The sequence below is a fragment of the Diuraphis noxia genome, unplaced genomic scaffold (genome assembly GCF_037042655.1).
Source record: "Diuraphis noxia isolate RWA-SAM2 unplaced genomic scaffold, SU_Dnox_SAM2 contig0003, whole genome shotgun sequence".
NCBI lineage: Eukaryota > Metazoa > Arthropoda > Insecta > Hemiptera > Aphididae > Diuraphis > Diuraphis noxia.
Genome location: NW_028301713.1, coordinates 42,988,000 through 43,060,088, shown reverse-complemented (window position 1 = coordinate 43,060,088; position 72,089 = coordinate 42,988,000). Strand labels below are relative to the sequence as shown.

Sequence of the window (72,089 nt, the reverse complement as noted above, 5' to 3'; positions counted from 1 at the left end):
AAATTATATTGTATATATTATGTAGTATATATACATACCATCTATATATACGCGCTGTAATATGTTTGAACGTTTCATTAAATTATTTTACAACGTTCATAAAAATATTTATTATTCTCAATTAGAACCATCTTCCGGTTTAACTATACACAGATAAGTAAATCGTAATACATAACGCTTTATGCCTAATAATGGTCTTTTGGGGGTGTACGTTTACAATAAAGCCAACCGGAGTTCGCAATAAAAATACGATTAACGAATATTACTGTTTGATAGTTATGTATACTATAATTGCGTATATGAAGATGAAGGAGTGCAGCAGACTAGAAATCTTTCAATCGCTATTTGAGACTTAATGACCAACTAGAGAAAAATGTTTTATAAATTAAACGAAAATGTGGAATTTTTTACTATAAGAGAGAGAGCAACACAATTAAAAAAAAAAAAAAAAACTAAGGTTAAGCTCCTTGAAGATCGATTGGACACTTTGTTTTTCTTATTTATGCAGGGATAAATATGAATCATTTGACATTTGTCAAAAAGAATAACTACTTTCTATGCAAACGCGGTAAGGGCAATTTCTTTTTATTTTATTTATAACGGTTGATTACCCCTTTTGCGTCTTCCAACCCCATCCAGTAAAAGTCCGGAGAATTATTCGTTGTGACGGCAACAATGACGATGATAAATACGAGTCGTTTTGGGTCGCGGCGAAAAAAGCTATAGACGATACAGTATATTATATACGGCGACGACTATATACGAGCTTATATTATATACGAACGATGGCAATTTCCTTTTTCCGAGTAGTATACCCGAAACCACTGCTGCCGTTGTCATCATGCTATGCGTATGACAGCAGGACGTTTTTAAATCGACCCCCGCCTCCAACCTTTTCCTCCATAAGGTGAACACTACGACGGCAATCAAATATCTGTTTTCTCGAGTATTATTTATTTTTATTTTACTTCCTTCGGATTTATGGCCGTTTCCCGGTAGCGCATCAAAATATGTTACGTGACACAATATAAAATTATATTATATATCAAACATATAGCCGCCGAGGCTCCGAGACAACAATTTCAAATAATATGATATACAATATTGTCGTAAAACCACCCGTAGTGGAAAGCGCCGAATTATACTTACATCTATATTATAATATATGAGTAGTGTGTGTGACTAGTGTGAGTGAGTGTGTATGTAGTACAGTTATTGTGTGTACAGAGTGATTAATCAATCATGATCAACCCCAATTTATCTTCAAGTACTAAAAAAATTATTTGGATTTTGATTTTCATGATTTATAAGTATATATTATATTATACTTAGGACTATATTTTCAAATAGTTAGATTTTTTACCCAATAACATTGTACCAGTACCACTATTAAATCGAATAAAAAATCTGAGTGTTTAAAAAATATGATTGAATAATAAAAGTGGAATGAACACGCTTTTGTAATTATAATTTTTTTACGCCTGATTTTTTACTGGTATTTAAAGAGCGAGTGAATCTGTATCCAATAAATTCATATAAACTTTGTAGTATGATACATTTAATATTATTATTGTAATAAATTATAATATCACTATATATATAGTATATAGTACCTATATACATATAAATCATATAATATACGTGATGTAAACATAAAACATTGTTATCTCATCTGTAAAAACGTATATGAACAGTGCTCGAATTACGTATTTACAGTGTTTACACACACATAGTAGGGATATATAAAAAACAATTTTCGGAAAAAGCAGTACACGACACGTTTTCCTATTAAACTTTTCTGACTGGTGATGTTTGCCGGAGATTTTCTGCAGTACCTATATGTGATTTAATATTATAATAAAATGTGTGACACGCACCAAAACACACATCACATGATCACATGTAGTCATATGAGTACAGATGTTTTTTTTTCTTACGAGTAGATTTTTATTTTTTTAAATCGTTTATGTATGTTACATTATTACCTAACACCGTTTTTTACTTTATAGAATTGTGTTTGTTACATGTATCAAATAAGTATATAAGAAGTCATCAACTATCGTACGTGGAGAGGGATTGACACTGTAGGTATTCTACTTTTGCGCACTATTTATGATACGGTAAGTACGTTGTAGTTGTGGTGACTTGATGATTAGAATTGCGTCCATTTTTAAATTGGGTGTTTTGGCTATTTAAATTGTATATTTTGTATGCATGGTGTAAAATTCCCTGTAATCAGGTATGAGTGATTAACAATATGCACGGTCATTATACGAGTATTTGTCAATATATCGTAATCTAATAAGATTGCCATCTTATTAAATCTATTCATTTTATTTTAAAAATGTATTGAAGTAGAGTAATATCGAGAGTTATTATACTGTTATGGTAAAATAATGATTAGCTGTAGCACATTTCACGCATGTGATTTACAATTTTTAATTATTGGGAACAACAATTTTCCTAGTGTCAAGCTTTTTGAATATACAATAAGAATTTTATGATAATATGAAAACCTCTGGAAACTCGATTGCTGTAGTAATTTAAACTTTTTCGGATACGAAACTATCGATATAATGACAATGATAACGATGATAACAATAATAATAATAAGACGGATATACATCACATTATGATATATCATTAAGAATTTTAGATCAAATGACCCATGGTAGTTGGCATTTATTCACCCTACGCCGCGTGCACGATTTCTGAATAATGACATACATATTCTGGGCTATGCGCATATTATGTACACTATTATACATATATAGCAGTAGCTCGCGTTCGCTTATTATCAAAAGACATATAAAACAAGCTCAGTTTTCCACTACATTAAACGCCGATGACGTGCGCCAAGCCCTTCGATCGCATTCCCTCCAACCCCAACAACCCCCAGAACCGTTTATACCATAGCATCATTTCGCCAACCCCGGGGGAACGTTTTTCGTGCACAACGTTAGATGTACGCGCTATATTACCGTCGTTATATTATTATTACGATGCGCGAATTATGTTCTAAGTTATTGTTGGGAGGAATACATGCATACAAATGTATATATACAACATTGTGTCCCCTAGCTCGTATATGTACCAATGCTCATATCAGTGTGATATTATAATGACATCAAGTAAAACGATAAAAGCTGTTCATATGTGAAGTAGTGGTGGACGGTGGTGGTTGAATCGTTTCAGAGTTCAAAATGGCCGTTGAACACGACGGTATTATAATATTATGTGAATATAGTGTAATTTCGATTTAGATATAGAAAAATCATTTGCTTGAATGATTTCAGAAGAACATGAAATCAAGAACCTTGAACTCTAAATATAGTCTAAGTATAATATGTATGACAATTCCATAAATAATAATATGAAATGTGAATAAATATCTAGGATATATCAATAGACTGTTTAAAAATATCTATCTGATGTCTATATTTATTTTATGTTTATGATGATGTGGGAATTAGCATTTTTTCTAGGACGGCACATGTTCTATATTGCATTGCGGAGACATAGTATTTATATCTTACTTACATATACCTACAAAGTTTAATCAGCGTGATGGCAATAATTAATAAGTGGTAATATTTCAATTTTATCCGTGTATAAAAAATAATATTAATGAACAAATTAACATGCCCGCATAGTTTTGTCTAATTTATATGATGTATAATTATCATTCAACAAGCTTATACCCGTGGATATTGATCCACGAATATAACTAACTAGATATTAACGTTCAAACAAATCTATTTATTTGAAAGTTTGAAAATACCTACATCACTGCTTTGATTTAATTATTGAAAAAATGTAACGTATAAAATATGTATTATAAACATAAAGTATTTACATGTATAAATAAGTACTTAGTACTGAAATTTCTCGGATGAGTAGGTGGAATGTATAGTTTTTACATATTATTGTATAACAATCAGTACATATATGTAGGCATGTTTACCTTTAACAAAGAATACCAAAAAAGTTGCAAAACTTTTGTCAGAGCATAACGGTATAGCTAGGTATATATGATATAATTTTAATATAACTACCAAGCCGTTGGCGTAGTGGTAATAAATTAATATAAAACACATTTGAAAAAAAACACCAATTCGCATTGTCGATGTGCATGCGAGTCATAAATTCTATTCATATAAAATAATTATTTTCAAAGAATCATATTATTACTATTATATGTACAGCAAACGTACGCATAGCAATAATATGCGAGCATAAATTATACATTTAATATACAAACAGGTCACAGATATACGGACAAACGAAAATTAGTGCCAAAATAACACGCGTCGTGCCATCGCTGGTGGAGTATTTGATTCCGGTCTCGGGTTTTGTTAACTAATATTATATATAATAGTAATAAAACATTAATATAATATATTATAATATGAGCGGAGACTTCTGTATCAGTGCAGTGTGGCGATTGTTTTAAATATACAACGTCCATTAAATGAGGGTACCTATAATAAGGATTAATATTGTGTTTCACAAGTATGTATAAGTCGTACAATTAATATTTGATTTGATTTTATAGTTTCTGTCTGCAGCTATATTGTATAGTGTGTGCGTCACTGCAGAGATAAATCCTCGTTAAAAGTGGTTGGAATATATATTGTTACATTATGCGCATCTCGTCATGCATTATTATATTATTACCTATATGTATATAATACAAGTATATTATGTTAAAACATTACGTGTAAAACGCAACACAAATTTACACACAATATATAATATTATATATATACGGTCGTGGCCGTACGTCCTTTGGGAGTGAGCGAGATAAATCGTTTCGCGTTAATAAAACGCCGTTTGGTGCTATCGAGTGCGTAAAAAAAATTTAACGACGCCTCTTATTATTATAATTTGCCCTCGCGAAATGACTACCGTTTTGGGGTGCATATATATGGTACGTAGCTCCGTCATTGGTCGAAACGGTCCCAGAAGGGCACTCGAAAAATATTCCCCTCGTTACGCACACGTATATATATATATATATATATATATATATATATATAACCATAAGTAGGTACGCGTCCCCTCCGCGGGCCGAAAAGAATAACAACTAATTTACACGAGTGTTATTTTATACGCGATCGTATTGTGTATAACTGTATAAGACAATCCAATTGGATTACGCGTAAAGGGGTGATGGTTATAGCCTTATAGGTTAGGGAGTTTGTATTTTTATTTTTTTTTTGTCCAGCTAAAGTTTTTGTTTGTAATGGACGTGCGTACAGGGTGTTTACTATAATATAATTTTAAAAGATATATAAAAAAGTACACCTATACATAATAGTATATAATAACACTACCATATTATATCCATGAATAATAACAGAAAATATTGTTTCATATATAGGTAATATTATAAAATACATTATATTGTGCGAGTAAATTGCCTTCATTGGTTACATTGCAAGATAATATATATCACATATACCGATATACCAATACCTAATTACCCGCAACAAAATACCGTTGAATAAGAAATCGGCTTAAGAGGACGTTACACCCGCTGTGTTGTCTCCGTCTTACAAGTGCGTAACATAGCAAAATCTGTTTAGCGCGGGACTACTGTTCTCCCTCAATATTTATAATAGAATTTTCAAAATTTCACAACGCATAGGTAAAAACTTTATCTGTGTCAAAGCGCCATTATTTTTTTGATAGCACAAACCAATTATTTTAAGTAATTTAATGAAAAAATAAATGTATTTTCTTAAGATTATAACTTTAATTATATTTATGTTATCAAAAAAATAACGATGCTATGACACAGATAAAGTTCTTACCTATGCGTTGTGAAATTTTGAAAATTCTATTATAAATATTGAGGGAGAACAGTTGTCCCGCGCTAAACAGATTTTGCTATGTTATACCGTTTGTAAGACGGAGACAACACATGCGGGTGTGGCGTCCTCTTAACATAATATTGCCTCTAAACGCGCCGTACATAATATATATAATGTAATCATCATCAACGAGCTAAAGTCTGATCTCTATTGCGGGTAATCAAATTTATAATAAATAATTTTATAGTGTTTCTTTTTTTATTATTTTCAGAACGTATTTCTGGCATCCGATAATTATGCGTTTTATCAATAGCTATAGACTATAATACGTCGATACTTTAATATATAATACATAAGAATACTATGCGATAAACATACGAGATTAGTGGGGTACTTAGAGCATGATGATGGTAAATATTATGTATATAATGAATATAAGTAAACATTTAATTAGGCAACATCCAATTTAGATTTTATGGTCCACTTTTTTATGATGACATATTACATTACACTAAAATGAAAAAATGTTCTAACATTTTGTAACCAATTAGTACAGTTGTATTAAAGAGATAAAAAAAAATCATATACGATTTAATTACAGATGATTGGCCATAATAACGCGGTAATTATGTATAATATATATTTATTATCTTATATTATTACATGTACCTACTATGGGTCCGTGTAGACGTAACAAGGTTTATATATAGCCGGCAAAAATGATTAAAAACGCATTTTCATTTCGAGAACAATTTTATCTAAACCGTTATTTAACAATGCTGTTTAACACCCTCTTGTCAAACAACAAGTGACGAGAGTGGAAGCGGAATGGCGGCCATTATGATTTCTTTTCATCCCTCCGCACGATTAGCGAGTAGGTACCCGTTTAATCTGACTCCCATAATAATATATTATATCCGTCGCAAATATTTATAATCCTTTCAAAAGGTTAACTGGAAAACGACGCTGCTGGTATAATGCTATTATATGATATAAATATAATAAGTGTGAGTGTGATGTGTGAATATACGTACGCGAGTAGATGTTTTAATGCCTAAACTTCTAGATGATGTGTTTTTTTCAATAAGTATTTTTTTTTATTGCGCATTTTGCTTTATATGAAAAATATTATATTCGCATCGTAGTCGTGTTGACAACAGACAATGATCACCGACATCGGAGTGGTATCAAAACATTATCTCCCATTGTACACGCTTAACGTCAAAAAATAATAATATAACGACCCATCAACTAATTTCAGACGTACACAATCCGATTAAACATAATAGCAGAGGGTACACAATTCACATATTATGTATTTAATATTTATATATAGCATATAGAATATAAATCTATGTGGTGCGGGTGGATAAGTCATAATAATAATATAGTACCTACCTATAATTTATTTTACTTATATTTAATTAATAATATAAAATAACAGTATTGTTGTATAGAAAAGAATTTAAATATTATATTATACTACAATACCTATATAATATATTTTGTACCTATATTACCTATATGAATTATATTCATATATTTTTTCGACACAAAATTTAAATATTGTAAATACGATATTGTACCTATATGACCTACATCATATAAATTGGCTATTGTAAATTCAATAAGATGAGATTGATGAAAAGGATAAAATATTTATCAGGTAACGGAAAAACGATTTTAATATTTTGATGAAATAACACGTTATATATTTATATACAAAATAATTACTAAAATGACGATGAGAAATCTAAATAAATTATCTTTTCTGTAACTATATTATAATCTGTGTATTTAAAAATAAACAGACAACGTCAAAATACAACATGACAGCTCACCGAAAACAAAATTAAAATGTCTACGGTTGTCAGACAAATAATAAAATATAATTAGGTATATCAACGAATACCAAAAATTATAAAACAAATAGCGCATCAGTATAGATATACGAGAGATGGCTCGACCTCGACTTATGAAAAAAAATGTGTGGTATTAAATACAGGTATCTATAGGTTATAATTATAATAGGTAATTTTTAATTTTTAATTAGTAAAAATATGCTTATTGTAATGAATAGTTTAATATATTATACAAACATATAATGACACTCACCTGTGTTTCGGTTAAACTCAGCGATTGGGCCAACTGTTTTCTTTCGGCGCCAACGACGTAATGGTTTTTCTCAAAAGCGTGTTCCAATTTAAGTAGTTGACTGGGGCTGAAAGCGGTCCTTATTCTTTTGGGTTTTCTGAAGGGTTGTAATAAAAATCCTGGTATGTCTGGACCTGTTACAAGGAAATAAAAAAAAAGGTTTAATTTAGTATTCGTAGAAAGAATAATAAGCGGAATCAGTTTGCTAGACGCGTTTATCATAATAATAGTAATAATATTATTATTATATTATGTGGCTGCAGTGTTGTTTGTTTGTAGGATATTACGCTTTGCTTTTATAACACCATTTCCCGACGACCGACAGAACACAGTTGCATAAAATTGTTATTAATGGTTGTTAAGATAATCGGATGTCAGGAGCGTATAAGGATTGTGTCACGAAGACGACACGGCATGGGGTCAATACCGAAAATCCTTGCGCCTGATAACATTGTACCCACTCTAATTTGAAAGCCAACAGTGATAAAATATTCAACGGTGGTGTCAAATAAATTTATTTTCGAAACTTGTTTGGAATATATTATTATAACGAGACAGGGGCCTACGAGTCCAATATTATATCTCCCCTCCACCCACCACACTCACATATATTATATATAATATATGAACATTAATACATATGTGTGCGCGCGTGTGTGTGCGTGTGTGTTAACAGCTTCATTAGAATATACAATTGGACAATGCAGTTTGTTATATAAATTAAACATAATATATTAATCAGTGTAGGCGACTATACTTCAATAATATTGTCTTGCTATGTACCAGCAGGCTATAGGTATACCTATTATAAAGTATTCCAATCGTCGCGGTCTCCCCGCCGTTTTTCTATTAAATTGTTTTTCCTACTATCCTGCACACGGCGACTCATAGACAAATTAGATGAGTACCTACCTATCTTTTTATTTAGGCGTGCGGTAGGCATAGTTGTATACTTGTATATTCATACGTAAGCATTTAAAGTACTAATAAGTGTGTCATTATTTGAGAAAAACAGTTAAATAATATTGCAATCATTAAATGAATGAAAAGTTATTTCACATTCATATCGATCGTCTACATCAGGGGCGTACCCGTGAATTTTTCAGTTCGGTTCAAATTTTTTTAACATGTAAAAAGTATGAGTTTATGAGAGCAAGAGATCGATAAGGAGGGAATATTTTGTAGTGTTGATCGGATTATGTACCGCCAACTCTGTTAGTCAACAATATTATAGAAACAAAAGTCTTAACCTTAAGAATTTAAAATTCTTTCAGTCAATGGAGGGTAGGGTGGTCTCAGACATTCCCTCCCCCCTTGTTAACCACTGCTCTACATGATATTATTATTATTTATTATATAAATTGGTAAGATTAATAAAAATCATAGTAAAATATGTACCGAACGTAAATCGTAATTCAGCACCCAAGAATATAATAGTATCGAAATAATATTATATAATTATCTTATGTGATTTACTCGTTGGTCACGGTGTCACCATTGTTGTTAACATTTTATTACATCGTGTTCGTCTGATTTCCATAAGAATTATCGTGAAAACTGTCGGGTTATCAAGCACAGCTCGTATTCGAAATATATTCATTACTATGAGTCATTACTCACAACACATCGCTCATAACAGTCATTATACCAATTCTTATACATATTATTATAAAATCATATTCATATACACCGAACGTATTAATAATATATAATTATTATAGTTAGACATGGCCAAATCAAATCTCAAATACGAATAATAATTCATAATATGTTATGATAATTATAATATAATGAATAACTGTTTGATTACGTTTTTTATGCGGGCCGAGCATAATACAACAAAATTGTACTAACCGAACAGACCTACTGTATGTGATCAAAGTACTATACCAGAAAAGAAACATTTAAAAAAAGTGTTTGCTGTTTAGGTAAAAATAATTTTCTAGAAATATATAAAAACATTCAACAATGACCGTTTGGTAAAAACCATACAACGAATATGATATAATTTAAATAGTATGAAACACATTTGCGTATATTATAGTACTATAATTTTGAACTATTTTAGTATGAAACGATACGTAAAACACGATTGTTAAAAATTATATTATATTTAAGTAATATTAATATTATCTGTGTCGTCCGATTATTGACGGCATTCGTCGTTCGAAATAAAAAGGTTGCTTATTGTTGCTGCTGTACCTATTGTTGTATATTAGCGCGTACTATTATTTTATCGTTCACGCAACGCGTCAACGCGTCGAGTAGGAAGGTGTACCTATAGTAGGTACCTACCACACTGTGTGCACAACAATAAAAATAACGTAAAATCGTAGTAATAATGCATATTATAATACTTTACATATACCATGCGTACCTATACACGTCTTAAAGGCAACAGTTGGTAATCTAAACATAATATATACCCATAGGCTGTAGGTAATACGGATTGACCGTTTAACTCTTATTATAACAAACATTGTGCAGACGGTGCAGATAATACAATATATAATATATATTATGTAATACTACGTGTTTGGAATATTATGAAACACACGCATATTATAATCTACAATAATGCATGTTGTTATATACCTAATAATGTGCGTCTGATATACAGAAAATAATTTAAATATATTACAATGTTTTAATGTTGAATAATATAATATATTATATAGACGGTGGTAATTTTTTAACGCTGTTGATTTTAAATTTTTATTTTACAACGATTTTCACACATGATTTTATCGTTGGTGTGTAAGTCGCACGCAATAAATATCATAATTACAGGAAACAATTTGTTTTTAACCGAAAAATTACATGACGTTTTACAAACCGTGCGCATGCCTCCACTCCATCCCGCCACAAACGCTAAATCCCATATTCAAAACTATTATATTATACTCCACCTCAGAAAATTATACGACCGAAACATATTATGTATCTACACACACGCGTGCGCGCGGCTAGTCTGGTTCGGACGATTATTACCATAATTATTATATTATTCTCATTTTAGACAAACGCGTCCGGTAATTTAAACGTTAATTGCCGGTTTTTACTGTATTGTAACGAGAAACACACTAGATCACTATATATATATATCGCGTATTGTTATATAAGTGAACAGTATAATATACATAAAAATGATTATTATTTTTTTGTAATGTTATCTGGCTTAGGACTAATAAGAAGCTGTCCGTATATGTAAAATGGATTTAAAAAAAAGAAACGCTTTTGGGAAGTTTATCATTATTATTATTATTATTTTGTATCCACCTCAATTGTTTGAAATTAATTGGCACCGCCTCTACGGACGACGACGGGACCACCTATATCTTCCTACGCGAACGCGCGCGCGCAATGTACAGACACATAACTATGTATAATATACCTAATGATACATAAACAATAATCGATATAGGTTTATACAGGTGGGTCATCATGTTATGTATTGAGAAACGGGAAAAAACGACGACCGTCGCCAATAGACCTACATCATTCCATAATATTAAGTTTATCGTATATCCTATAGTCATCGAAAAAAAATATTCTGAAACCATAATTGAAATTTATTTGAAGTTTACTTGAGGAGTATTTACAATTTATTAAAATGTTTATATTGTTAAACCTCCAAAAATATTGGAACTAGTAGAACAATTGTAATACGTTAATAATATTGAACTAAAAAATGTAATTATAAAATAGAAAGAAGCCAACAGTTTATACAAGTTATTTTTAGGACAAATTCAAATATTATATGTTGTCAGAAGTTATATTTGATCATTATTACATAGGATAGTCATTAGTCGATGCGATTGGAGCAAGCGATAGGTACATATTATTATACCCTCATCATCCTCATTGTAATAAATTATAAAACAATAAAGTAATAACACGCGCATTTGGATTTTTGATGCGGTCTGCCGTGGTTAATTGCGTGGTGCAGATATACCTAGATATACACAAAAAATATCTCCATCAACAATCAACATAATAAAATACAATATAAATAATGTAGATTTAGGTGCAACGTCTGCACGGTAATTAATAATTAGAGGCGCCTGATAACGATATTTCGTCGGGTTGATAAGACAGCTGGACATGTCATCGCGTGTGTACGGCGAGCGGATAAGATCGCGGAGATAATTATACGGTTACACATACATAATATAATGATATAGGCAGCAATTTAACATACCTTCCTATTTATTATATCGAAGACGTACGCCATCTGTTGGCCGATAAATGCGTAAACCTACTTATAGGCCTCGGGTATAGGTTACCAATATATATAGTACGCGCTTACATATATTATAGGTATATCGTATATATATATATGAATACACTTAATACGTATTTACGTTTTATTATATTGTTTTGACAATGGCAATTTACATTTTGTTTTTCACTTTTGTTCCACTACTAATTTATCGCTGTTAATTAACCGTCACGCCCGCACGGCCGACCCAAAACAACCACAAGACGGCACAATTAATAACCGCGGGCCGCGCGACGTTAATTTTTTATTTATTCTTTTTTTTTCTACTTCTCTTCTCCGATAATATATACACTCCACCTCTGCCAACCCGAACACTGTCCCCCCGGGCCCGATAACGTGTATACACCAGGTATATAGGTATTAAACATAATAATGGATATACATACATACATATTATATAGCTATAATCAATATTATATAAAAGCAGTGCTGCACGAGAATTCCGAAAGCTGACCTATTGTATATTTTGTAAAATAAAACTTGTTAAACACCACCCTTAAGGCGCATTCGTATATCGTATGTGTATAATTCAGTAGCTCAACCGGTCGATAACGCGTCAAATTCGGTGGGCAAGACAAATTCTATACTGGAAACCCACGCAAGAAATTTACAAAACCGTGTTATTTTATATTTTTATGTTATTATATATAATATCGTTTATAACATGATATACATAAACATAATAAATGCGGCGTATTTCCTAATATAATAATAATACTTCACTGATTTTCAGCTGCCGGCAAACAATTATTTTCGTCAACACGATTTTAAACGCGCTCCTACCTACCAATACATATTATATATAATATGGCCGTACACTAATAGCCTAACTGGCTACTGCAAATATATAACATAATAGCTGTTAATTTATTCGATAAAAAAAAATAATAATTTAAAAACAAACTATAAAGGTTTTATGTAATACAACAATAGGTGAGTTAAAAATAAAATCAGCTATAATAATAATATATCTCATACATAATCATACTAAATATGATACAAAAACGACGGACAGAGGCATTGAAGGCGCGTATAAGGCACATATTATACTGTTGCCATACAATAAATACATATACAGGTGTAAAATGTAAAAAAATACAATCGATACAAGGTATATCATCTATAACGATCTATTGAATTTATAAATGCGGTTTGCGGCAATAGAGTGGGTATATATTATCTCAAGAAAATTGAAAATTAATGCACTGAAACGTGTTTGTAGGTATACATATATATTATATATGTATGTGTACAAAGTTGGTGAAGTGTTAACGGAGATATAATTAATAATGTTATATTTCAATGCATCATTATTTAGGCATTTGAATACGTACAAAATACTAATGACTATTAAAATTGAAAAAAAAAACGCGTGGTCTGAAGGGTTAATAGAAAGTTTTATATTTTTTTTAAATATATGTAATAAGTATATTTCATTAAAATAATACAAATATCGTTATATTTTTGATTTCGAATTTTTTGATTCACTTTGTTATTGCTGAAGAATGACATTATTTTTCAGCGTATAAACTATTGCCTATAATGTTCTGTAATGATAATTATATATATAAATGACGTAAAATATTTTAACATAATGCGTTAAATATGTGATAAAAATTACGGCTTCATATATACGAGTATATTAGTTTCAAATTAATCGCGGTTTTCAAAGAGAGTTATTTGATATACACATATTATACATGTCAACAATATGCTGTATGTGTACCCAGCAACATATACATATACTTATTTATATATTGGTATCTAATATATTGTTGTATCATGCATAATATATAAGAAATATTACAATTAGAACTATTAACTAGGTTAAGTAAACAATCATATGCAACTGCCAACTGGTAAAATACCAAAACAATTAAGTAATGGCGTAATACAATAAAAATTAGTATAATTTTAAGCTTATAGTCAGTAAGTATAATGTAACTAGGTTAAACTCAATATCGATATTACCGATAGTGTTTCGATTGTAAAATTTATATTTAAGGAATATGTGAAGACAGAAAAGGGGTCAGTATAGGCGGTAGTCGTGTGACTCGATTACCACTGACCACCAGTGTCAGAGCCAGGTGGTGATCGTGTGACTCGATCGCCACTGGACGTCAAAGTGTTCAAAAAAGTGCTAATAATTAATTTGTTCGTTTATTTGTGTACGTCAGTGATCGGCGTATACGACCAAGTGGCGCCCAACTCGTGGCTCGTGATTCTACGACCTGTGTTTGTGTGTGTGTTTGTGTATATGTGTATACACGATTTTTTTTTTGAGAATTTTTTCGTGACTTGATACCTCAACCTTTCCACAGCTTGTGTGTTATATATACCTAGACGATATTTTTGACTCAACATTTATGTGTATGTTCGCTAAATTTAGCATTTTCATGCATATATTTATGTTTTGGTACTTACCTCAAGTATTTATTTTTTTTATTACGTGTATTTATTTGGGTATTTCCCTTAGCACAATTTTCGCGAATACGAATTTTTGTGCAAAATGTAAATTCGATATTTTGACTTGATATGTACCTATTATATATTTACGCGATATTTTGACTTAGCGTGTGTGTGCATTCATACAGCATTATTGCGTATTTTTGATATTAGGTACCTACGTTACGAAGAAATACAACATTAATGTTCACATGCGTGAATGACATAACTTTAAAGGTTCGTATTTAATTTTTTAATTTTTATTATTTTTATTTTTATCACGGTAAAAAAAAAGTAATCTAAAATATTGCATTTAATTTTGAATTTTTAAATTTAAATAGAACATTAATTATACTGCTTATTATAGGAACAATTTTCAAATTACATACTATTTATTAACTAGTAACTACCTATAGGTACAAAACAGTTATATAGGTACATGTTATTTAAATTAATATTTTAAGTTACATATACACGTATAATATAAGTACGTAATGAATATGAATATAATGTCCTTATTATATTCATTTAACAAATAACAACAAATATTACTCAAAAATTGTTTTAAATATATTATTATGAATAAAAAAAAAAAGTGTGAATAAAAATAATATCTTATATTGATATATTTTATCTTTTTGCATAATATACCTTTTTATCTTTAATTCAATGATGTATTATAACTATGTTTTTTTCTGTCTATAAAAATTATTAGATTTTTAGAAATGTATAAGTTATATTTAGCTCATCAATTTACCAAAATATTTTATCTAATGGAACTTTTAACAAACTACATCATAAATAATTACACAATACTACAATAGTGCATACGTAACAATCAATAGTGTAAGATTATAGCTCAATAATACTTTTATTGACCTATAATATTTAATAATCAAAACTGCATATTATTCATTTTTCTCTAATGCTACATACTTTTTTTTTTTTTACTTTCCTGTGTTAATTATTTTATTATTGATGTTTATACTTGCGTAATTTTAAAAAGAACAAAAAATGTTATTATTATACCTTTTGGTTATTGACTTATTGCAACATATTTCTTATTTCAATATGAAACTATTAGTTCAACAAATTGTTAAATTTTAGGCGTGTCAGCAAATTGCTGTAATTACATATTTATAAGTAGGTAGGAATTATTATGTCATATAACTCTTAACTGTCACCTTTATTTTACATCTTTAACAACATTTTATTATTTGTATACAAGAATAATGTAAAATTTAACTTCTATTGAAATTTTTATATATTTTTTTTTTATTTATCATTTGTAATTACTATAATTATGTTGTCATATATTTACTTTTACCTGATTGTTGACTTGGGCTTTATACTTTTATTTATCAATTACTTGTAGAATTGAATAGGTTTAATTACAAAAGGTTTGGTATACGACAATATACAAAGAAGAGTGTATTGCGTACTTATACCACTGCGGCGCTTCATACCTACCTATTATACAAATCAACTTATCATCGGTAAATGAGTTAGTATACAAAGCATATGATGGCTATGAAAAATTATGATTTTTTAACCGATCCGCGGGCGGCAGTGGCTCGCTTGACTATACGTTTATAATAATATTATAATATATAGTAATGGGCATGTACAGTGTACTCGTATAATAATCACGTCAGCGCAGTAATTAGTAATTTGAACCTTAACGCGCGTACTTACATATATATATATATATAATATATATGTGTGTGTGTGTGTGTGTGTGTGTGTGTGTGAGTGTTTGTAATGTATATATTGTACTTACCTATATATCTAATACATGCAACATACAGTGGCTTGTTATTGGTTACTTTATAGATATTGTCTTTTTCTTTAATCGAAGTGTTGTATTAAAGCCCAAGGGAAACAGGGGACAAGTATAATAATATTTAAAATAATATATTATATTATAGGTGTATACAGGGTGATTTTTTTATCATGAACAACTCATTATTTCAAAAAGTATCAATGTTTTTTAAAATATTTTTTTACAAAGTTTCATATTGTTAAAAAAACAACGTTTTTATGAAAAAATTATATTTTTTAATATTTTTTATCCTTATAATTTTTTAAGTTTTTTACTTTTTTGAATGGCAACCTAGAGTTTTAATTTCATATTCCAAAGCAGAATATTTTTCTAAGTATTTTGATACGTAAAAATCGAATTTTGGACGAATAGTTCATGAGTTATAAGTATTTAAAGTTTAGACAAGCGGAGTAGTGGACAAACATTTTGCGGGGTAACCCCGTACCACTCCACTCCGCCAATCTAAACTTTAAATACTTATAACTCATAAACTACTCGTCCAAAATTCGATTTTTACGTATCAAAATACTTAGAAAAATATTCTGCTTTGGAATATGAAATTAAAACTCTAGGTTGCCATTCAAAAAAGTAAAAAACTTAAAAAATTATAAGGATAAAAAATATAATTTTTTTATAAAAACGTTGTTTTTTTAACAACATGAAACTTTGTAAAAAAATATTTTCAAAAACATTGATACTTTTTGAAATAATGAGTGGTTCATGATAAAAAAATCGCCCTGTATACTATACTGATATATTATATAGCTAGGTATATTATATACCTAGCAGTATAGGTTCTTTTCGTATTCGTATAATCTACATAAACTATAAAGTATATAGGTACCATGTGAAACGAAAATAGCACGTGAAGACAGTGGCGTATTTAGGAAGGGGCCCACAGGGGCCCGCCTCCTCCCCTTGGCCCGTGTAGTACATATTATAATAGTATAACACAATACTACTCAGTAATCGACACTTGTATTATACTTTAATACTTTATAATGTATGATTAAATAATGATTTGATATGAAAACCAAAATAAAAATGGTAAATTATTAATTCGCATTATTTTGCGATACCCAGTAAAATATAAATAGCAAAATATAAAATCGATAATGGATTATTGTATCTAGATTCTAGACTAGACTGTTTCTCTGGAACCGTTCGATACCGCACACGCGTTGCTCAGTTTCAGTTGCTGTTTAATTGCCGATAAAATATAATATACTAAAACGTATGATTTTGGTGTTATATCTGGTGGGCGCCTCCCTTGAGAGATTTCTGGCTACGCCACTGCGTGAAGATTGCAGTGACAAGATAAATACGACACAACAGAAATTTAGAATCAGAATGAATAATGTTATCAACGAGTACTTGGACTGGATATAAATGTATAGTTATATTATAGGTACATTTCCTGTTAATAGTGAATGATTATAACGCGTCTCCAGATTATTAAGACGTCTTGTTCTCTCCGAATTCGACAATCACAAATTGTAGTACCTAGTACCTACCTAAATGATTTATAGTAGTAAGTATAATATCATCTATACATGATGTAAGAAGGCAATATTGTCAGACCTGGCAACTTTCTGCGGAATAGAATACTTAGATTTTTTATGCAAATATGAAGATATTTTTTTTGTACCTAATTTTGTTCTCATATGGAATATAATAAAACATAATTAATTTCCAATTATAATTATTTATGTAGGTAACTTTATTTTATTATTGATTGTCTCTTCAGTCCAATAATAAAGAGAGCTATGTGTTAAAATTAATTAAAAATAAACTATAATGACCAAAATATTTAGTAAATAAATTATTGGCAATTAATAATTAAGAAAAAAAAGTTTTAGATATTCTTACGTCCAAATAATACTAATAATTTTCATAAAAATCTTTGATTTGTGATTCTATATTATTATCCTAACAAAAATATAATATTATAAGTTAAAATCCCTATTTGAAACGTTAGGTAGGGAAGTTTACATTGTTTTTATGATTACTTTAGGGGAGGGGGAATTGTCCTATAGGTTAGTATAAGTGTAGTATAAGTATACACACTACACATAACAAATTGCTAGCGTTTCTTCGAATATAATATATAGCGTGCGATTTTTCATTCAAACAAACGATTTTCAAGAATGGATGAAGAAGAACAAATTACATTGTAACAATGTTCTTACTCCTTAACATATCGTAATATGTGTGTGTAGGTGCGACACTATCACGTATTAAACCAACGAACAACAGCTTTACGAGCAGTGAGCACTGCATCATTACATATTGTTAACTTTATAACGCGTTATTATATACATATATATATTATATACCGATATTATTATTGGATACTAATTATACGCGATTATTACAATATTATTGTCACTGATGTAATTTATTTTTGAGTGTCTAAAATACATACTATTTATGTGTGTGTAACATAATGCTATACATCATTATACATATTATTAAAGTATAGACGATAATCAGTTACAGACAGGGTGTGTCGTTACTATATACACAATACATACGGTAGTGTGGTACCTACAACAATACGTATATACATGTCACGTTGTACACAAGCGTATATAACGGAAACACGATTTGTTTACTACACTACACGCAATTGTTTATAAACAACGATATTTTTTTGTAGTTCTTTGGTTTGTACCTATATATGCTAGGTATATATATATATATATATATATTCTACATAAGCGAGAAAATAATCTTACTCGCATGCGAGACAACAACATCCTCTTTAAATCTGCGCCGTCGAATTCGATGATATAATAATATATAGGATGCGATTTGGACTTATTTAAAAAACTTAGGATTTAATGGAAAAACCGTAAGTACCTATATAAGTAACCTAATAGCTATCATTCAGTCAAATTATGTACATGCAGGTACAAGTAAATATTGGGCAGTGTAAAAAATCACGTAATTGATTAAATTACTGAATATACTTGTATAATATATAGGTACTTCACATTAAAATATTGAATATACGCATATTATTATTACTCGTATGTTACGTTCCTCGTTTAGTATATAAATGTGAAGTGTTGGTCTCTATAATGATGATAATTTTGTGTTAAGACAAGATACGTATCTTACGTATCTTACCAACACTTCACATTTATATACTAAACGAGGAACGTAACATACGAGTAATAATAATATGCGTATATTCTGTACAGAATGGTATTAGGCACCTATACATGCATTGTTTGTGTGCCTATATACATAAGCGTGCGCACGGGGGAGGCAGGGGAGGCGGTTGCCTCCCCTGCGAGATTTTCCTCTACACCAAAATATTATATTATATCTACCAATTGGTGAAAATCGGGTGGGGGGATTGGAGTCTGGACCTCCTTAGCTAAAGTATTGCCTCCCCTGCCAAGAATACCTACGCACGCTTATGCCTATATATATATATATACAATAGATATGTAGTAATAGTATGATACAAAATATAATGTACTTAGTGTTTTGTACGGATAAAATTAAGCTTCCAGAGTCGAAATGATACAGTGTGCACAATTAGGTACATCCGGTATTCGTATAATCCTATATGTATATAATATGCGTAATGTGGGTATGCTGCAAATGTTTCATACGTGTATAGTTATCTGTTATTTTTCTTAAGGAATTCAAATCGACATTATTTTCAACAGTTATAACACGTATATTGTCATACAATTATTTATTATTGAGTTTTAAATTGCACACGTCGGACGAAAAACCTATAACGGGACTATCACATAATATATTGCGCAAAGCAGGGCCTAAAAAAAAAATAAACAATATGTAATATACAAAAGGTACATCAGGATGAGACCGAAATCGGACGTATATTATACATAGGTATTTACTTAACGTGCGCCGTGGGTATAGAGGACACACACTGTGACATGAATGTTGTATGGGACAGAAGTTTTATGGTTACCAGACTTTTTTCTTTTCTTTTTTTTCCATTCAAACGGGATCCGAAGAGCATATAATGTAATAATAATAGTCGTGTGTGCGCATTGCATCATAATATTCAATGACAATATAATATACCCTGGAACACCTTTTTTTCATTACATGGGTGCATGTTTTACCGCACGCCAAGAATCATTTATTTACCTACTACATGCGTGTTATTATATCGTTGCGAGTAGGTACCTACCAACTATAACATATTAACACATATAACTTATTATAGGACAAATTTTTATTGGGTCACTATTTCTTTACATGCTGCCGGCTGCCGAAACTTACACACACCACTATTGGTATTATTATATACTGCACATCCAACGCCTCCCGTCGCCTTATACATATATAGTGCTGTATAATCTATATAGGAATATACTTAGGTAGTACCGATATAAATATTATAATAGGAATTGTATTATATCACGTATATAACCGTACATCCCGTGCAGAATTTCGACCGGTACGTATCGTACACCACTGGGGGTTCTGCACCACTATTCACCTTAAGTATAAAATACGAGTATGTTACAAATTATATCTAAAGGGACGACGGTTTTATATTATATTGACCAAGTGAAATTTACCAGAAATTCAATGAGAAAAATAATAATCTTAACAGAATCATATTATTATACTTAATCAATAGAAATGGAACATGTTGCGTGTAAAAGGTACTTTTATATATCTACCTGCTTATATTGTAGGTATATTGCATAACTTATTGTCATTTTTTTTACTCATCATATTAATGTACTGGAGTTTTTAGTAAAAATAACTGTATACCGGTACCTTTTTTTTTAATTCTCAAAAATATTATTAGAATGCGTAGGTATAAATAACGTTCAGTTTAGGCCTTTTATGTACATATACCTAATGTTATATGCAGTAATGCAATGCTGTAGTATAAATAAGTTGAAATATTATAAAACTATACAAATATCGACATGATTACGTTAAATGTGTATAAATAAATTGTTGGTATTTGAAAAAAACACACAATTCGATTCAATATAGATATACAGCTTGAAATCTATAGAGGTGGTGGACCTTATATAGCGCAGAGATATCCATGACTTACAGAAACATATTATTAAAATTAAAATTAAATATTATATTATCTATTCATTTAAAATATTCATTTAAAATATATATATAAATAAATACAATAACAGTTTATTCAACTTTTTAATGCTTACATTACAAAAGGGTCGTTAGACATCTTGGTGACATTATAGGGGGTCGCGAACTCAAAAAGGTTGAGAACCGCTGGTATATACTATATAATATGTAAATAAATCGTATTATAATATTTATATATTATGTACCTATATTTATAACATGACGTGTTTCATTAAAACTTGACAATTATGCAATTAAACGGCTATATGTACTTAAAGTATAGGTATTATATTTACAGTTTACATTCCACTGAAAAGATACTTGAAATTGTGAAGTGTACCTGCAGCTATACTATAGGACATAGGTATATGTAGAATTGGATTTCATTAACTAACTTTAGATTATTTGCAGAAATTAGTGAAGTGGAAATTTATGATATTAATACCTAAATATTCATTGTGTTATATTTTAATAATAATTAAATTCCTAATTATATAATTATATATTATACCTATATACACTGCAGTCTAATATATTATAGTATAGCGCATACCTATACTATATAAGTAGGGACCAAAGTAGAGATAAAATATATAAATAGTACTCACCGCCGGGAAACCTGTGCGGAAATATCCTTCCATGTCGAGACAACAGCCATGGGTACAGAGGGTACGAGTCACGGGTGGGCTGGTGTTGCGGGTGGTGCGGATTTGGCTGAAAGTGGTGAGCTGCAGCGGCCGCGGCGGCGGCTGCGGCAAACGCGAATGGATGATGAGGATGTGGGTGAGCGGGCGGTGGTGTTAGCGGCTCGTGCACGTACTGCAACCCTTTAGCTAAGTGTCCGGCGGCTGCGGCGGCCGCAGCGGCTACGGACGATGATCCGTAACCGGCGGAGGCTGGTAGTGCTGACGGCTTGAATACCGTTGTACCGCTGGCTGCAGATGTCTGCTGCTGTTCTTGTTGCTGCTGATGTTGGTGCACGTGGTGGGATTGCTGATGCTGGTGTTGCTGATGGTGTTGTTGGTGGTGGTGATGGTGATGATGAGGCGGCGGCGATACGCTTCCCGGATTCAGCGGCGATCCGGCAGCCGAACTGCACGCCTCGCTCTCGTCGTGCGCCACCGACGAACCTTCACTCCTGGCCGGCGATCGTGAACCCGCGCCCACGATAGACTCTATGGAGAATCCGATTTTTGGTTTAACGATCATCGGCGTCGCGGCCACTTGTATCATTTTAATGAATGTGGAAACAATCGATCGTAACGATATATGATACGATATTATTAGGTAGGTAACAATATACTATGTATGGGTGCTTAACACGAAATTTTCATTTAAAAAGAAAAATCTTAAGATGAAAAAATAGAAATATGATCATTCGCGCTCCAACGACGTTCCAAGCACCGCGGGTGTCCGCTGCATTCGAGCGGGTCGTTTCGTTTACACGCACTGCACTTCGAACACGCTCGCACGCACACAGTAATACTGCGTGAAAAAAATAATAACAGTACAGACAGTACGATTGAAATAGCGAAAATAGCGACGACGGTACGCGTATGCAACGTGCGAACGACGACGGTAGACTGCTGCTGGTAGAGGTCCGGGCCAGTGCGCGGTCGGCAGCGGTGCCGGTGGTGGCTTTGGTTGGTGGGGTGAACGGGACGGGCGAGCGGGGACCGACGGAGAAGAAAGAGCGGCTCGCGCGGTGGGCGTGACCGACGGCGACCGCGGTTGGGCGGCGAGACGGGCCCGGGAAACAAGGCGGCCCATTGGCCGGCCGTTCACGGCCCGCCGGCGCGCGCCGTGTTTACTTTTGGACCGTCGCCGTCGTTAACGCCATAACAAACATGTGTATTTAAGGTGTTAACCGTATACCATACACTGCAGCTCAATGGAATAATATGTAAAACTGGTTTCAATTATTGCGTTAACGTACCCGTATACACATTTACCTATATATATTATATATAATATAGATGTGTAATATACGCGCCACCGTACCTGCACTGTCTGCACTTCACGTCTGCACCGCCGCCATGTCACGCTCGCCCTCTTGACGTAATATTATAATATGCGCCTTCCCCTCACGAGTTCACCGTATTATATGCAAATAATCGCACGCATAATGTGCACATGATTATAGGTACATAATGGTTATACAAAATCTTCGGGTAGTGATTTTATTAAAAATATATAGATATAGGTCCTTAAAGTTAAGTTTGTATGTTTTTACCTAGGTACATTATATATATATATATATATATATATATGGCTCGCGGAAGGGCGGAAGCAATGCGAAAGCAGTCCCCGCAGCGTCGTCGGTTGAAAAGTTTAAAAAAAAGGTACATATACATATATATACCTTTTTTATATATTTTTTTATTTTACATATATATATATATGAGTAGGTATATAGGGTTAACATTAGTACTCTTTTTTCTATTTCTATTTTATTCCGCAGATACCGAAATGCCATCACAAGTCGTAAAAAACTAATCTAATAAAGTATAATAACATAAATATAAATTTAATAGGCACGGACGTTATCGATATTATCAACGTTTTTCTCCGAAATGTCTACGGTAATACGGCATACATAAATACATGTATGTCACATGACGTAGTGTGATCGGTGTTTGAAAATTGAAATTAGTCGTGTTAGTGTTACCTATGTACTAGTACCATATATAGTTTATAGTTCGTTAACTTCACGCTACGCATAAAGTATACTATTCGTAAATTGTGTTCATCAAAAATGTCTCGCCGAAAATGTGAATTTAGTAATATATTAATAAAAGATTACCCAATGTTTAAAAAAACAGAAAATGAATAGGTACGAGGCTTTTTGTAAATTTTGTTGTATAATTGTTTCATTGGCCAATAAAGGCAAAGATGATTTAATACAACATTTGTTTTGATCTAAACATTCAAAAAATATTCAATCAACTAGTGGTTCAAAATCTGTGAATACATTTTTTGTCACACAGAATACAAAAATCGAATAAAAAATATTAGCAGTTGAAGCCACACTACGACTTGCCTCTCATACGGTAAGACATCATCAATCACCATAGCTATAAATCTTGTGATTGTTTCAGTAAATTATATCGTCTGATATGTTTTTCAGAGGTGGCAATGTACGTTTCTGGAGATAATTGTAACACCAATTTCGGTGGTGTAGAAAGATGATGTGGGACAAATAATGTTTTTTATCGTCTCCAACAGCATATTGCAGAAAAACCAATTATTGGAATCGGATGCCCTGCATGAGCATGCTCATATTCTAAAAAACTGTGTTCAGCATAGTGCAACGTTTTTCAGCTTTAATATTTTATCACTCAAGTTGTGGTTATAATATTAGTCCATTTTGTAAGTAATTTATACTATGATATAAATAAAAATATTTTTAAAAAAACGATAAATTTTAAAATAATATGATTTATGAGCTATAAGTTGTAACTCATCGATTCATAAAGGTTTGTAATAACTTTACTCGTACAAGTCATCATTGAACACATTTTTTGACTGAATTTTGTAGTTTGGTTAGTAGTGTATTTTAGAGCGTATATAGATTATATATGTTCTACTGATCTAATATGTTACCAAATGCGATCACGATTCGCGACCTAAAGTTTTGAGCCATTTGATTTGATTTTATCTAGTAAAATATACTTCCCGGTTTATTCATAATACTGTAAAATGTACATAGTGTCTGTGATCGATTTTTACCAATTTTTTTTCACCGTACAAGTGCATGTCCACAGTATGCAACTCAAACAATAGATAGTACAAAGTGTCCATGCATTTACCAAATACCAAGTACCTACTTCTTTATGATTATACGGCATACATGTGCAAATTAACATTATATTTACTAATATATAGGTAATGCCTATATTATAACTAATATACCTATGTAACAGTAATCGAGTTTATAACTGTCTCTATATCAAATAGTCATATATATATATATATGCTGGGAGTTCCTTAAATAATTAACACTATATATTATTATTATACATCAAAAAGTTGTTAAGTGTTTTATGTTCTTGCATAATCTTATATATGTCATTATACTAAACAACTATTTTTATCGTTAATTTTTAAGTTTTTAAATGACTGCAACATGCATTTTAAATAAATATACCTAATGAGTATCATAAGTAGGTATACTTAAACGAATCATCTTGTATAGTAAAAAGTACTTATTAGTTTAAGTTACAATAACACTCATAAGTATAATATGTTTAATATTCCGTACCAACGTGCGAATTCATTCCACTCATCAAAATACTTACTTTTTCTTTAAATAATTAACTGATTCAAAATATATTGTAATTCATCGACATGTCAAAACTCTGCGCATTCTAATTTATTAAAAGACAAATCACTCGTTAGAACTATCTAGCACTTAAATAAATAATTTTACAATTATACCACAATAACCAAACCGAAAACATATTAGTTTTTAATTGATATTAAATAATAATATAATAATATATAATTGTTATAATTATAGTATAATGGTTATGTACAATTGATTATGCTGCAACAGTTTTAAATCATTATAAAAATTACTTTAATATGACACTGATAGTCAAAATTAGTAACATTATATACATAGTCGTATGTAGAAGTACAATACGTATACAATATATTGAGAGAGAGAGATATCATGCACTCATATATCAAATATACTATATAGTATATCTTACACACAAAGCATCAAGCTCACTTGTTTATTCTTATTAAATATGCAGTTATTCAAAGTCTAATTTTTGAAATTTCAAATTAACTTATGAATTATGTATATTTTTAAATTCTTGAGATTTTTTTTTGTATTACTTACTTAATTAAAGAATGCATGTGTAGAGATAAAAACTTCTGTTTTTTTTTCAAATTACAACACCTGCCCCCTCCCCACAACTAATGTAAATTATTTTGTGGAAATAAATCAAAATTTGTTCGAGTAGTTTTCGAGTTATTAAATTCTGTATGCTAATAATTATAGGTCCAAGATAATTGATTAGGAAGCTATATGAGAGCTATGGTAATTTGAAAATTAAAGTCCAAGTATAATAAATTAATAAATATACTATACATCCGATATAATATAATATAGGTAAGTACTAAGTATATAAGTATCTATTTAAAAAAAAATTATCTATTTATTTTATATTTTTGTAAAATAATTTTTAAAGAATATATTATTAGGTATATACACTTAAAAAATAAATATTTTAATAACTGAAAACCTATAATAGTTTAAATTTTGATCTTGATACCACTAAATTTTCAGATAAATCATTCACTAAAAGTTTTACCATGAATCATGATATATATTAAATTTGATTTTGACTAGTCTTTGAGACTTTACTATACTATGTGTTCAATGAATATTGTATACCTTTATAAATATAAGTTAGGTAACTATAAATTGTTTGGCTCTAATACTGCAGTATATTTGGTTTATATATATACTTCTAGGTAGATGACCTACCTACCTATATACATATACTTTCGGCATACTGGTTATGTAAGTATGTAACGAAATATACATTACAAATAATATGATAAACAATATATAAACATAGACTGTAGCCGAAATTATTAAGGCTATGTCTGTAAACTAATAATTGGTTAGGTATATGGATGTATTACACTAATACGTAAACCTAGTTACAGTCAGGTAGAGCGCTGCGATTATAGTAAAATGTTTTCAATTATTGTACATTTTATAATCGCATCCATAACCTGACTGTAGTTTTTATCTGTACCTATAATATGATTATAATATTTAAAAAAATACACGCTCAAACATTCGACTCCCAAATAATTATTTTATACACTCACCCCCAACGGATTATTTCGTCGATAATATAATAGCTGTATGGTATTCTATAAACAATGACGTTTGTTCTTGATCAATAATACTTTTTTGGAAGTCTTCCGTAAGATCACGGTTAATATGAATCATAATTGCAATTTTTTAAAGTATAGATCATAATATATTATATATTGTTACATACACGACTATATATCTGATATCATACCCGTTTTTTCTTTTATTAATGCTCACATGCAGAAGATTTAAAACATAATCACATATTTCATTTTCATGAATTTGCGTAGGTACTTATACCTACTTATAAGATATCTATAGGTAACTAGTAAATAATTAAATTTAAATTTATGATAAATATTATCGTGATTATTATTAGAAAAAGGTATAGATTCTGAAGGTCGATTTTATAGTTTTTTGTGGTTATGCATGTATAGTTAAGTATACTGTATACAATGATTTATTTTTAGGTTGAGTATTTTAATCTTATATATCATATTACCTATATTGACAAACAGCTAGAACGCTTGTAGGTACATACCTGAGTATATATACATAATATTCGAATAAACTTTGTGATTGTAGAGAGAGCGTGGATTGAGAAACGGTTTTATTGTTATATTAAGAATATAATATTTTAGCTTCTAATAAGACATCAGACCGACTTATAATTGTTAGAATAATATTATACTCGTAGAACATATTTGACTGGTAACTCGCATGACTTATTTTATCCATCAACATATTATAAAAATAAAATGATCTTATAATACATTTACGGATGCAGTGTCCGTTTGACTGACACCGCTTAGAATATATATATTATAATATTTAAAATGTTTAATAATATTGTGAAGATAATAACTATTATATGATATTGTACGACAGAGAGGTTCCCAAACTTTTTTAACTCACGAGTTCACGACACCCTTAGGCTTTAGTCGTTTTCTAAAAATCAGGAAGCTGTAGCCTATATATAGCTATAATATATATAGCCTATTTCAGCCGGTTTTATTTATCACTTTATCAGTGTATCATATAAACGCCATAAGTATATAGGCAAAAGTAGTGATGAAACTACTAAGGCATAGCATATATATATAATATATATATACATTATATCTACACATATTACATTTTATAAAACAAATTATTACATTGAACATAATAACTATGTATTTTTATTTTAAATTATTATTTCAAATAATTTCACGGAACCCTAAACTAAGTTCCTGGCACCCAGTTGAGACTTGGGAACCTCTGTAGAAGAAACTTGTTCGAACACCGACCCTCTTGGAGCGTTTCAGTCGGACCAAAGGTCGTCGCAGCGCAAGTGACAGTCCGGTTAACACAGTTGGCCATTTTTTTCCCTTCCAAGTAGTAGTGTGATCGCCGCGGACTTGTCACCACCGTCCCGGTCGACTCGTCAACTTTGTCACGCCATCTTGACTGCAGCTTTGACACATTCGTTAAAAACTGTGTTGTTGCCGCGGTAGGCGCTACACTTTTTCTGTACTTGTGTGCCCGGTTTTGTTGTCTGGTGACACTAAGACACTTATCATTAGGGCTCCGATGTTGTTGCACTAAAAATGTTATAAAATTGATTGCATTATTGATGTGAAAATAACCCTAAATTGCACTTAAAAATTGTAATAAAAAAATATTTTGTAATAGCCAATATGAAAATCTGAGCTATTAATTGTAGAAAATCAAAAAATCAAACACTATTCTATCTGTAACTCATGAAGAGTTCGAATTCTGAAGAAAATTCATGAAGCACGAATTTATTATAATAACTATTATGATTATTATTTATGTCTGTTGACAGTGTTTACTGCCTGTGTTATAAACTATGATAAATACCTAAAACCTAACCTAACTGCACTTTATTCCTCTTTTACCAATATAAAATTATTTATATTAATTACTATTGGTATTTTACTAGTTTGAATCAATAACAACGGGTACAACTTTTATTTATATTTTGAGTGTACGCGTTTGATAATTTGAAAATAATGTATGAAAATATTGTACCTATATATTAACAATAACACCAACATTCGACCGGAAACTGTTACGTTTTTGTTATTCTATTATAACTAATATAAACATATCTACATAATATAAAGGTATAAGTAAAATGTCTGTGCAGTATATACACAATTTAAATAAATTAACATATATATAGTTTGTAGCAAGCGATATTATCTTAATTCTCTCGACGCCTACTCTTATTCTCTGCGTGTAAATGCGCACAGAGAAGATATTGGTAACTTCTAAATATATTATTATAATATTTAATTCATGAAGACTTTGGGTATTAGTTTGTATACAAACTCATTTTTGACGATATTTTATTTTGTCTATCGAAAGGATTGAATTCATAAATAAACAACGTGATTTTAAAAGAGTTTTAATACCTTATATTGCTAGATTCTTTTCGAGAAAGAAAGAATATATAATTGAAAGGTACACAATTTTTTCACTGTAATACCATAATATTATACACTCTCTGACAATTATATCAATATATGACAGAAACAGACTATAAATTTAAATTTAAATTAGATATTTTTATGATAAAACTATTATTATAGTTGTTATTTACTATTAATATAAACCTCGGCATCCGTGTCGCACATTGGAAGATAATATTGCTACTATTAATTGCTTAAATATATTATTTCGCAATCGCATTGCAATACGTCATACTAGTGCAGTATCGTGTAGTGCGTTTTGATATAATTCGAAATGAATCGAAATAAATCGAACTTTCAGTAGATAAATGATAAAATATTAATGAATTAAAAAGTATTTTATTTAACATATATTTGAAATTTTGTTGCCATATATTGTTGATACTTGACAGGGTTTAGTGTGTCCTTTTTATTATAGCAGTATAATTATAATAGGTACTCAATAAGCAATTTCTTCCTTAAGAGTTAAGATAAATTGATTTTTTTTAAATATTTTAGTTACCTAACCTATAGTTATAAATGTATAATACCTGCGATATAAGAATAATTATTAGAAATAAACACATCAAAATTATCAAGTACCCATAATATGCTAATAGAATATCAAATTAAACTCAAAATTTAAAAAAAAAAAACATAACAATCATACATTTTTTTTTATTAGAACATTAAGTGTGGCTCTAGCCACCCTTTGCAGAAAATGTTATATATCTACCTATACAGTGTTTATAGTAGTTAATACGTTTTATATTCCTTAAATTAATAAAAATATATTTAAATTAAATATGTAATAACTAATAATTATTAACTGTTTCAATTGTTATTTAATCTTTAATTTTATATCTAGACATAATCTGTTATGTACTAAAACTATTATAATTATATTTCCCCCTCCAAATGGCAGATTTTTCATGTGGACCAAATTCCACAAACCTAAATCTTGAGTCAGCAAAATTTAAAAAGAAAATATAAATTCAAATTGTCTATTATACACATATAGTTCAACACCTACAAGAAATACATCTTTTACACAATATTTTCCGCTTCCTGTATTCAGAAACTTATATATAGAAATCATAATTAGTCACTAAAACATAAAAATCAGATAGAAATAAATAATTAACTATACCTGCGAATTGATTTATTTACACAGAATCTTACAAACAGTATATAGTACACGAGTACCTATATAAATTACCAAGGATAGGATAATAAAAATAACACAATCCACTTGTTTATTATAAGCACGCTGACAATTTTATAAAATATAACAAACTAACTCCTATAAAAGTTTTACCCATTATAATATGTTTATATTCATAGGTAATTTATGTACCTACCAAAGTGTTTACTTATTGGTTTTACTAAATATTATTTAATATTATTAGTATATTTTGTCCTTCATATAGGATGAGTAGGTTATAAGTTATAACACAGATGATTGAATATGTTGTAATAAATTATTCATGAATAAGAAACATGTTATTATTATAGCATAATATGGTTATACAATTGATAATAAACGTAATCAATTATTTATTTACTATGCTACTAACAAAATAAAACTAGGCAAATATATTGTTTCATTTATCTGGTAGGTATAGCAAAAACTAATAATTATTATACATTTATAATTTTGTTAACAATAACTTACTAATAATTTATTAAAAAGTTGTCATAATAAAAAAATCATATAGTATAATTATTTATTTATTTATTTTACTTCAATGTTGTCAATATTGATTGGTGAAAACTTTAATTTTACTCGTAATATTATAATATAGAAATGAACGACATAAAAATCTTAAAATACAACAGTTGAAAACATTTACAATACGTATCAGAACAAGCTGACGCAGAGGAACTCTCGTACGGTATCCTGCAGCCTGCAGGAACAATTTCTAATACGATCTAATGTTTTTGTCTATTTTTTTTTTTTTTGATCTACAACTCGTACTTGAACAATGATTTGTGTGAAAGCTCTATCATTCTCGTATCCGATTGAACGGACGACGAGACAACTTTAGTGACTATCGGGGTTTCAACGTCAGTGCAGTTGACGCCAAAAATGAAAACTGTGGTGACGATTCCGGTGAAATTGTATTGTAGTTGGTCAGAACGACTTCCATCATCACCAGATTTTTGGCGGCCATCGCGATTTATGGAGACAGTTTACTGGACATGGATGAAACGAATATTGTCGCCTTCGATATCCTGTAAACTTTGAATTTATTGCTTAACGGCAGTGGACAGGACCCAACACGGGTAATCTGCAATGGTATACCTATACATTATATTGTATACAATTTCGAACTTCACGAAAAATTTGTTTAACACACCAATGACATCATAAATTTGTGTAGAAATAATAGACACCAGAACAAAACTATGTGTTTTTATAGAAAGTATTTTATGTATACGCCAGATTTTCTTAGACGATAAGTGATACAATTTATTGAGTTGACCATTAAATTAAACTTATCGAATTGCGGGCAAATGAAACTATATTTAATAACTATAATAAGGTATATTTTTACATGTAATTATATCGATAACTGTAGGTAATGGTGTAGTCAAACAAATTATTGTCATAAACGGCAATTTTTATTGTTCCAGTTTTTCAAAAATGTATATTTCCGCTTTACCTATATAACCCAAATTTAAAACTGCGATCATCCTTAGGATCAAATTTATCGTTACAATACCTCAGAAGGAGGAGGTCTAAACTGGCTTCACACGCCTCGTCTTTTATATGTGGTTTAGAATCAGATAACAGGTCAATAATAATCTGCAGGTCAACAGATGATTTATATATATTAAACTTACTTTTGTGATGGCCTAATAAGTGCCTATTGTGTTTTGTGCCGTTTGGCATTTGCAGTGAATAAATTGTTGTATACATCTCTTGTTTACAGAGTGCGCTTGCTCATTCACTACATAATCAGACACCTAACTTAAAGTGATCCAAGCTAAAAATCATGTGTTGGTCCTCTCTGTCTGACTAGTGACTTTTACCTATATGTTAAAAATTATATTATTGTCGATAATATACAATTATCTTTGGAGCGGATACTCTTCCAAAAATATAATTGGTGATGGTCTATAGCATTGTATAGCGACGAGCTGGAAATCATAGAACAAAAAAATACTGCTGTTTTTAGTTTTTTAAACCATATAACTATTATACATGTAAATTCTAAATTAATATTTGTTTAATAATTTAATATTTTGAATAATTAAAAATAATATGCATAATACATATATTATATATAAATATACATAATTAAATTTTAAAAGGAAGTTACACCCGTATTTACATATGATGACTCCATATTAGCATCGTGAATTTAAAAATTAGAGTGAATCAACCAATGATGAGATTTATGGTAAATATGCCATTTTTGTTCCGTATATTAATTAAATATTTACTATAATTCATCTTTTTACTGAGTTTTACGCATATATATTATAAATAGTAAATGTTATTTAAAAATACTCATTAGTCATCATTATTGGTTTGTATTTTTTAGTTTTTTACATTCACAATTTTCGTATTAAATGTATTTAAGCATGACTATTCGAATATCGATACAATTTATTAACGGATCGTGAATAGAATTATTAGACGGCATAATGTCGTTAAATTATAACATAATAATAATATAATAGGTACTCTATATAAATGTAATGTAATAAGTGGAAAAAATATTTTATTTTAATCGATTCTTATCCAATTTTATATCTTTTTCTTGTATCATATTAAATGACCAAGCTGTAGGTACCATTATTACCTGTAAGTATACACGTTATTGTGTGATGTAAGTATCGGCAATCGGCTATCGTACCTATGTGTTTATTTTATACCTACATATACTATACCTACATTATATATACTGTATAGTTAAATTTTTATATCGTCTTTGCAGTCTCGACATGTATTGAAGAATGTTTATGTTATATGCTTTTTTTGTTAGGTATCTATATAGATTTGGACAAGAGCGACCGCCCGTTGAGAAATGCTGCGTTTATTAGAATTCGGACCATCCGAGCGAAAATTTTAAAGGACACCGTACTGCAATATAAGTCTGTATTTCACATTTGATATCAAACGATTTTCTTGTACATGTAATAATATTAAAACGGTTATTGAACATCGAAACACATTTTTGTTATAACCTTGAAAATGCTTTTGATGTATAGTTATTTGCTTAACGATCAAAAAATATACAATATATTATAATATAACGTTGATATCTGGTATAATATAATATATAGAATGCCGTATAAAACCAATATTATATATATTATATTCGTTTTATGTGTATCTATATCAGTTTGACAGTGTATAAATATTTTTATACACTTTATATCTTTTACATGGCTTATTTCAAACTGCAATTAATGTCACAAACTACCAAATGGGACCAAATGTGGTTCCATTATTCTGAAATTTTATCATTTGGTTGTGGTGTAAAAAACGCTATGTTAATACTATTATAAGCATTTATTATTTAAGAAAATCCGACCAAAATCCCAAAGTACCAACATATATACTTTAACTTTAAATGTTAGGTACTTTAATACTGAGTAGGTTGAATTAATTTATGCCAAAAACAATAACGCATGGATACCTATATTATAATTTTTTATCAAATATCATTGCGTTATTAACTTATAGGTATTATTAGTTAATAACAATTTATAGGTATTATCCTTACAATATGTAGGTAATAGGTATTAGTGAAAATATAATAGATTGGTAGTACATTACCAGTAAACAGGGGCACTTATTGCTCACCCTGGAATTTTAAATTTGTTTTTCAAAGCATTATTTGTAACACACAAATTTAGCAATCTATATGATTACTTTTAAAATTTAAGCATTAAATGTATAAAAAAATCTTCATTTATTTGAAAATTAATCCTCCTCCCAACAGTATGATCACGATTTAAGGTAACACTAAATATATCAGGTGGATGACCTAGTTTTGCAATTGGATTTTCGGGAGGTTATAGGGAGTACTTAAATACATATTTTCAGATTAATTTAAAAAATTTTAACACTATTACCTATTGGTGTGTGCATGCACAATACAACTTACATTTTTTTAAATGGAAACACTATTTTTTTTCTACATAGATTATTATTTTTTAAACATTTTTTGTACCAAAAGTTTTTTTCTATATACAAAACTGTTCAAGTTAGAGTAAGTCATAATTTGGATTTATACATAATACGTGTTTAATGCAATTTTCTTTTATAACCACTGGAAATAATAACATAAGTGCCAAATAAATGTTTAATTTACTTTATCTGTTTACAAACTATAATTTATTAATACTGTTGTTCACTACAATGAGTATCTGGAGTAGGTATGTGATGATTTTTGTTAAGTAATCCGCTGTAATCAAATCAAGGCGGCAACTTCTACTGAATTTTTGAGATGACTGGAATCATGTTTAGAACATAATGGCGAAAACTTTTAACAATTCATACGATAAATTAATTAAATTAATTTTAAGTTAAGCTAACCTAACCTGCATTTATTACCGTTATAAATATTTTGTTATACATTTAATTAATATTTAATACAGTCGATGAAATATATCTTACGCTAAAAATAATGTTTAATTATTTCACACTTATTTTATTATTTGATTATTGTTATCTGATTATCTTATCGTTATTAGAGCTAGGTATTGTAAAATAAAACAAAATTCCACTATAAAAATAGTTAAAACTGTAATCCTATTACAGCAGATTACTAAACAAAAATCTCGAGATACTCATTGTAGTGATCAACAGTATTAAAAATATGTATTTAAGTACTCCCTTCCCCAGGCGCGTAGCCAGGGGAGGTGTTACAGGTGTAATAACACCCCCCCCCCCTCAGCCGTGGTATACTTAATATTTTTTTATCAAGATAAAGATGCATCATAAGCACGAATTATCTTAAATCGTAAATTACACTTATTTATCAAAATGAAGTATATTAGTTTATATTACGATAACAATAATGTAAAGCACTTAAGCCGGGATCCGGCATTAATTACTATTTTAGACCGTTCTGTGACATTTTATCGATTACTCGTTTCATGCACGATTTAATATATCTTTTTATGCAGCGTGTAAGAAAACGTTTACGATCTCTTAATTATTGATTATTTGATTATCATGATGAACTATCGTATACCTACGTAAAGTTATCAATTTTGTGTTTATAATTTTTTCAATTAATTTTGATTAACACCCACCCCCCCCCCCCCCCACTAGAAATTAATCGGGTAGCGGTGTCGTATGCTATCTACAAATATTTATCTACACTCTACAAAGTATAAAGTTAGATCCCACGGGTTTTTAACGATTGTCGATTAGTTGTGTCTGTGAATTATTCGCGTGTGTTTGTCATTTGTATTGCGTTCAAAATGACTTCAATTGGTGATTTATATAGACATATTATTTATACTGATGATACTTGTGTGAATTTTTTAAAACAAAAAGGTGTCTTACCTAAACAAGAATTTTGTGAAAAAATCAATAATGTTAGCAATGAATAGTGTGTGGTGGCGTTCTCAAAGAATGTTATAAAAATAGCCGCAAACGAGATTCCGATGGGCAATTTGTGAAAACAAAATACTTACGTTGCCAAACACGTGGTTGTCAAACCTATCAGTCCATTCGTAAAAAAAATCCGTTTTTTACATATGTCGATATTAATGGAAAATGTAATAGCGGATTAAGTTTATGCCAGATAGTAGAGCTCGTATGGTATTGGGTATTGACAATCTTCATTTATTTATGAAGTGCTCTGGTTTAAAACGAAGTAAGATTTTTTTATAACATTTAGTGCGTAGATAGCATACGACACTAATTTATACGTAAATAGCAATGTGTAGATAACATTCAGTGCGTAGATAGCATACGACACCGCTACCGAAATTTCTAGCTACGCGCCCTTCCCTATCACCTCCCGAAAACCTAATTGCAATATAAGGTCATCCACCTGACATATTTAGTGTTACTTTAAATCGTGATGACACAACTTAATCAAGGATTTCACTTATAGAATATTTAATTTCTTTAAATTTTTTAATTGATTTATTAGTTTCCATTAACTGTTCCTAATGGGATAACATGCAGTTATTGCTTTAGAACACGTATTGTATTGTATGTGTGCAGGCAAGGATTTTATTGCTAAAAATATCACCTCTCCGGACGGCGTACTGTATATTAGGATTATTCCGCGGGCAGCACGTATACATGTGTCGATGTACCTAGCTGCGAACCGTCACAACGCGCCAAAGTACACAAACACACGACGTCTAGCATCACAGCACGCGGGGCGACGCTTCGGTCACATTCGCCTCGACTTGGTCGGGCCGCTACCACTGTCCGGCACTCCGGCGGATCTACTGACAGTTTTGTTGACCGATTCACGCGCTGGCCAGTCGTGGCCGATCGAGCATTATGTCGGCCTACGCAGTCGCGCAGTTTTTAACAACAAACTAGATGTCTGGATAGCACGGTTCGGCGTGCCCGACTACGTCATCATCATCGACCAACGCCGACATTTCGAGCAGGATATGTGCAAATCACTTTTAATCACCTTCGGCACTCGTCACATTCGAACATCGACGTAGCACCCTCAGTCGAACCGGATGGTAGAACGTTTTCACCGCACGCTCAATTCTGCGCTCATCACCGCACACACGAATCGCCACAGTTGTCTATCGTACTACTCGCGTTGAGCAACACAGTCGTCAGTCACACACGTTCAAAGCGGACATCGAACGAGCTCATCCGGGCGGTTGGTATACGACTCACGGGTGAGTAATTTCACCCCGTTCAACTGAGCTGGTAGCTGATAGCTCCGATACACCCCATGCGCCGTGTAACACGATACTCAACGCACTCACTCATCGTGCTCATCGATCTGAGCCGGCCGGTCAGTCATGTTTTTGTCGTGATCGACGCGGTCAGACTCGCTCCACTCGAACGCCGCGGGAGAAGACGTTTATAAGGTGCAACGCGACCTATATCCATGGTGGGGATTTCCATCGATCGACTCAAACCAGCATTCATCGCACGGTATATAGGATCCACGTACGCTGTCCAAATCAACTCAAATAGTCCTGCTCTTCTTTAAGGGTGCGCGATTATCACCGCACTTACCTATACAGCATCAACCACGAATTTCGCACCGTCCTTCTTGTTGTTGAATTCGTTCTACAGACCGACGTACCTGTTCTCGCTAACAGTCGTGAAATTTGTTTATGTTCTTTGCAACAATCGACCGATTTCGCGTTCGTCGGGACGTTTTCGACTGTTGCACGAACGGCACACGGCGCGGCGCTTTCTCTTTCGCCGCGCCGACCTCGCTCAAGCACGTAATATTCACGCCGTTCGCCCTAGCCTTTACGTGCATCATTGACTTCGTATTCGTATTTTTGACAACCCAATAGCTTAAGTTTTTACTCACGAAACGTCCGATCGTCCGTGCAATTTTTGTTGATCCACTCACTCACATGTGCACCTAACGATCTGCGTTCTCAATCAGTACCTATAGCTACTCACAAAGGCATAATATCGAAATTTGTTGTTTGTATGATAAGAATTGTTTCTGTCGACACAAATGCGGCCGACACCCGTATGAATAAAAAAAGAAAAAGAAAAAGCAATAAACATCATTGTACAACCAATACATTCTTCGCTTCGCTCAAAATTTAATAAACGAGTGAGAGTAAAAAAAAATTATAATGCCAACGCCCGACTACGATACAAAAATAATTCGCTGAAAAATTTTAATTGGTTATGTATACTTAAATTTCAATAAATATTTTAAGGTAGTTATATAAAAAATAAAAATTTTCAAAAAAATAAGTATTTTGACGTGTTAAGAAAAATTGTTGTGCCTATAGGGCCCATGAAAAAATCTGCCATGGCAGATACAGATAGCTTTAGGTGTCAATCTACATTTTTACAAAAGTATGTTGTAAAAATTTTGGTTTGAACAAGTGTAGGGATCGCAAATAGACCTTTAATTGGCAAGTATGTCTATTAAATTATTATGTTGTAGGAGCGAATTTTGACCATCAAAATCGGGCTGTACCTATGAGACACTAATTATATAGTGATGTTGCATGACGTGCTAAAAAAAATGTTGTCCCTACCAAAAAAAAAAATTCTAGGACCCGTGAAAACTATCTACCCTTGGCCCCAAAAATCCTCCCGCCAGCGCTGCAGTATATTTTAAGAATTTACTTATAATATTGTATAGGTAGGTAATATATTATATTCATTTTAGAATGATAATTATAATACATAAATATATAATATACCTGAACCTGATTGCAATTCGATATTAAAATCAATTCCATGTAACAGTTGTCAGTAATATTGTAGTGTGGGTTTTTTTTTCGATTACTCTCCAAAAAAATATAATCACGACCCACTTTTGAACTTCTGTGCCCCCACTAGTCGGGAACCTCGCGTTTAAGGAATATGCAGATATACTATTGTACAAACTATATACAATGTATACATACTTGACACGTCGTTATGCCGGGATATAATATCATCGAACTGCATAGTGAAATACTTATGATTTTTTTAAAGGGAATGATAAAAAAAAATTTCAATCTATAAACAGGACATTTACTGCGTGCAACATCGTTTTTAAATTATTATTTCGACATCACAAATATGTAAAAAAGTTATTCAAGTTTGAAATAATAAATGTTTAAAGTTTAAACAATTCGAACTTTTTTTCGTATTTGTGGTATCGAAATCATAAAAACAATGTTGCACAGTAAATATTCTCTGGTTCTCCTCTTTGAAGTGTGAAAAATTGGTTGCTTAGCTTTAATGGCAGCAATCTGCCAATCTTGAAAAAATAACAGTTGCTCAGTTGCACTGCTCACATAAAAGAAATTACCTAGTACAGTATATAGTACCCCAATCGACCTACTAGTAGGTATTTCGGTTAAAAATTACTCATTTCATAATAAACTTTTTAACCCACCTTCCATCATATTAAGCTTATTTAAATTTTTGTAGTAGACATAGCGATAGCATAGATAATATTCTATTAAAGATTAAACTATAATTTCAGTATTACATATTTTGTCTTGTGATTTGGTACTGTGGTCTGGATGTTAGAGACTCAATTGTTGTAAGTTAAACATATGCATCACATGAGAACACAATGATAGTTGCTAATTTCAGTTATTAATGATATCAAACTATCAACTTTTATCGGCAATAACTGAGAGCTTTAAGCTTATAAACACTTAACATGGTAAACTCTAAACCGGATTTTCTCATAGTGCCTTTTGCCTTTATAGATCATATATACTATATACATATTGGTTATTAGTTTATTTATTACCTACTAATTATTATAAGATTTCTATTAATTAGTTATAGGTTCTAGATTAATACACAGCAAAGGCTATAAAGTATATGTTTCTTTAATGAAAAAAAAACAACCAAAATTAATACTTTTTTCCAATAAGCTTCATAGATTACTCAAATTTAATGCTATCATAGATTAATACTTACTAACTTAGTACTTCGTAAAACTAGTAACTAATAATAATTATAAAAGTCTTATTTTAACACCTAACTGGCTGCCAAATATTTTAAATTAATTTGTGATTTTGTTTATCTATTATTCTTATATGTAATGAATATATTCATCTTCAAGTTACCCTTTTATAAAAACAAAATGTTATAGGCTTAGGTTGCCTCTATCCTCTAATTCCTAAACATGCCACTGTATAAAACGATTGTTCTATCCATAAAAGATTTATAATTTTTACTATTCTTTAAAATATATGTTATCAATATTAGGTATAGCAAAATTACTACAATAGATTGTATAACCAAGTGTTCATGAGAATTGAATTATAGTTGAAAAAAAATGGCTTTGGGGGATATATCCTCCTTATAATTACATCACTAGTTTAAATAAAATACAAGTAAATGAAATAGGAATAAATTGTACAAGGAGAAAGGAAAAACATAAAGATTTTGAATGTCAGTTTGAGATATCCTATCCGAGAGTAAATACATTTATTTTAACATGAAAAAAGTTACATTTTGGCACCATTACAGTTATTCAAGAACATCCTTAAAATAACAAAGCTTGTCCATGTAATATTGGATATTTAGATCTGGGATTTATTATTACATTTTTACAAATTATAAAATGTTGAGTTTTATAATATTAAGTTTCAAATCATAGCTGAAAAAACTACTATTATCGTTTAAACAAAAAGTTGAAAACCCCAAAAACTACCATTTTATTTTAAATTTAAATATATCAATATATTCAAGTATTCAGATTAATAATTAATAGGATAAAGGGTAATTCTTATTTAAAGATAAAAAGTTTGTATTTTCATAGGATCCTCCTTAAATGGTATACACAATTTAAATAATTGAAAATATGGTCCTTATTTCATATATTTAAAAGTTCCAAATGATCAATTTTTGTAAGCCTAATGGTTCACTTTAGTTCTGAATTGAAAATAGTAAATAACTAACAAATTATCACAAACAAATACAATGTATAAGTAGTAAGTAAAACAATATTTTATTTTATTTCAAGAACAAATGCAACTTGATTTAGGCTAAATATTATTATTTATTTAAAAACATATAAATATTGACTTTTTCTTTAAAAAAATCATATACCACAAATAAAATCATAAACAATTAGGCCTTAATTTTTATGCTCTTAGACAGATTAACTTTAATACCAGATATTTCTCCATCATAACGACGAATTTCTTTACGTGGCTCTGAAATCTGAAATGAAAAATGTATAATTTTTAATACTCATATTCATAATATGAAACTCCAAACATAAAATTTGAATATTCATTAAGCAAACCTGTCCCTTCCTACGAATTTTTGCTTTACGATATTTCATACGATTTTTCACCCTTGGATTTCTAAGTTCTTTCTTACGTCGAGGTGTAAGTCCCTTATTTTTAGCTATTTGATAGGTTATACCACGTTTTTCATCAGTGTTTACTAAAGGTTCTACTATAAAATATAAAATTTGTTATGAAAACACCAATATACTTATTATAGCTTTATATTAAATTAGTATTATACCTTTAACTTCTGTTGCATCTTCTTCTTCATCTGCACTATCCTCAAATTTATTTGGTTGATTCTCAATCACATTTTCCAGATTATTTTCCTTGGGCTTAATTATTTGAACAGCTTTATGTGTTGGTTTTGTTAATAAATTAAGTAATTTTTTAGATTTATTTTTACTTGCCTTAGAATTAGACCTAAAAAAAAAAACAAATAAACAATTAAACATTTAAAATAATTAGTTTAAATTAAACAATTTCATACTCAATTATATTGATATCAGATAATATTTGATCAATCTGAGGTAATATTAACGTTTCAAAATGTTTATTTTGTTCACATAACATTTCACGGTACCGAAGTAATCTATTCATAATAGGATGATTTTGCACTGGTTTACGATTAGATTTCATAAGAAAATAGAAGCCAATATTTGTACAATAACTAAAACAATAAAAAAAATTAAATAATATTTTTAACAGTTTTTATTGGTATAAAATATTATTATTACTTTAATATTATTTCATAATAACACTGCACGTATTCTGTAAATCGACTATTTGGTATGATGCCAGATTTAACCAATTTCAAAAAAGGAGATAATTTATCTTGTGCACTGGCCATGTAGGCTATAATATAATAATAAATAATTATATTATTAAGTATATGATAGATTATTTGAATTCTTATTTAAAAGAAAAAAATGTTAAGAAATAATCACATTTGAAATCTGTGATTAGTCCAAAAAGTTCAGGTGATTCTTTCATCAACAATTTTTTTTTTTCACGATCACTCATTGAACTCAAATCTTTTTTAACTGTCATCATTTGTGTTATATCATTTGTGTCAGCTCCTTCTTTTAGATTTTCAGTTACTTTAGTCCCCTAGAAAAATTGATATCAATAAATTAAACATTCTGTAAATATATTTTATCTATCATAACTTACTTACAATAAAAAGTTCACTGTCAAGGTCTACATTTTCTAATTCAGACATCATTCTTTGATGGATTTTACGTGCTTCTTCTTCTTCCATTTTAGCAGTTTCTTCGTCCTCTTCTCCCTCAAAACCTTAATACATTTCATTAAAATTTATTTATGTATAAAATAAAATAATAAAATATAATTATGTTACCTCCATGATCCTTATCTAAGTAATCCGTGTTATAAAATGATTTTCTTAGTTGACCCCAAGCTTTATCATTGGGTAAATCATCAGAACCACTTTCTGCACCTTCTATATCACTATCACTAATATTTTTTTCTTCTTCATCATTAGAATCCGGTTCAATATCATTTTCAACTTCTTCATCATCTTCACTATCTTCATATTGATCTAGTTTATTACGTAGTGGAAATACTTCTTCCTAGACATAATTGTACATTTTAAAACTTATTATTTTTAATCTATTATGTTTAATATAATTAAAAGATCTCAAATAATCATTCATTATGTGATAATCAGTTAAGTTATAAGTTAAAAATAAATTCAATCTACAAATTATTACTTAAATATATTTTAATAATTCAGCTTTTTCAGAAAAAAACGGAATGATTCAAGTACTAATGAAAACAAATATTCATACGTTTTTAAATTGACCATTTAAATTTTTATTTTTGTTACAAAATAGAAAAAAAATTACTATATCAAAGAATAGTTTGTAAAAATTTTGACTCTTAATTATTTGTTAAAATATATCATAAAACATAATATGAACTAAATATACAAATTGTACACAATATTAATTACTTCGCTTTCCTCATCTGAATCATATGGTCCTTGAGCTAGTTCTTTTCTTGTCTTTTCTAGAAGGAGCTTTTCGTTCTCATCATAATCACTTTCTGAATTTTCACCATCAAAATCTACAGAAGCTTCATCATCGCTTTCTGCTTGTTTACGTCCCCTAAAAAAAGTAATTTTATATTTAAAAAAACAGAATATTATGCAATTTAAAAGGAAGGGAAAAGTAATTGCTAATATAACCATTTTGAGAAAATTTCAAGTATCAAAAATTTGAGTTCCACAAAAAAACATGATTTCACTGAAAATTAGGTTTGCATTAAAATTGTTGTTAGCCTTAATTTTTTATTAGTTCTTCTCGATTATTTTTAAAAACACTGGAAATGTTCATATTTAACCTCTCAAAGTACTAACTTTCAAAGATCTAATTTCCTACCAATCAACACCCTCTTAAAAAAATTACATACACATTATTGTTAAATTAATGCATTCATCTAAAATAATTTGTGCAACAATATAAATATGTAATTACAGTATTCAATATAATGATTTATATTTTATACATACAATACATAATATGTTATGGACATTTTTGAAGATATGGAAAGATTTCAAGATTGAAAGTGATATTAATTATTAGTACAATAGGTAATAACTTGGGTAGTAAATTTTAGAAATTAAATAAATTAAAGTAAGGAAATGTAAGAGCACATTTGTATATTTAAAATAATTGGCACAATTTAATTTATTTTTTACTGACATAAAATTTTGAGAAGAAAATTTCTAACGATATTCTCACGAATAATATTTAATTAATAAAAATAGTTCAAGCTTTATTAAAAATATTAAGATACATATAATTATTAACCACAGTTAATCGAGTTATATTTGAATATATTTAAATTATTATTGTTTAATATAATATACAATAAAACCTAGATTCTTTGAATTAATTAAGACTGAATATAAGGCTGGATACTGGAAAAAAATAAATATTTTTTTAAATATGCTTAGATACGACAATGTTATGTTACATATTATTACATTATGGATTACTATTTATTAATATATTAGAAATATTCAAATATATAATCACAGAGTACATAGAAACATGTTGATGATATTTTTTGATAAACATTGGACAATAGAATAATAGCTGGTTGGTATAATGGAGATTCAGATAATTAAGGTTCAACTGCAACTCATTTAAAATAATTTTTAGAAATATAATGTAGATATTTTAATTTTCAGATAAAATAACTACTAAAGATATTATGAATATAATTTTAACATAATTAATATTGATATAAAAGAAAGGTACTTACCAAGGTTTTTTTTTCATCGTAAGTATTTTAATTTAATATATTATACTTAGAGATGTGTCGTACGCGAACGAACGCCGAACGGATCAAAGTGAACGGTTCAAAAGTGTGAACGAAACAATCCGGATCGTGAAATAATAAAAAGTCGTTCTTTCGTTCATTCGTTCAATTTCGTTCTCGTTCGGATTGCATTGCTACCAACTCAAAATTCTTAATAATGACCGTATTACATGTTCAACAATATTTCGTTCCAATAGACATTTGTTCCAAAAACTTTTGTCCCAAAAACTTATTGGAACAAATTTAATTTGATAAAGAGAATATTGGAACAAATGTTTTTGTAGCATATAATATCCTATGGAACAAATATCATTGGAATAATTGGTTATAGGATTAATTCAACTAAATATATAAGACAGCTGCTGCTGCTGATATGGTTTGCAAAAAAATTCAGAGTGATAAGCAGTTGTCCGAAAGTTAATAAGAGTGGTTAGGTACGATGGTTACCTTTTGGTTACAGTGTGATCAACTTGAGGTGGCGTTGCACAGCAAGTCGAGGGATATTTTCGATTTGCGGACCGTAGCAATGGCGCCGAGGAGCGTAGCGACGAGTGCCGCTAGCATGGCATCACTGACATGCATCACTCTAAATTATTTCGTATTGGTGTCACTGACTGCTGGATCTCTGGTATAAGTAAATAGTTGGTCTGGACCACGAACATATTATAATTGTAATAGTAATAGTAATTGGTTTGGACGTCTAGTGGTATATACTTCCTTATCATTTTTCGGACAACTTACTGCCCTCAACTCAAAAGTTCATCGGAACAAAATGTAAATGTGAAAATATATAATTGGATGAAATTTATATGGAACAAATGTCTTTCGATAAATAGGTATTGGAACAAAAGTAAAATTTGGAAATTAATATGATTGGAATAAGTTGACTAGGAACAAAAAATTGTGGAACAAAAGGTAGTGATCCATCCGAACTCTTTAGGTAATCGGTAATCACATTTCACTCTATGATATTTTCAAACCGCGATTTAGTTTATCTATAGTCTTGTCCGTGATCACAAAAACAATAATGATAATTGATTTTGATTATATAATATATATCAAATGAAGTATATTTAATTTGATCTATGTCAATCTTAGTATTTTAAATATTTAGTTGGTAAACTCAGCATCATTTTAATGATCAATATACCAACATCCAAGTTCTTACATTATACCATTGATTGTAAATATTATAAATCAATTGTATTTATAATCAATCATTATAGTAATTTTTCACTTATTTTACCTTTTTTTGAATTTAAATACTAACATTAATTCAACGTATTACAACAATAATTGGAGTTGACTATATATATATTCCATTTTTGATAGATAACTTATTTTTAATTTTTTTACTGTGTAGGTACCTATATTTATTTTTTATATGCAAACATACTTAAATTAATATTAAAGTATGGATTTGTATATTATTTACTTATATTAATATGAGTGTACTACAGTACTTATTTTCCGGGTAACACAACAATATAAAAATAATTATAGATTTATTGACATAACTTTTTACAAAATTCTTTATTCAGCTAAACAATGTAATCCCACAAAAAAACAACACGAGAAAGCATAATTTATTATTTAATAAAAAGACTTCTAGTGAGCAGTTAAAAAACATTTGAACCTCTTTATTCTCATAACTAGATAATATTCAATTAATTCAATAACCATTTCAAAATTTGATTATGAGTTATGACTATTATCACGAAACATTTAAAATCAATAAAATATTCCAATTCGTTCAAGTTTACTAAATGAACGCGATGATACCTATGATATTATGACTGATATGACTAGATCTTTATTTTACACAATAGTCGTTATGTTTATAATACGTTCATCATTCATGAACGAAAATCGTATAAGATTGGATCTTTGTTTAATGCAATAGTCGCTAAGTTTATAATACGTTCGTCGGGGGACGAGGTGGCCGAGTGGTCTACCTCTACCGCGTCGGCTGTGGCTCAGCCGGACCGGGTTCGATCCTCGACCATCGGGCGGCATTTTTCTCCGGGCAAGTCACGGTGTCCGGAGAACAAGTGCCACCATCCCCCACTCCGGGGCATCGTTCAACGAACGAAATGAACGAATCATATGAACGGGTCTTTTCAATGACCCTATCCAAACGAACCGAATCGTTCATTTGACCCGTAATTCCCAACTTTAATTTTATACTAAAATGAATTCTTAAATTGTTTCCTTGCTGAAATCGAAAATACTAAATACGAAATTACGAAACAAGTTGCTGATCAAATACTTAATAATTTAATATAGGTAGTTAAGGCTATTAGTTTTTACTACATAATACATAAGTACAAAACTAGTAACTACTATGCAGCTGCAGCAGTCTATGCTTTAAATTTTGAGTCTTTGAGGTTAACCACGACTGTAGATACTACTATCACAGAAACGCGCTCCCACAGTCCCACATTTTAATAAGCTGCCATTTAAGACTATAGATATTAAAAAATCTTTAATATTTATGTTTAAGGCACGATATTCTAATAAAATCATTAAAGACCGTCGTAAAAAATGAAAAAATGATATTTTTATTAGGTATGGCCGTATGGGTGACTTTATTTTCATTAAAAATCAAAATTCAAAATCTCTTATCAGTCAAATTTGCATTCTATAAATCCGCCGGCTTATCGCCAGTGTAAAGACGATAAGGTTATAGATTATAATTTATAAATTATAATCCTAAAAAGTAAAAAGTAAAAAGTTAAAATCCAAATACTTAAATTTAGTATTTTAAAAAGGTGTTTGTTAAATCTTATATTATTATTCAAATAGGTACTCTTGGATATTTTTGTAATTTACAATGGTTTTTACTACGGCAATGATGATGGTGAGAAGTAGAGGCCCAGATGAGTTTTGGAGAAAAAGGAAAATTTTCAAAATTGCTGCTGTAAATAACATTTTAAAATATCTTAATTCTTAATATTTATGTCTATGGGCATTATTTATAATGTTTATATGGATATATAAATAACTCATATAATTCTCAGTTGATTCAAATAAAATGTATTATATGATAAGGGTATAATACATATACATATATATGTATATGTACAAGTCCTCCCTTGTAAGTATTAAGTAATATTATTGTGTTTCACATGTATTATGTTTTTAGCACTTTTCGGGTCGCCGAAGAAATTGTTATTCCATTGCCATTAAGGCGGTTCACCGTGCTCTTCAATTTGCTACAATTGGACGGACTGTGCGAAAAAGTGATATGATTGATGTAAGTTACAAAACAAATACATTATACCTATTGTAGGGTATTTTTTTCAATTGCTGATTCAATATTGCTTAATTAATTACTAAATTAATTATAGTAACATTTGTATCATAAATTAATAAACAAACTGATTCAACTACTGCTTAAAATTCTACATAAATCTTTTATCTCTTAAGATTGGTATTTGCCTATATTGTATTATATTCATAATTAAAAAAAGGAAATAATGATTGTGATTCATAAAAGTAATAATTGTAATTGTGTTAATAAGTATTTGAATTTAAGATTTGTTTGTAAAAAAAATGTATGCCATATTTTTAGTAATTATTGTTATAGACTAATTATAGTAATATAATTGAGACACTCTAGAGCAGGGGTCACCAACTAATTTCTATGGGGGTCCGTTTTGAAACTTACCAAACTTTACGCGGTCCAAACAGTTTCAATGACTTTTACACACGTTAATAAATAGGTATTTATAATTTATAAATTTGTGATTATACTTATTTATTTATTCAGATTGTATTATACACACGTTAATAAATAGGTAGGTATATACATTTTTTAAATTTGTCTCTCACTCCGACGATGGCGCGTTTCCCTCGCCAGTATGGCGCATATGAATTTAATCAATGTAAAATGAAAACGCGCGCGCGGTCCGTAAAAAAAGTGCTCGAGGTCCGTATCCGGACCGCGGTCCGCCAGTTGGTGACCCCTGCTCTAGAGTATAGATAAACCAGATCCTTATATTCCTTTTAAAGACGAAACAAAATGCATATCCTAGCCACAACAAATTTGTTGCTGAGTACATTGTACATTTGTTCTTTATTGAGGAATATTCTAATTATTTGATTTTGGTATATTTCTAATTGAGATATAGCATTATCAAATGCTCCACCCAAACCATTATACCATAGGAGATCATTGATTTTACCAATAATAAGCAAACCTGGCAAAATTTAGGTAGTTCTAGAATTTCATTTAGATTTCTTAATATAATTATTCATTTTTCTAAGTTTTTTGACTAAAGTATTAATTTGGTTCTTCCATCTCATATTACTACTGATTTCAATTTCTAAATATTTAAAATTGTATTCTATATTAACTATTGCTTATATTGTATCATACTTAGAAAATATCTGTAGTAAGCTATAACTAATAAATTAACTCTAGTATGTATATTATTATACAATGTGTCCAGGAAGATTCTAAACTATTGTATAGATATTTAATGATTCAAATTTAAAAATAAATTTTTGCATTAGTCGAATAACCAACTGCTGATTGATACATTTTGTAATAGGTTAATAATAGTTCTTAATTATTTTCTGTGAAAGTTTAATGACCTGTATATATTGAACATATTATATTTTTGCATACCAAAAATGTAGGTATTTATACCAATTTATTTAATTGTTAAAAAATGTACCTATAATATTCAAAATTAATTAAAAATACGATTTCTTAGTTAATAATTTGTAAGGAAACATATTTTTTTATTGTTTAATATTTAATTTTAAATTTAATATTTTAGCTATGGAATACTCGCATTAAAGCAGGGTGTGAAGAACATGGAGTTGAAATAAATAATTTTAAGGATAGTTTATCAAGATGTGACATTCAATTGAACAAGAAAGTTTTAGCTGATTTAGCTATTTGGGAACCTAACACTTTTAGAGTAAGCATAACTAATTTTGTATACTACCATTTTTGTTAGCTACCTTATTATAGTTCTTACTATTTAAAATAAGCAAATTGAATATTTTTATTTTTTTAGGCCCTGTCTGATCTAGCAAAGTCTGTAGCAATTGATTATAACTTACCAGGTACTGAAAAATATGACAAGCCATCAAATGTAGTCACGAGAGGTTTATTGAAGAAATAATTTTGTTTTATATTGTCTTTTTTAAATGAATCATAAAACCTTATATATTTTTTAGAAACAGAAATAAATATTATTTGTCAAAAGCAACTTAATTTAAAAAATTATAATTATCTGTAATTCCTGAATAAAATCAAAATACATGACCCATTATTATTTGGAATCATTAAATCTATTAAAAGAACAAATTAACAATTACTGGTTTCATTATTGTAAACTAGGTTTAGTAATGAACAAATTCAATGATTTAACTGATTTAAATAATAGGTGTCTGTCTATAAATATTTTTATATTATATTATTGTTGTTACTAGATGTTTAGATTGTTTGGAGTTCTCTTTCAAAACAATAAGTATGAATAGTCCCATAATATGTTAGCACTTAAATGGATATTTAATTTTTTTTATAATTATAACCAGGGTGTCTCGCGAGGATTTATCCATTATGATATCTCACTAAATAATGGAGATATCACAATTCTGGTTTTGTAATAAGACTCACAGTGAGAAGAACTGCAATTATTTTATTTTTTAATTTATTTTCATTAATTTCCTGATTTTTAATATTTTTTCTAGTTTTGAAGAAATAAAATATGATTATAACTAGTCACGCTGAAAGTGTTCGACCGGCCATATGAGAATGAGCAAGCGTAGTGTGTCACATGTTTGATAACATTATGGTGTTAAATAATTCGCAATTTTTCTCAAAAAAAAAAAAAATACAAAATCACAAAATTAATGTAAAAAATTTTAAAACGTCAATATTTTCAAAAAAATAGCCATAGTCAATTGTTTTGGAAATAATTAAATAAAAAATGATATTTTTTAACTTTTTTATCAAAACATTAAATTAGATTAAAATATAAAATAATTGTTGTTCTTATCTCCGAGAGTCTTATTACAAAACCAAAATTTCGAAATCTCCATTATTTCGGGAGATATCGCTATGGGTAAATCCTCGCTGGACACCCTGTAGAGCTAAATACTATATTAGATTACTAAATTAGAATACTAACTTATTTAAATAGTATAAGAATTCACAAGTGTTATAATGTTATAAATGAAGAAAGTAAAAATTAAAATTTTTTATAACTTATTATTTGTATTAATAAGCAGAATTTAATTAATTATTGTAACTATTATGAACTAAACAATTTAATTAATTAATTATTCTAAAAGAACGTTGCACCCACTGGGTTTTCTCTGTCTTACTATAACACTTAATATACACAAATTGTACATTCAGCAAACTCAATTTCATTTCAATCCTAAACACTCTATAACTTTGCAAATATTAAATATATTTGAATTCTGTTTGTTGTTGCTGCTTAACAAATTTTGTTATAACTTATTAAGTTAATTAAACTATTTTTAGGCCATTTAATTTTGTGCATAATAGACATAACAACTTTTTTTTTTAATGGCAACCCCACCTTTTTTTGATTTATTATTTTTTCATGAATTTAAATAGTCAAACCAACTTTCTATATAAAAAATAGCAGAGTTTGGAGATTTAAATTTTTGATATTATTTTTTTGTCATTTTTGAATTATATTAAATAATTTGTCTGAAGTGATAAAAGAAAAATTTATATAATTTATTGAAGTGTCGGTAAAAAAATTTTGGATCACCAAAAAAACTTTAAAATTTAATACAAGGTTCCTTATGAGTTTTTCTTATTGTTGCTAGTCTATGACTTTTTGCTTATGCATTATTGAATCATTATGTACGAAGAATTTTATCTTCTGTACTCATTGTATTCATTTAAGCTATACAAATCACATGATTGTCTTCAGTAATGAGTCCTTGCTTTTGTAGAATTTTTTTATTAATTGGTGAATTAACCCAGTGTTTTAAATGTGGATCGTGTAATGAGTTATATCTGTGCGATATTTTATGCGGATCGTTTACCTCAAAACTAAATTTAGTATTTGCTTGCAAAGGATTTTTTCCCATTTGTCCTCTATGGAAGATAATTGGACCAGATGGACTGTTCCCGTGATACATTGGAATTTTTTCGTCCAATTTTCCATATCCCCATGATGGAAGAGGGTTTTTAATTGGTTGACAATAGAGTCTCGGTATAGTGTCTCTGAATTTTGATATGACTGTTGGACGACGGAGAGTCAGTAATGTTGTTCGATCACAATTTTTAGCGGCTCTCCATTTTTTTTTTTTTGAATATTGGTAAAGGGTTTTCTTGAGTGCCGCATAACATAGTAATTGATTTTTGGTAAAGTAAATTTAAAAAAAAAATATTTTGGTGAGTTAACAGATGTTTGTTTGCCATCTAAAAGTAATTACAAATACGTTATAATCGTTATATTATAACATGTTAGTTAGGTATTTATTATACATATCTCTAATTAAAAATATTAGCTAGATAAAATAATTATTTTTGTGCCTAGTAAAAATATATATTTTACAGGCCATAGCAGGTAAAATCATCATAATTTATCTTTTAGTAACCTCACTTAATTAGAAACAAACGTTTTGCATGAACCAAAAAAAAAAAAAGTTTCGATTAAAAATCGCACGAATTTAAAAATTATATTTAGTTATTACCTAAAACTTGATACGATAAATCATGAAATGTTATGTTATAATTATGTATTACATGCTGCAGCTCCCATAATGTAACAAAATGCTGTTCCCCCAAGTGTCTGAAGCAAAAAAAATAAACCCAACTAATCTACAAAAATAGTAAAATTGCTTTATCTTGTATGTTAAGGAATAATGTTTTTTATCTTCTGGATTTAACAATTTATATAAAACATAGGCACTACATATCAATAAATACAGCTTGCTTCTTGGAGAGGTGGGAGGCGGGGTTAATAATTAATATAATCGGGGAAAAATAAAGCAACAATTCCCGGTAGGTTCTTTCTAAAAGAATCAGCTATTGGCTACATAGATATATTTTTATGTAATTTTTTAAATTGGAATACCCAACAACTGTACCGTCTTTTCTCTAAGACAACTGGGACAGTTCTTGTAGTTGTAGTAGATACAATATCAATACAAATATCTGTAAATTAAACATTTTGTCATGTTAAGCTGGCGAGCATTTGAATATTGTATGTTCGTGTCTCGTGTGTATAATAATCTTATACACGAACATGTCTGAAATTGGCAGAAACTTCGGAGTTGTATCTCATGCGTGAACATACATTTTATTACTGGCACTTAAACTCGTAATTTAAAATGATGATTTCAGTTCATTGGTTTAAGCCCGTATTTATAAAATGTGTATGTAACCGCGAACATGTGTCCATCGACCTGTATGCTTAACACGGTCCACTTGATTTCTTAAAAACGTACCATAGTATAAACACTAAATACTGTTATTATGATGGTATTATTGTTAGCTAATAACGGTAGGCATTCAATTATTTTAATTAAACGCATATTTTGAAAAGTTTGAATATTTTTTTTCATGCTATACAATGTTATGTTTTGCTTAGCTACTGACATTAAAAAAAAAAAGTATTTTCATAGACACTTTTTAATTAGTCGTACATAACTACGTGCAATAAAGTTCATGTGTTTCGTGAGCTACCTATATTGTATGCATATAATGTTAAATACTTGTATACTTGCTTAGATATATTAGTTATTATTTATTTTGCTGTGATTTAAGATATAGAATATCTTATTTTATTTTTGTTTATTCTTCAATATCATAATGTGTCATTGGTCCGCAGTGAATAATTTAGTGTGTGGGACCTATTGCCCACCTATTGGGCGGCACCCGTTTCGCCCAAAATCACCTTTCTCGTTTCGCCCAGATACCCGTTTCGACCAAAGCCATTTTAGTCGTTTTCAAATTAAGTTGGCAATGGTTTTTAAATAATATAATACATATATCATTTTATAACTATTATTATTATTATTAGCCATTTTTAAAAACGTACTGATTATTTTAAAATAATTTTGTATAGCATTTTTGATAAAATTAACCTTAAACGCATTTTTTGACGTGCTTTTTCTAAGTATATATGTATTATATTATTTAAAAACCATTGCCAACTTAATTTGAAAACGACTGAAATGGCTTTGGTCGAAACGGGTAATATCTGGGCGAAACGGGAAAAGGTTGATTTTGGGCGAAACGGGCTGCGCCCAATTTATTTAACACTATATATATTAGGTACCTATAAATAAAATATAATATACCGGTTTCATGAAGATAAATATTTTAAAACTTGAAACGTTTAATTAAATACCTACTAAAAATCGTGAACAATTGAGAGAAAGTTATGCAGATTACAATAATTATTTGTTGTTATTCAATATTTAGTTTAGTTTAATAATTATAGACCAATTCTTGTTAAACGTTAACCGAATTGTAAATACAATAGAGGATTGTAAACTTCAAACATTTTTTTTTGTAATAATTATAATAGTTTGAACAATAATCGAAGTTATTAAACCTAGGTTTATATAATGATAATATTATGGTGAAAATTTATATTATTATATCTGTAGGCGATTATTTGGTCGGTCGGCGCATATATGCGGTTTACGGTAGGATCGAAGAGTAGGCCGAAAGCGGGCGCGCGTGTAGGAGTGAACGGAGGAGAACACGCTTCAGGTTTTTCGGTTGCCTTCGGATTAATATCCTCTAAGTAGTGCCCAATCAATGTTTAGTGGTTTTTCATATAGGCTTCGAAGAAGCAAGAAAAAAAAAACGAATTAACTTTCACCAATCTAATAAGATTTCGACGGTCAATATTATTATTATGCTAATTGAAAATTTTAACAATATCTCACTATTCTATATAGGTACGCTTTATTGTATCCGCAGCGATTCCCTCCCCGCAAAATAGATATATGCATTTTATGTATATTTAAAACTATTGTCAACATTAATATACATTTATTGACAGTCGACATTCATAAAAAATACATTTTCGAAAATTCTATATATGATTCTTAAAGCATTAAATTTAGTTTGCATTATCTAAACATACGATTATTTTCAAAGTATATCTATATAATGGTACTTAATAATATTTGTTTTTTTAAGAACTTCACTTGAAAAGGGTTATCAGTGTATAGTTGTCTAAGTCTAGGATTTCGGTGGCATATTCTTCATTATTTTATTTCTAATGTTAACTTAGAGGTCAAATTTTTGAACAAGTCAAGATCACCAATTTCTAAATTTACTCAGAAACAATATTTTTAAAAACTAATTGTCATACAAATGATTCTCACTATACTCAATTATGCATAGTTTTTAGTTAATATTTCTTTTGTTGTAGTTTATACGAAAACCGTGACTTTCACAAACCTTCTACCATCATACGTTTTAGTTATAAACATTCATAAGTACGAATGATTGGATAAAGTTATAATTTAACCATAAACCTTTTAAAGTGTTCATATACAATAGATGTTACAAAACAGTAATTAGAAAAATAAAATAAAATTCTTTATTAGAATTTCATATCAGAATTTTCCAATTTTTATATACGAAGTACACTATATTACTGTAAACAAAACCTGTATAATAAAGACAAAATTTTCAAAAAACACATACATTAATTCTAAAATAGTTTGACGCGTTTATAAATAATACATAGTTAATATCATAAAAAAATACCAATTAAATAACACGACAAATCGTTTATTCGTGTAAACGTACATTGAACTCCTACAAGTAATGTGGTATAGAAATTTTAATATTTAGAGATATATTTGTTTTACTAAGACTCGTCCACAAAAATATCATCTGTTAATAATAAAATGGCTATACTGCATTAATTATAGAAATTCTATACACATTTATACGAATAACTAATTATTTTTATGTATTGTAAATAAACGCGTCAAACTGGAATATATGTATGAGATTTGTGAAAATATTGTCTTTATTATATAGGTTTTGTTTACAGTAATATAATGTACTTCGTATACAAAAATTGGAAAATTTTGATATGAAATTCTGATTAAGAATTTTATTTATTTTTTCTAATTACTGTTTTGTAACATCTATTGTATATGAACACTTTAAAAGTGTATGGTTAAATTATAACTTTATCCAATCATTCGTATTTATGAATGTTTATAACTAAAACGTATGATGGTAGAAGGTTTGTGAAAGTCACGGTTTTCGTATAAACTACAACAAAAGAAATATTAACTAAAAACTATGCATAACTGAGTATAATGAGAACCATTTGTATGAAAATTAGTTTTTAAAAACATTGTTCTTGAGTAAATTTAGAAATTGATGATTTGACTTATTAAACAATTTTGCTACTAAGATAATAGTGAAAATAAATCGATGAAGAATATGCCACCATCTAGACAAATATACACAGATACAAAACTTTTTCAAGTGAAGTTCCTATAAAAACAAATTTTATTTTTAAGTACCATAATATAAATTCTTTGATAATAGTCGTATGTATAGATAATGTAAAATAAATATAATGATTTAAAACTCAGATAGAATTTTCGAAAATATATATTTTATGACACGTCAACTGTCAAAACATTTGAATTGTTTGGTTTAATGTAGAATATATATATATAAGTATGAGGTTTTAAGGTATCTAATATTAAATATTAAAATTTTAGAAGCAAAAAGAAATAAAGAAATATTTTATTTTCAACTCAAATTAATATGAAAATTGTTGTGAATAATATGGTGATTTTTTAAAAATCTAACTTGTCCATATGAATATATTTTGAATAAATGCTGCAATTTTTCACACCCATAATTTAAGAAGTTAAATTACTAGTAGGGCTCGGATTTAAATGTAAAATAGATTATTACGTTAATATAGTAGTATAAACAAAAGAAATCTACGATAATAATAAAAAAAAATGTTTAACATAATATAGTGGGCTTTACAAAACGATTAAATAGATAAAATTATTAAAATATACATTGAATCATATATTATGTTGTAAAATAATTAACATTTACTAGAGCCACAACAAATCATAAGCAGGAAGAACTTCTTGGTCCTACTCCACAATGATTTACGTGGTCTTGCAATAACCGGGGTTATCGTCGGCTCCTTTGCAGCACCATCAATACAACCGACATCTGTTATCAGTTCCAAGGAACTCACCGATTCAGACGGTTTTAACAAGCCGCCTACAGTCTCGACCTTACCACACTTTATAGAAATATTGGACATCGATACTGCTCGACTGCAAGGGATCGAATCCTCGAGAACATCGATTTCAGACGTTGGCTGAAGCAACGGCTTGGACGAGACAAGTTCCATCTCGCAATTTTCTGAAATGGTAGGCGTTATTTTTTCCGTATCCAACAATAAATTATAGTAACAAAATATCATACTTTCATCGAATATCGGAATTAGTTCTGCTGGCGGTTCGTTTGCAGTTGAGACTGAATCCTTCTGCGTCGTACACGAGTCACTGGACAGTGTATTAATCTCGATATCCTCGGGGCAGTCCTCGGTGACAGAAGATGTATGAATCACTGGCATATTTGGCATTGAATTACATAAATCCGCGGGCCCATGAGTTTCCAGTTCTGTTAGCTGATTTGTACGGATATTATGGAAAATCTGCAACATAAGATCGGTCGTGGATAGCACTAGCGGATCGATGGCTGAAGACCTCTCCGTCTCTGACACTGAGCTAAGTCTTTCGGGCGTCTGCAAATCATCTGAACTTTCCAAAATGTTCTGTTGTTTTCCTTGAAGATCGATGGAAACTTCATGCATCTGATCATTTTTGGACGATGCGTTTTCATTATAATCGCCTCCCGACATATTCAATTCGCTGTTAGACGGGTTCGTTAAATATTACGTTTATTTGTGATTAATTAAATTAAATAAACACTTAATGTAATACGATAATTGTATAGACACAAAAATACGAATATACTAAAAAACTTTTAATTAGAAATTAACGCAATAATATATAATATGTGACTGTTTCAACTAGAATATTATGAATGAAAAAAAATATGAATGTATTTATATCAACACTCATTTTTACCATGGCAATAAGATTATTATTTATTATAATAATTATTATATATTTATTATATTATTTAATAATCTAATTGAACCAAACTTACCAAAGAGATAAGAAAATTAAGTTTGGTTCAATTAGATAAGAAAATATAAATAATGTTAAAATGTATAAGAGTTTTAGTATTTACTATTATAATAAATAATAATCTTATTGCCATGGTAAAAATGAGTGTTGATATAAATACATTCATATTTTTTTTCATTCATAATATTCTAGTTGAAACAGTCACATATTATATATTATTGCGTTAATTTCTAATTAAAAGTTTTTTAGTATATTCGTATTTTTGTGTCTATACAATTATCGTATTACATTAAGTGTTTATTTAATTTAATTAATCACAAATAAACGTAATATTTAACGAACCCGTCTAACAGCGAATTGAATATGTCGGGAGGCGATTATAATGAAAACGCATCGTCCAAAAATGATCAGATGCATGAAGTTTCCATCGATCTTCAAGGAAAACAACAGAACATTTTGGAAAGTTCAGATGATTTGCAGACGCCCGAAAGACTTAGCTCAGTGTCAGAGACGGAGAGGTCTTCAGCCATCGATCCGCTAGTGCTATCCACGACCGATCTTATGTTGCAGATTTTCCATAATATCCGTACAAATCAGCTAACAGAACTGGAAACTCATGGGCCCGCGGATTTATGTAATTCAATGCCAAATATGCCAGTGATTCATACATCTTCTGTCACCGAGGACTGCCCCGAGGATATCGAGATTAATACACTGTCCAGTGACTCGTGTACGACGCAGAAGGATTCAGTCTCAACTGCAAACGAACCGCCAGCAGAACTAATTCCGATATTCGATGAAAGTATGATATTTTGTTACTATAATTTATTGTTGGATACGGAAAAAATAACGCCTACCATTTCAGAAAATTGCGAGATGGAACTTGTCTCGTCCAAGCCGTTGCTTCAGCCAACGTCTGAAATCGATGTTCTCGAGGATTCGATCCCTTGCAGTCGAGCAGTATCGATGTCCAATATTTCTATAAAGTGTGGTAAGGTCGAGACTGTAGGCGGCTTGTTAAAACCGTCTGAATCGGTGAGTTCCTTGGAACTGATAACAGATGTCGGTTGTATTGATGGTGCTGCAAAGGAGCCGACGATAACCCCGGTTATTGCAAGACCACGTAAATCATTGTGGAGTAGGACCAAGAAGTTCTTCCTGCTTATGATTTGTTGTGGCTCTAGTAAATGTTAATTATTTTACAACATAATATATGATTCAATGTATATTTTAATAATTTTATCTATTTAATCGTTTTGTAAAGCCCACTATATTATGTTAAACATTTTTTTTTATTATTATCGTAGATTTCTTTTGTTTATACTACTATATTAACGTAATAATCTATTTTACATTTAAATCCGAGCCCTACTAGTAATTTAACTTCTTAAATTATGGGTGTGAAAAATTGCAGCATTTATTCAAAATATATTCATATGGACAAGTTAGATTTTTAAAAAATCACCATATTATTCACAACAATTTTCATATTAATTTGAGTTGAAAATAAAATATTTCTTTATTTCTTTTTGCTTCTAAAATTTTAATATTTAATATTAGATACCTTAAAACCTCATACTTATATATATATATTCTACATTAAACCAAACAATTCAAATGTTTTGACAGTTGACGTGTCATAAAATATATATTTTCGAAAATTCTATCTGAGTTTTAAATCATTATATTTATTTTACATTATCTATACATACGACTATTATCAAAGAATTTATATTATGGTACTTAAAAATAAAATTTGTTTTTATAGGAACTTCACTTGAAAAAGTTTTGTATCTGTGTATATTTGTCTAGATGGTGGCATATTCTTCATCGATTTATTTTCACTATTATCTTAGTAGCAAAATTGTTTAATAAGTCAAATCATCAATTTCTAAATTTACTCAAGAACAATGTTTTTAAAAACTAATTTTCATACAAATGGTTCTCATTATACTCAGTTATGCATAGTTTTTAGTTAATATTTCTTTTGTTGTAGTTTATACGAAAACCGTGACTTTCACAAACCTTCTACCATCATACGTTTTAGTTATAAACATTCATAAATACGAATGATTGGATAAAGTTATAATTTAACCATACACTTTTAAAGTGTTCATATACAATAGATGTTACAAAACAGTAATTAGAAAAAATAAATAAAATTCTTAATCAGAATTTCATATCAAAATTTTCCAATTTTTGTATACGAAGTACATTATATTACTGTAAACAAAACCTATATAATAAAGACAATATTTTCACAAATCTCATACATATATTCCAGTTTGACGCGTTTATTTACAATACATAAAAATAATTAGTTATTCGTATAAATGTGTATAGAATTTCTATAATTAATGCAGTATAGCCATTTTATTATTAACAGATGATATTTTTGTGGACGAGTCTTAGTAAAACAAATATATCTCTAAATATTAAAATTTCTATACCACATTACTTGTAGGAGTTCAATGTACGTTTACACGAATAAACGATTTGTCGTGTTATTTAATTGGTATTTTTTTATGATATTAACTATGTATTATTTATAAACGCGTCAAACTATTTTAGAATTAATGTATGTGTTTTTTGAAAATTTTGTCTTTATTATACAGGTTTTGTTTACAGTAATATAGTGTACTTCGTATATAAAAATTGGAAAATTCTGATATGAAATTCTAATAAAGAATTTTATTTTATTTTTCTAATTACTGTTTTGTAACATCTATTGTATATGAACACTTTAAAGGTTTATGGTTAAATTATAACTTTATCCAATCATTCGTACTTATGAATGTTTATAACTAAAACGTATGATGGTAGAAGGTTTGTGAAAGTCACGGTTTTCGTATAAACTACAACAAAAGAAATATTAACTAAAAACTATGCATAATTGAGTATAGTGAGAATCATTTGTATGACAATTAGTTTTTAAAAATATTGTTTCTGAGTAAATTTAGAAATTGGTGATCTTGACTTGTTCAAAAATTTGACCTCTAAGTTAACATTAGAAATAAAATAATGAAGAATATGCCACCGAAATCCTAGACTTAGACAACTATACACTGATAACCCTTTTCAAGTGAAGTTCTTAAAAAAACAAATATTATTAAGTACCATTATATAGATATACTTTGAAAATAATCGTATGTTTAGATAATGCAAACTAAATTTAATGCTTTAAGAATCATATATAGAATTTTCGAAAATGTATTTTTTATGAATGTCGACTGTCAATAAATGTATATTAATGTTGACAATACTGAAAATTGTGTTATGCTTTGAAACGTATAAAAAAATATAATACATTATAATATAGTAGGTAGGTACTCGTGATGAAACTGATAATTAAGCGATAGTATCTATATCATTGTAAAATTAATAAACAGCAATAGTGTATGTCCGGATGGCCGTGTAAGGTTAGGCCGGCATAGATAGTTCATAAATTAAGATCTTTATTATGATCATTCTCAACTCTATCACAGGTCATGTAATTATGCGAGCCGATGATAAGAATAAACACTTACCAAACAAGAATGTTTCAAAAATGATTTGTAATCTATATTTTTTTTGTCATAAACTATTATTTGGTTTGCTTAAAACGTTTAAACATAAGTGAATTTTATTCTAAAACCATAGAATCAAGAAGTATTTAACACTTCCCGAATGTTTATCTAATAAATGGCTGATATTAAACGCTGGTTATCCTGATTCCTGGATACAAAGCCCAACTAAAATCGCAATAAGTGAGTTGATTCCCGAGACCTACTTTATGTAAGAGTTGATTCCTGGGTCATTAAGAGGTATGTACGAGTTGATTCTCTATTGTTTTACATCAATAAACTGCACGACCGTAATGAGTTCGATGTCTTTTTTTGAGAGAAGTGTTGTCATGGTATTTTGGTAATTTCATTACCAATTTTAAAAAACAATGTGTTATACATTTTTACCAAATTACTAAATTTTTTTAATAATAATTTTTACGTATTACATTTTTTTTACTGATAATTTTTTATTAAAAACTAAAAAGAACAACATTTTTAAGAAACTCGTCAGCCAACCTCCTCGTGGTGTTTATTGGGTTACGCTAATAGGTTGAATATATGACTAAATATTAAAAAAAATATTTAATGACCTGGGAATAAACTCGTACACAGTATCTAAAATATTCGGTCTACAGACAAACCACAGCAATGAGCATGGAATAGTTCCAAGGGCTTAGTAATTTTGACTGCAAATTTGCTTACTAGATTAATGACGACCAAAATAACGATATAATAAATATATAAGGATAATATCGGACACCTAAAGAAGTGGAAAAATTTTAGTTTCCCTGTTATCATTTTTACGGTGCATCCGAATTTCATGCTAAAAAAATAAAAATTAATTGAAACGTTCAAATTGCAAGTCATCTTTTAGAGAGGCCTGTCTGAATTGTATATGCTGAAGTATGATGTGTATAATTTTGATCTAAAATAACTACTTTACTATAATTTAACTTAATTTTCCACTAAAATAACAGTTTTTTTGTGGACATTATGGCCTTATGGGTATTGAATATCAAAATATATTTTATATAATCATAAAACAATAAAACATGGCAAATATATGTATATAATAATAATAGTAATACCAGGAACATAACCTTTTTTTGAATGATAAAATTGTCATATACCTATGATATTGTCATAATATACCTAAACATCATATAATTTGTGCAAATCGATTACATAATATGGTCAGTATATAGGTTTTTTTAAAAATTTTTTTTTTGTATTATTGGCAAAACTATAATTCGATGGTTGCATGACAAAAGGCAATAAGCAACATTTTTGTTATTATTGGTTGATGGTGATTTAGATGTATCATAATTCATAATGTGTTACTGGTGCATCAGTGTAACTATTTTATATTGATTTATAGAATTTTTAAATTTAGGATGCAAGCGACCGTTATGGTGTTAAGTCTAAAACATGGGCTTAAGCAACATTTATGGGACGCAAACGTAAATAGTATAAATTATATAAAACTCGTTTTTTCGCTCTCCTAAAAACCTTGATATATGTCACTTATCCCCTTTTGTCGTGCAGCCATCGAATTATTGTATGTCAACTTTTTCTACATACATAATTCTATTAATTAATTTACAATAAGTACAGTTTGGTAACATTTTACTAGGATATAAAAATATTTTAATCTAGAAACTAGTCAGTTTTGACAAACTGACAAAGTGACAACCATATAATAGATGATTTCTATTCATAAATTTTTAAAACATTAGACAAGTCTAGTATAAAAATGAAGTTTCACACATACCTAAGAGCATAATGGTAAATAAACTTTTGGGTACACGGCATATGCATTTGGGCAGATTCCTCTAAGAGGTGGCATATATTTTTTGATATGAGCTTGGCGCAAGCGTGCACACATGTAGTCATACCCAGAGTGATGGAATTTATATGGAGTAGGTACTTTAAAACAAATAATTGAAAGGATATTATTTTAAAATGTTTGTATTTTGTCATAATGATTCATTTTGTATTTTTTCAAATAATTAAAGCATAATATTTTAGTTTTGAACAAACGATATAGATATGACGCATGTAAAGATATATTAATATAAATAAATCATCAGAAATGGAATAATTAGGTATATACACTTGATATTGGTAATTAAGGAAAGAGCATATTTTATGTATAATACATTGACCTTTAATAAATCTATGGAATCGAAGATGACTTCAAGAATCTTGACTTGGTGGGACGAAAAGTTATTTTTTAAGTGATTAGGTAACTATATGTATTATAATGACACCAGCTTGTTGATTATCATTCAATTAGCTTAAAATGTGTAGTTTGAAGGATATTAAAATAGTGTTCCACGACAGTAGTTTTTTACTGAAAAAACTGTGTCACTGCAAGGAAATTATTTTGAAATGCGGAGTGAGCTTAGGATTAATGATGCTAGAGAATAATCATGATAAAGATTAAAAAAATGGGACGATAATTTGAAATTAGTGATTTATCTTTAAAAAAAAATCAGGTTGATTAATGTATGCGTAAAAATAGGTATGAGAAAAAGAGGCATTATTTAAAGAGTCATTAAAAATCGTAATAGAAGGAAAATTAAAAAAATTGAAAGCATACAGAAATATAAAAGAGAAGTCATCAGGAATTATACCTACGCGGCTACGCCATTATAAATTTTAAATTACCTAGTTCATAGTCGTTGAAAAATATCATTTGAATTTAACTTTATAATAATTGTTGATAGAATTTACAGATTAAATAATATTACCGATAATAATAGGAATATTCACTTTTTATAATTACGAGATGAAAAGGTTGCTATAACTAACTATTTCTGACTGTTTCATAATCAAGAGGTTATGAGTTAATAATAATACATTTTTTGTTTTATAAATTACCATGAATGATTAAAGTTGAATTTAAGAGATTCTCATCTGATATTGTAAGATTATGGTTTAACTTTAACAGATATAATCATAATTTATTTTTTTGAAATTTGAAATCTAATTCCTATTATCTTAAACAATATGTATTATTAAATATTTATAAATTTAAATATGTTTAGTATGGAGATGTATAGTATATGACAGAAAATTATACAATTTAGTAAAACAAAAAAAAAATAAATTTAGAAATTAAGTTTTTATTACAAACAGTGCTTTAGTAATAATATTTGTTAAATTAAAAAAAAAAATTGATGTTAATCATTGTATACCTAGTTACAAAACTGTAACTGTACAGAAATTAAAAAAGATAAATGATGCTTTCATGTTATTAATTTAGTTTGAACGATCACTTTTTATATTCAGTTAAGTTGAGTTTATACTGTATGTTTAAGTATTCTGTATATTATATAATAACATAATTAACTTAACCTATTGTTTCAGTATAAAGAGATTAGAGTTTAAAGTCATAAAAACATTGTTACAAGCAAAAGAATATGTATCTTTCAATATACATATTTATGGATGGTATTTTATTAAAATTTTGATACTTTTCATGTTACATAAATAATATTAGGTATAATATTTTTTTATTTATCTAGTTTTAAAACTATTTAGACGCTCCTTCTGTAATTTCAATATATTTATTTATTATGATTGAATTTTTACTAGAAGCACCCACTTATTCGATTAACTGGGAGGAGTTACATTCAAATTACAAAGCTTGGATAAATGTATTTATTGTTATATTATTATGACTAGATACTACTAAATAATTAAAATAAGTCATCCAATTAAAAATGTGTGAAGAAGAACTAATTTAAAACTACACTTCCTTTAGTTTTTTAACATTTTTTAAAATACATATTTAAATATAATTTTTTTTTACGCATTGAGGAATCAAAATCTCAAAATACCTATAGTATAATAGGTATCAATTACAGAAAACATCTCTAACCGATAGTGAAATAATTTGAAGCGTTATTACGTTTTACTACCAGAACAATTCGAAGTTTAATTACATTCAAGATCAAAGTTATTTTTTTCAAGGTTTAATGTTATTGACGAACTTATTGATTTATTATCTATTCATCTCTTATAAACTTTTCTATAGTACCTACCTATTTTCTCTAATTTACTGTGGAATCCAATCTTATCACTAAATACCCTAACGATAAATTTATTTGGTGAATAATTTGACCTAATAGTTCAGATTTACCTTATAATATGGACAATATGGTCAATATATCATCTACTAAACAATTTTCAGATAATCTCCAATTTACAATAAATTATAGCGTACAGCTGTAAATAACAACTAGGGGAAAACAGTTAATATTACTTTGCATGTTATACAAACTGTGAATAATGTATTATACTTATCGATAAAATAATAGTAAGTATTCCGTCATCGCGTTTTGAGCACAGTATATTTTATACACTTATACTTCCCTTAATTTTATTAAGTTGGTTCAATTTTGTGACGTATATAAAATAAAGTATTAATCCTATTATTGTATATTTATAGCCATAAAACTTAATATTTGAAGTAGTTTTATATGACAAGAAACGCCTATTTGTTTTGGCAAATTATTTGTGTTTGGTAATAAAATATTTTTATAAAAGACAATGCATTTTTAGAGTATTTGCAAACAATTTATGGTAGGTACAATCAATATTTTTATCTTCGTTATTTGAAGCAGAATATTAAAAAAAAAGTGTTCAAATGTATCAAATGATGTAATTGAAATGTTATGTTTTTATATATCAGTGTAATGTATACTAAACATAAGCATTTAAGTTTAGTAGATACACTAACTAGATATATTATAGAATATAATAAATTAAATACATTTTTACAAGTTATAAGAGGAGGTGATATTTTAAATAATTATATCGTGTTATTTAATTATAATATTGTACTGTTTTTATAAATGGTGTATAGTATATAGATTATAGGTCCTGCTTAGACTCGATTTTTTTTGTTATTATTGACGAATAAAATACATAGCATCAGAAATTAGTTCTTCCTAAAAAAATGTTGGTGGTGGATTTCCTTGATATGAAATTATTGTTTTGGACGCAAATTAACTGTCAGTAATTACTACAGATAATTCGAGTACAAACAGTAAAGACTTCTGCTGACGCAAATTACCACTGTTAAACCACTGTTAATAACTAACAGGACAACAGGTAATTTATGCCCGTAATGTTTGGATGCAAGTTATCTGCTCTTATTAATTTGTCAAGTAATGTGCACCAAAAAATTATCTTGTATAATATATTGAAATGTACATGACCATGAGATTGTGCAGCCGTCCGCGAGATATTCATAATTACTGCAACGGGTGTAGGTAAGAGAAGTACTTTACGGTTATGTGTACTGTTTGACACGTTTCGTGTGTCCTAGTCAAATTAAAATTACTATTTTTTCTTTTTCGGAAATGATGGTAATTGGGGCATATTTTTAATTCCTGTCATTATCTCCGATTTAATTCTTTCGTAAACTTAAGCAACTGTTCAGCATATGATCGCATTATTTTACGGTCAGACATTCTTGTCAGTGACAAGAAATATCATGTTGTCTTTTCATCTATCGTCCCAGTCGCCAAAAACAACTCGTATTGCCGTAGCGAAATTATTATTGTTATTTTTTTGCGGTGTGCAAGACTTCCGTGTCAGTGGTATCGGAAGTGACCAATGGATCCGTTTGTGTACGTTGATGAGTAATGGAAGTTCATTGATGAATGTGACGATGCCGTGCGGCGTTCAGGTCGGAGGTAATGAACCTAAAGATGACTATAAAAACAATATTGGCGTTTCAGAAAGCTGGCGCGAGGGAGATGATTCGGTGGAATACGTGAAAATTTCTCTAGACGGCGGCCTCAACATTACCAGCGCAGAAAAACACCCCGAAAATTTGATTAGTAGACAAGATGTTGATTCTACTACCAATCACTTGAATAATAAGACCAGTGGAGGAGACAGAGAAGAAGGAGTCGTAGAAGAAGAAGGAGACGTAGAAGAAGAAGTAGAAGAAGAAGTAAAAGAAGAAGTAAAAGAAGAAGAAGAAGAAGAAGAAAAAGAAGAAGTAGAAGAAGAAGAAGACGCAGAAGAAGAAAAATATGTAGAAGAAGAAAGAGATGAAGAAAAAGAAGAAGATGCAGGCACCGGTTCTGAAGATGACAATGAAGATCGTGATGTAGAAATCGAGAGCGGTGACGATGATAAAAGCCAATCGGCGTACGACGAAGAAGTCACAATCCTGAATGTAGAAGCTAATGAAGGTGCTTCCGAAGAGATAGAAGATCAACTTAAAAATCGACGACGTGGTACAGCCGTGACCAAAGTGATGCTTGATTACCTGTTGGATGCCCGAAATCAATTGTACTACAAGATACGTAAGTCTGACGATTTTTAAGTGTGTTTATTATGATAATAATATTATTATTTAAAGTAAAACATTCTAAAAACTATACCGTATAGATTCAATTTTTTTTTTTTTATTTATGCCTTACAATAGTTAGAGAATTAAAAATACTTTATCGTTTTAAAAAGTTTGAGGAACTTATCAACTGAAGTATTTATAAATATTTACTACGATAAAAAATATTTTCATGATAAATAGATGAATTAATGAATAATAAGTGTTTAAGGTTATATAGTATGCAGCCAATTCAATAAAAATGTATTATATTTACAAAAAACTAAAAAATATAAAACATTTAGAGCCTTATTTAGGTGTTATACACATATTTTATTTTTTTAATGTTTCAAAAATGTGAAATGTATTCAGTGAACATTTTTCGAGATATTATTTTATTTGTACCTACATCTAAGAAAATATTTAAATGGTTTAAGAGTATTTACATTTGTATAACTTAATATTTTCACGAGATATCTTTTTTTTTTTAACTTAACATAATATACGCCTCAACTACCGGGGTTATTGGTGTTTCAAAATACATTAGATATCATTTCTATTTTAGGTAGCTACTGTGGATAATTTTGTTCATTTATACAAAAATGGAACAATTACAAAGTAGATTATATATAAATACAGATTTGTTATTTAGTATATTTCTGTTAATCATATACCTTGTGTGATAAATACAAAGTTTATTTAATAATTATTAAAACAATTAAGTTTTAAAATAACATGTTGTACAATGTATTCTTAAAAATAATATAAAACTAAATAAATAGTAATAATATTAAAACAAACATATCAAAATCGATATCTAGATAAAATTATACAGTTAGTACTGTTAGTATATAATAGCATAGTGTAATATCAACTTCATTATATTTATTTTATTTTTAAGTAATTATTCATTTTAGAACTATTAATTTGTTTTTTCCTCTATATAAAGTGTAGGGAATGGGAATAACCGTTTGTTTAAATATATTATTTTTTTTTCATTTTTAGGCGTTGTACATATAATTTCTTTGTTGTTTCCGTATTCAAAAGTTATAACAAGTACCTACCTAGGACCCCTGAAATTCAGGAATTGTCGATGAAAACACAAATTTGTATATTAGGTTACTTTGACATTGATGTCCCTGTATTTTTAGGCTTTATGTCATTAAATCCATGTCATCATTAAACCCATTATTTAATACTTTCAGCAACCATAAAAATAAAATACCAAATATTTTGTATGATAATTTAGATGGTGATTCTCTTAATTTATTATAATTTCGTATTGTTGGTTCGACCATAAATTTATCCAGACAAACTCAAACAATTTTATTTTAGTTGAAGTGGTTTTATTGTAATTGCATTGTACCATCCATATTAATACGGCAATACCATACTAAAACACTACTTGCTAAAAGTAGGTTTATAATAATATATGTAATATGTTAAACTGTTCGAATATTGTATTTAGATAAAATAAAATAAATCTTATAGAAGTAGTGCACTGTTACATTATGTGGGCAGTGGGCACTTAATATTGATATTATAATTTTTTAATAGTGATTTTTAATTTTTCTAAGTGTATTTTGTACTATTTAATTGTACAACCATTATAATTAAACAAATTTATACTGCAATGATTTTTCTTCCGAAGATTTAAACTATTTTTATTTATTAAACTTAAGCTTCGGAAACTATGGTTTATAGAAATTTGTAGGAGAGTTACGGTTGGTTGAGAAACACGTGAGTATATGTGAGACGAGCATTCGTTTCTAAAAACCAGGTTTGTCACCCATTTGGGAGCTAGTGACGTCTGACGATGCTTGACCGCAGCGTACATTAGTGATTGCGGCCAACCACCACACCATACTGGTCCTGATCTTAAACTTACTATTAAACTAAAATATGATACGATAACATTTAACATTTTCATAAGTAAATAACAAATATTACCTAATATTTGTTTAATATTTGTCCACAAATGCTTGTTGTGTTATAATTTATAGTTATAGTCTATTGTTTTTTTTTTCTATAGATTATTTGTTGAATTTACTGCAACGAGCATTTTTCAATATGGAACTAAATTGTCGACATCGTCGTAACTCAATTGAACGACGGAGTTTATTTAATAATAAGAGAGCAAAAGGGAATAAAAAAAACCCGTTGTTTTCCTCTATGATCTTAGAACCGACATTTGAACGTTCAATAATGACTATGTCATTTTTAATGTTTGGTGTATTTGTCATCCAAGTGGTACAGGTATATTACGTATAACATATTATTATAATAGATATATATTGTTAATAGTTGACAGGGTCACATGTATTCCTTTAACATTACGATGTACGCATCGATCTAAGAAACGCATTGATATTACATTTACCAGGGTCCAATTTTGACCAATGTTTACACCCGTCAGTGTAAAATTGTTGATTTACAATGTGTGAAAAAGATTGTGGGCTCAATCCCGTTACCACGTGTTATTTTATTTTTAGTCATTGATGTATTTTTTGCACTGCTCACCCTTCCAGCTTTGGCCAATAGCCAACTAGCGGTGAGGCCGTGGCAGAATTATAACACCTTTGGGGATTGGATCTCTTGGAAATTATTTAATGAAATGTTTTAAATTTAAAAAAGTATAAGTTAAAGTTTTCATTAAAAATAAATGTTAAATGCGTGGAACAATTAGCGAAACAATTGATGGAAAATAAAAGGATTACAATTATATTATAAGGTTTCGATTATCAAACGCAGTTAAAATAAAGTGATTTTGATTAACATTTAATTCTTAATTTTATAACAGTTAGAATCACGATTATAGATAAGATCTATAATCGTGGTTAGAATACATTGTTTTATTGTTTTTATCTTTATAGTATATTATAATAGATGCAGTAGGTAGGTACATGGAGATGGCTCTCTACGACCTGATGAAATTGTTTTAAAAATAATTGTAAACAATAGTTGTAAATAATTATTAATAATTAATTAATAGAAAGGAATAGATACATCTGTATAACAACAGATAATATTTTCATTTTTATAATTTTATGTTATTTGTGTGTTTATAGAAATTAATGCAAACGATACAACAATCTGGTGAAAACTCATTTTTGGGTAATTCAATATTTGGTAATCTACCAACAGCATCATCGAGTTTATTTTGAAACTAATGAAAGGGTAAATTATTAAATACGCATCTAGTATGACCATAACTAGTAACAGTAAAGAACGTTATTCACATTAAATTGTTCTAATGATGATTCCAAAAATAGTAAATATTGATATATAAATAATAATAATATACCTAGTGTTGTTAATTTTATCACTGATAATTATACTGTTTAGTTAAATAAGATATCTTGACTGCAATATTTTTATAAATTATAGGTACCCAAATCTTTTATACCAATAATTCTTATATACCGGGTGTCCTGTGAGGATTTACATTGCGATATATCTTGAGATAATACATATATCATAAATCTGTTTTTTTTTTTTTTTATTAGATTCTCATAGATAAGGGCTACATGTATTTTATTTTTGGTAAAAAAGATAAAAAAATTATTTTTTAATTTTTAATTTTTGAAAAAAATTAAGATATATATTTTATAGAGTTTATTTTGCTTAACATGTTGTCCTTTCGACATTTTATTTTCATTAACATTATAATTTTTAACAATTTTTTTAGTTTATGGATAAAACGGCAAAAAATTGGTTTTTATCAGGGAAACAAGTCCCCCTGTACGGCTAATGGGTATATCCTCACGATAATACTCTGTATATATAAGGGAATTTATTTATAGTGTGTTTAGGACATTTAGAAATGCCGAAT

At 29.2% G+C, this 72,089-nt stretch overlaps 6 protein-coding genes across 7 annotated transcripts in view; 3 read left to right on the top strand and 3 right to left on the bottom strand.

The window, feature by feature from the left end:
- Positions 1–23,223, bottom strand: part of LOC107162412 (uncharacterized) — a 27,434-nt gene extending 4,211 nt beyond the window's left edge. Inside the window, exons 1-2 of the mRNA XM_089224091.1 lie at positions 22,237–23,223; positions 7,932–8,104 (exon numbers count right to left, since the gene is read on the bottom strand). Of these exons, the coding sequence (XP_089080217.1) occupies positions 7,932–8,104; positions 22,237–22,861 (798 nt within the window). The 5' untranslated portion in view covers positions 22,862–23,223. The remainder of the gene's footprint in view (positions 1–7,931; positions 8,105–22,236) is intronic.
- Positions 23,224–41,521: 18,298 nt separating this feature from the next.
- Sas10 (UTP3 small subunit processome component Sas10) lies at positions 41,522–45,438 on the bottom strand. 2 transcript variants are annotated; one of them, XM_089224281.1, is made up of 10 exons: positions 45,122–45,438; positions 43,806–43,959; positions 43,191–43,422; positions 43,008–43,126; positions 42,778–42,940; positions 42,568–42,685; positions 42,321–42,500; positions 42,072–42,253; positions 41,845–41,996; positions 41,522–41,759 (listed from the first exon to the last, which is right to left on the bottom strand). In XM_089224281.1, the coding sequence occupies exons 1-10, from the start codon at positions 45,136–45,138 to the stop codon at positions 41,667–41,669; spliced, it is 1,410 nt and encodes a 469-aa protein (XP_089080407.1). In that variant the 5' UTR covers positions 45,139–45,438; the 3' UTR covers positions 41,522–41,666. The 2 variants fall into 2 exon arrangements, with proteins under 2 accessions (XP_089080407.1, XP_089080406.1); XM_089224280.1 differs by having other exon boundaries at positions 41,845–41,999; positions 45,122–45,433.
- Positions 45,439–47,867: 2,429 nt separating this feature from the next.
- Positions 47,868–50,466, top strand: mRpL20 (mitochondrial ribosomal protein L20). Its single transcript, XM_015509310.2, has 4 exons — positions 47,868–48,098; positions 48,324–48,434; positions 49,966–50,109; positions 50,209–50,466. Exons 1-4 carry the CDS (start codon positions 48,012–48,014, stop codon positions 50,314–50,316), a joined length of 450 nt encoding a protein of 149 aa, XP_015364796.1. The 5' UTR covers positions 47,868–48,011; the 3' UTR covers positions 50,317–50,466.
- Positions 50,467–57,067: 6,601 nt separating this feature from the next.
- Positions 57,068–58,068, bottom strand: LOC149057400 (uncharacterized). The gene is made up of 2 exons (XM_089223399.1): positions 57,630–58,068; positions 57,068–57,566 (listed from the first exon to the last, which is right to left on the bottom strand). The coding sequence occupies exons 1-2, from the start codon at positions 58,066–58,068 to the stop codon at positions 57,238–57,240; spliced, it is 768 nt and encodes a 255-aa protein (XP_089079525.1). The 3' UTR covers positions 57,068–57,237.
- Positions 58,069–58,723: 655 nt separating this feature from the next.
- Positions 58,724–59,724, top strand: LOC149057399 (uncharacterized). The gene is made up of 2 exons (XM_089223398.1): positions 58,724–59,162; positions 59,226–59,724. Exons 1-2 carry the CDS (start codon positions 58,724–58,726, stop codon positions 59,552–59,554), a joined length of 768 nt encoding a protein of 255 aa, XP_089079524.1. The 3' UTR covers positions 59,555–59,724.
- Positions 59,725–67,402: 7,678 nt separating this feature from the next.
- LOC149057398 (uncharacterized) lies at positions 67,403–71,579 on the top strand. Its single transcript, XM_089223906.1, has 3 exons — positions 67,403–68,234; positions 70,290–70,513; positions 71,326–71,579. The coding sequence occupies exons 1-3, from the start codon at positions 67,412–67,414 to the stop codon at positions 71,419–71,421; spliced, it is 1,143 nt and encodes a 380-aa protein (XP_089080032.1). The 5' UTR covers positions 67,403–67,411; the 3' UTR covers positions 71,422–71,579.
- Positions 71,580–72,089: the final 510 nt, after the last annotated feature.

What these genes read in the sequence shown, in the direction of transcription:
- Sas10 (XM_089224280.1), bottom strand. An exon ending in ATTCAGATGAGGAAAGCGAA is followed by an intron (nt 43,423 to 43,805) that starts GTAATTAATATT and finishes AATTATGTCTAG; the next exon opens with GAAGAAGTATTTCCACTACG. An exon ending in TTGACAGTGAACTTTTTATT is followed by an intron (nt 42,941 to 43,007) that starts GTAAGTAAGTTA and finishes CAATTTTTCTAG; the next exon opens with GGGACTAAAGTAACTGAAAA.
- mRpL20 (XM_015509310.2), top strand. Translation starts at nt 48,012, where the DNA reads ATGGTTTTTACTACGGCAATGATGATGGTGAGAAGTAGAGGCCCAGAT. An exon ending in AAATTTTCAAAATTGCTGCT is followed by an intron (nt 48,099 to 48,323) that starts GTAAATAACATT and finishes TTATGTTTTTAG; the next exon opens with CACTTTTCGGGTCGCCGAAG. An exon ending in GGGAACCTAACACTTTTAGA is followed by an intron (nt 50,110 to 50,208) that starts GTAAGCATAACT and finishes TTATTTTTTTAG; the next exon opens with GCCCTGTCTGATCTAGCAAA.
- LOC149057400 (XM_089223399.1), bottom strand. Translation starts at nt 58,068, where the DNA reads ATGTCGGGAGGCGATTATAATGAAAACGCATCGTCCAAAAATGATCAG. An exon ending in AATTCCGATATTCGATGAAA is followed by an intron (nt 57,567 to 57,629) that starts GTATGATATTTT and finishes CTACCATTTCAG; the next exon opens with AAAATTGCGAGATGGAACTT.
- LOC149057399 (XM_089223398.1), top strand. Translation starts at nt 58,724, where the DNA reads ATGTCGGGAGGCGATTATAATGAAAACGCATCGTCCAAAAATGATCAG. An exon ending in AATTCCGATATTCGATGAAA is followed by an intron (nt 59,163 to 59,225) that starts GTATGATATTTT and finishes CTACCATTTCAG; the next exon opens with AAAATTGCGAGATGGAACTT.
- LOC149057398 (XM_089223906.1), top strand. Translation starts at nt 67,412, where the DNA reads ATGTTGTCTTTTCATCTATCGTCCCAGTCGCCAAAAACAACTCGTATT. An exon ending in TCAATTGTACTACAAGATAC is followed by an intron (nt 68,235 to 70,289) that starts GTAAGTCTGACG and finishes TTTTTTCTATAG; the next exon opens with ATTATTTGTTGAATTTACTG. An exon ending in TTGTCATCCAAGTGGTACAG is followed by an intron (nt 70,514 to 71,325) that starts GTATATTACGTA and finishes GTGTGTTTATAG; the next exon opens with AAATTAATGCAAACGATACA.